This window comes from Hippopotamus amphibius, chromosome 16 (assembly GCF_030028045.1).
Source record: "Hippopotamus amphibius kiboko isolate mHipAmp2 chromosome 16, mHipAmp2.hap2, whole genome shotgun sequence".
Taxonomy (NCBI): Eukaryota; Metazoa; Chordata; class Mammalia; order Artiodactyla; family Hippopotamidae; genus Hippopotamus; species Hippopotamus amphibius.
In genome coordinates, this window is record NC_080201.1 from 60,164,213 (window position 1) to 60,225,916 (window position 61,704).

At 43.7% G+C, this 61,704-nt stretch overlaps 3 protein-coding genes across 6 annotated transcripts; all 3 read right to left on the reverse strand.

Annotated features, from left to right (window-relative positions):
• Nucleotides 1–364: 364 nt before the first annotated feature.
• Nucleotides 365–27,120, reverse strand: LOC130838411 (sialic acid-binding Ig-like lectin 5). Of its 2 annotated transcripts, XM_057711467.1 has the most exons (9): nt 27,084–27,120; nt 26,634–27,005; nt 26,136–26,414; nt 25,831–25,878; nt 24,842–25,096; nt 24,472–24,756; nt 24,161–24,260; nt 23,252–23,333; nt 607–863 (listed from the first exon to the last, which is right to left on the reverse strand). In XM_057711467.1, exons 1-9 carry the CDS (start codon nt 27,118–27,120, stop codon nt 672–674), a joined length of 1,650 nt encoding a protein of 549 aa, XP_057567450.1. In that variant the 3' UTR covers nt 607–671. The 2 variants fall into 2 exon arrangements, with proteins under 2 accessions (XP_057567451.1, XP_057567450.1); XM_057711468.1 differs by lacking the exon at nt 23,252–23,333 and having other exon boundaries at nt 365–863.
• Nucleotides 27,121–31,201: 4,081 nt separating this feature from the next.
• Nucleotides 31,202–32,594, reverse strand: LOC130838410 (ras association domain-containing protein 3-like). The gene has a single exon (XM_057711466.1). It carries the CDS (start codon nt 32,421–32,423, stop codon nt 31,983–31,985), a length of 441 nt encoding a protein of 146 aa, XP_057567449.1. The 5' UTR covers nt 32,424–32,594; the 3' UTR covers nt 31,202–31,982.
• A 5,842-nt stretch (nt 32,595–38,436) lies between these two features.
• On the reverse strand, nt 38,437–47,837 carry LOC130838406 (sialic acid-binding Ig-like lectin 5). Of its 3 annotated transcripts, XM_057711459.1 has the most exons (9): nt 47,798–47,837; nt 47,339–47,719; nt 46,838–47,116; nt 46,544–46,591; nt 45,615–45,869; nt 45,245–45,529; nt 44,934–45,033; nt 44,024–44,105; nt 38,437–38,978 (listed from the first exon to the last, which is right to left on the reverse strand). In XM_057711459.1, the coding sequence occupies exons 1-9, from the start codon at nt 47,835–47,837 to the stop codon at nt 38,787–38,789; spliced, it is 1,662 nt and encodes a 553-aa protein (XP_057567442.1). In that variant the 3' UTR covers nt 38,437–38,786. The 3 variants fall into 3 exon arrangements, with proteins under 3 accessions (XP_057567442.1, XP_057567445.1, XP_057567443.1); XM_057711462.1 differs by lacking the exon at nt 45,245–45,529; XM_057711460.1 differs by lacking the exon at nt 44,024–44,105.
• Nucleotides 47,838–61,704: the final 13,867 nt, after the last annotated feature.

Sequence of the window (61,704 nt, forward strand, 5' to 3'; positions counted from 1 at the left end):
CCTCTTCTTTCCTGGCCAGGACTCAGCCAATGAAAAGCCACAGACTCTTTGTTTACTCCATCCCCACACTTCATCTGCCCCTCTATAAAGGCGTTCTTCTTCCCTTACTGTATTGGAACCGGCCCATGCCTCCTGCCTGTGCCTCGCCATGGTCGCAGACCCCGAGGTGCAATTCTGAGCTAATGCCGAAAAAACCCACCTTTTCTGGAGAAATAGCTGGGCATCTATTTGTTTCAGGTCAACACGAGTCACCCCCAGTCTCAGAAGAACTTGCCAAGATGACCTTTCTGTTCAAGGAAGAGAAACCAGCAGACGCTAAGCACACGACACATGACAGGACTCTGTTGGTTGATTTTTATGTGCTCTTTCTTTAATGATCACCCAGCTTTGAGGTAGGACACATGATCTCCAATTTACAGAATGGAAAACTGAGACACAGAGAGATGACGTAAATTGCTTGCTAACGATGCCTTAGGAAGTGCTGGAACCTGCATTTGAGCCCAAGTCTCTCTAATTCCAGCACCTGCCTGCTTTCTGCTCTACTTGGGGACACATACAGTAGTTAATGTTAATGTTGCCACAAAGGCTTCATTAACTAGTCCCTGGCTTCTCCTTTTCCCCACACAGGCTGTGATTCCTTCAGCCAGGACCGAGCTCTAGGCGAGTCCCAATTAGCTTGTTTTGATCTCTGAGTACTCGCTGGTGCTGGTGGCCTCCTGGTCTGCAGGCTCCCAAGACTTCGACCCATGAAAGCTGAGGGAGGCGTAATGGAGCTCCTGCTGCTCCTCTGAGGGCAGGGCATCCTCCGCAGGGGATGACGTCTGGTCTGGGGGACCGTCTGGGGAGGGCTTTTGCCTGGGACCCTGAGTAAAGGGGAGAAAAGGGAGTCAGAGAAGGTGTAAAGCAGGCATGACCCCCAAGGGAAAGTTGGGCTAATGGGACAGGTATTCATTCATCCTCTTATTCCACAAATGTTTCCTATGAACTCAAACATTCACACATTCATTTACAATTTTGTAATATTGAGACTGATTAGGCCATATCGAGGGATTATGAATCATATTTAACCTTTGAAAAAACCCAGTATGAATGATACTCTCATATCCCCATTTTCAGGTAGGTAAACTGAGGCAGGGAGCAGTAAGTAGCTTGCCAAAGGTCACTCATATACTAAATGGCAGAGCCAGGACTCTAACCCAGGTCTGCTGTGTTATTGGCAGTGTCTCCTGTGCCAATTCCTGGGAGAGGGACCAGGTGGACTGTGTGAGAAAACCTAGACTCTGACCTCAGGCAGCTTACAGTCTGCTCAGAGGACTGGATTAGGGACAAGTAAACAAAGGAAATTTCTAACTTCAATGTGTGTTATGAGATAGCTTATGGAGAAACCAGAAAAGAGAAGGCAATTCTGGATTCTGGGCTTGGGTCCCATAAAACGAAAATGAAAATAAAGCAAGGACTTCCCTGGTGGCACAGTGGTTAAGAATCCGCCTGCCAATGCAGGGGACTTGGGTTCGAGCCCTGGTCCGGGATGATCCCACATGCCTCAGAGCAACAAAGTCCGTGAGTCAAAACTACTGAGCCTGTGCTCTAGAGCCCGCAAGCCACAACCATTGAGCCTGAGTGCCACAACTACGGAAGCCCGCACGCCTAGAGTCCGTTCTCTGCAACAAGAGAAGCCACCGCAATGAGCAGCCTGCACACCACAATGAAGAGTAGACCACGCTCGCCACAACTAGAGAAAGCCTGTGCGCAGCAATGAAGACTCAATGCAGCCAATAGATAAATTTATAAAGAAAGAAAAAGGAAAGAAAGAAAGAAAGAAAGAAAGAAAGAAAGCAAGCAAGCAAGCAAGCAAGCAAGCAGGACCCAAGTCTCCCAGCAGAGATGGTACCTAGACACTGGTAAGCCATTCCCTTTTGTCTCTCAAGTCTGCCCACACCCCTACACCATCATGCTACAGAAGAGTGTGTTGAAAGCAACACTAGCCTTCAAATAGTAGCTCAGAAAGAAAAAAAAAAATTCCAGGTTAGGAAAAAATGGTTTCACGACCTCAGAAAAGAATAGAGTACCTAGACAGAACTGCCCTTATGAGGCATGAGCAAGATGAAATGAAAAGGCCAAGCAGCTAGGTGTAATGACCTTACTGCAGGCAAAGAGGGAGAAATAGGAATGTGTGTCCATTAATAGCCTTATCATATATTAAAAAGGGCTTAAATTGATCACCATAAGACAAGATGCAGCTCAGATTAACAAACAGGAGAAAGCAATATGCATATTCTTTCATTCAATACCACTTTGCTGCATGCTGGCTATGAGTTAGGTGCCATTCTTGCAAATGAGGACATAAGAGGAACTGAGACAGCCCAAAATACCTGCCTTCATGCAGTTCCTTATTAGAGGGGGGGAATATTAGGTAACAATTGTAAGCAATTTCCCCCATGACCTTGGCAAATTTCTAAGCACTGCTTGTAACAACCCAATGAAACAGGTACTACCATATTGACTATCTCATTTCCAGAAAATAAAGAAACAGAGAGGTTAACTAACTTGTCCAAGGTCACACAGCTTGGAAGGAGTTGGATCTGGGATTTGAACACAGGAAGTTGAATTCCAGGGACTATGCAGCTCATTGCTTTACTATTCTGCCTACAGTACCAATGCTACAGAAAGACTGAGAGTAAAATGATGGGGAAAACAAAGCTCTCTCTGTCACAGTTACTGTCAAGAATTCACACATGCCACTCCATCTATTCACCAAGATCCAACAATAGAAGAACTACAGATGGAACTACAGGATGATGAAATTTTATAAATCAGTCAAGTGATTAATTAATCAATCGATCACACCGAGGCCCTGGGGAGAAGTAAAAGGCTAATTTGAACAAATGGGGCCAGGGAGGTGATATAATACAGCCCAGGGCTGGGGAAGCTGGCTTGTTGATGAGAGGATAGGTTCCCTCAAATGTGCTTCGATTCTGCTCCTTTCTTTCCTCTCCTCTTGCCTTGGGACAATCACTGCCTGCAGTATTCACACAGCGTGGACAGGAGGACAGGGATATGCAGGCAGCCAGAGATGAGTGCTGGATAGGCACTGAAGTTTCCCCTGGGGAAAGAGAAGGCGAGTAGAGATGGAGCCTCGCTGGCTTTTGGGATTCTGGACAGCATTTTCTGCTTTCCAAACTCCGGAGTCTGGTGGATCAAAATCCACGGAGAGTCCCTGTCCAAAGCTCCTTCTCCCTGAGGGTCGGAAGGCAAAGGGGTGACTTAAGCTGCTTTCTTGGGGGGACAGGAAGTGGGAATGATTGGCAGTGGTTTTGGTGCCTGGGGACACTCCACCCTGGGGCTGGTCCCCATCACTCTTTTCAGCTGACACAAACCAGCACCTGCCCTTCACCTTCAGCCAATCAATACTCCAGAGTGGCTCACATCCCCGGGGAATGTGCCCTCTCAGTTCACAGGACTAGACACCTGTGGAGTATAAATGTGCCAGAACAAAAACAAACCAGTGGAACCTGGGAACCTCACGTACCTCCAAAGCACAAGTATTAGAAGACTTTGATCAAGAGTGTAAACTAAGAATGCTGAATGCACTAAGAGAAGTAACTGATGATATTACCATCATGAAAGCAAGAGTAAGAAATTAGCTACATCAATCAATAACTATGTAATATCTTTGTATGGTGACATGTTGTAACTAGACATCATGGTGATCATTTTGAAACACACAGAAATATCAAATCACTGTGTTATGTAATGGGAACTAACATGGTATTGCAGGTCAATTATACTTTAAAAATGAACAAAGAAGCAAACTCATAAAAAAAGAGATCAGATTTGTGGTTACCAGAGGCGGGAGGCAGGGGTAGGGGGAATTGGATGAAGGTGGTCAAAAGATACCCCCTTCCAGTTATAATATAAATAAGTACTAGAGATGTAATGTACAACATGATAATTATAATTAACACTACTATGTGTTATATATGAAAGTTATAGGAAGTTTTTTGTTTTTTTTTAAATAAATTTATTTATTTATGTATTTATTTATTTATTGGCTGTGTTGGGTTTTTGTTGCTGCACACAGGCTTTCTCTCGTTGCGAAGAGCAGAAGCTACTCTTTGTTGCAGTGCATGGGCTCCACATTGCTGTGGCTTCTTTTGTTGAGAAAGAAAGGGCTCTAGGTACACGGGCTTCAGTAGTTCGGGCTCACGGGCTCTAGAGCAGAGGCTCAATAGTTGTGGCACACGGGCTTATTTGCTCCGCAGCATGTGGAATCTTCCTGGAGCAGGGATCGAACCTATGTCCCCTGCATTGGCAGGCAGATTCTAACCTCTGTGCCATCTAGGAAGTCCCTATGAAAGTTATTAACAGAGTAAATCCTAAGGGTTCTCATCACAAGGAAAAAAAGTTTTTTCTATTTCTTTACTTTTGTATCTATATGAGATGATGGATGTTCACTTATTGTGCTAATCATTTCATGATATGTGTAAGTCCAATCATTATTCGGTACACCTTAAACTTATACAGTGCTGCATGTCAACTATATCTCCAAAATGGGAGGAAAAAAAGAAATTATATACACCAGAAATTATGTACATAGAATGTAAAACAAGAAGTTATGTAATCATGTAAATTATGTAAGAAGGAAATGTGTATGCAGTTCTGTAAAAAGTGGAAATATTATGTGTGAAAAAGAGAATAGGAAGAACCCAGTGGTGGGGTGAAGAATAGAATGGATACAATTGAAGGCACATCAGTGAGCTGGAAGGGCCTCTGACATCTCCCCTAGAAGGAAGTAGGGAAGGATGAAGTACAAAACACATGAAAAGAAAAGCTGGGACATCCCTGGTGGTCAAGTGAGTAAGACTTCGTGCTCCCAATGCAGGGGACCCAGGTTTGATCCCGGGTTGGGGAACTATATCCTGCATGCTGCAGCTAAGAGTCTGCATGCCACAAGTAAGAAGCCCACATGCTGCAGTGAAGAGACTGCATTTCGCAACACAGATCCCGAGTACCACAACTAAGACCTGCCACATCCAAAATAAATAAATATTCTTTTAAGAAAATAAAGGAGAATTTACAATAGATGGAAGATAGAAATAGAAAATCTCAACATTCAGATTATACTAATCCCCAAATGATATGTTTTTGTTTTCTTGTTTTGTTTTGTTTTGTTTTGTTTTTTGGCCACGCCACATAGCCTATGGAATCTTAGTTCCCCAAACAGGGATTGAACCCTTGGCCCCTACATTGGAAGCAGCATGGAGTCTTAACCACTAGACTACTGGGGAATCTCCAATAGTCCCCCAAATGAGATAAAAAGGAAATTAAAAGAGGAAGAAATATCTGGACAAAAATAGGGGAGATAAAATTACCAGAATTAAAGAAAAAATGAACCAATTCAGTTCAAAGGACCCCATAAATACAAGAAAAAGGACAAGGAAAAGCCCACATCCAAATAATGCATCTTAAGAATATCAAAACCAAGGAGAAACACATTAACCTTTCCAGGGAGAATGAGTGGATTACCTACCAATGTGCGAGACCTAAGATTTCTAACAGCGATACTGGGTATAATAAATAGTGAATAAAGTGTTCAAAGCATCGAAGGGAAATCACCTTGATCCAGAAATTGATATCCTGCCAAATGAAACTCAACTGTAGGGACATAAAACTATTTTTACACACAAGTCTTAATACAGGAAAACCCAAATCGAAAACACTTTGAGAGGAAGAATTCAAACAAAAATAACAAAACTAAGAAAGCACACACAAAAAATATAGGATACAAAGGTGATCAGGGACTTCTCTGGTGGAGCAGTTGTTAACAATCCGCCTGCCAATGCAGGGGACACGCGTTTGATCCCTGGGATGGGAGGATCCCACATGCCGTGGAGCAACTAAGTCCATGCGCCACAACCTCTGAGCCCACGTGCCACAACTACAGAAGCCTGCATGCCTAGGGTCCGTGCTCCGCAACAAGAGAAGCCACCGCAATGAGAAACCCACACACCACAACAAAGAGTAGCCCCTGTTTGCCGCAACTAGAGAAAGCCTGTGAACAGCAACAAAGACCTAATGCAGATGAAACAAAATAAAATAAAATAAAATAAAATAGCTGATCAAATACCTCAGTAACATGTGTACCTGTATATATTTTTTTAAAAAACTAGAGAATAGAAAAATGTTGTGTGTTCCTAATTACCCAGAATGAAAACTGGAGATCTAGAAAAAGAACCAACATTGCAGTAGAAGGTGGATGGGGAGAGACCAGAAGATATAAAAGCACTCAAGTTCTTTTTGTTAGGTGCAAGACAGAGATATTAAATCTTTCAGTAAGAAAAGAGACAATGAAATGTTGAAAAAATAAAACCAAGCAAAAGGAGAAGGTAAAATAATACTAAGAAACCCGCTTATATCAATAACCACAATAAATAGAAAGAGAGTGAACTCAACAGAGGATGTCAAATTGGATTTGTAAAAACCTAGTTATATACTATTTCAAAGAATCACTGCTAAAGCATAAATAAAATATTTGCGGGGGGAAGCGGTGTACAGGGAGAGGAAAGGATGGAAAATTATCAGGCATCTAACTGACCAATGACAAATTGGTGTATCTATTTTAAGATCTAACCAGATAGACTTTAAAACAAAAAGTACCAGCAGGGACAGAGACAATTACTACGTGTGATTAAATGTAATAAAATGTTCAATTCACTGAGAAGATATAAGATACAGTTTTAATTTGAAAAACACATCAACCATAAGAAATATATTTGCTAGAACTCCAAGGAAAAATTGAGAAGTAAACTATCATAAGATTTCAAATATTGATAGGTCAGGAAAACCTATTAGTACAGATTTTAATTTGAACAATACAATTAACACACTGGCCTATTGCTCTTACCTGGAATTTATCAAATAGAAAAAATATTTTTTTCTTAAGTATATAACAAATATTTACAAACATTCATCACATACCAGGCCACTGATCAAGTCTCAAGAAATGTAAAAACATAGGCATCATGAAAATCATGTAGTCTGCACAAAACTCAATTTAGTTAGAATTTAAGGATGGAAAGATGTTTTAAAATCCACGTACATTTGGAATTTTTTTTAAATCCTGATAATTTAAGATTCCAAAAAGAAATCACAATAGGGTTTTAGCAATATTTAGAACTGAAGATATTAAAATAACATTTCAAAATATGTGGAATGAAATTAAAGTGGTGTTTTGAGAAAAATTTATGGGAAAATACTTTTATAATGAAAAAAGAGTGCTATATATTAATAAGCTAAGTATCCAGCTTAAAAACATAGTGAAAGAACATTGGAATAAATGAAAGCAGGTCAAAGGGGGGTGCTAAGGAAATGAGAATAAAAATAAAGAAAATGGAAAGCAAAGATACAGTGAGAAATCAACAGTGCCCAAGGTTGGGTTTTATAAACTAATAAAAGAATTGGCAAGTGATTACCAAGAATTGTCTAGGGAAAAAAAACAAAAAACAAAAGAGAGGCTTCCCTGGTGGCCCAGTGGTTAATACTCTGCACACCCAACACAGGGGTTGCGGGTTTGATCCCTGATTGGGAAACTAAGATCCCCCAGGCCACGCTGGCATGACCAAAAAAAAAAAAGTTACAAAAAAACTGATGTCAGGAATACAAAAGGGTAAGTAATTCTAATTAAAATAAACAGTATGCAATTAACAGAATACTACCCATAACCTTTTGTCAAAAAATTATAAAACTTAGGTTAAATGAACAAATTTTTAGGAAAAAAAGCTCACTAACAGACACATAAAATGACTGAAGTAAAAACCTGCAGGCCCAGGTGGTTATGTGAGTGGCATTTATTAATCATTCAAGAAACAGATCATTTCAATTTTATACACTCTCTTTCAGATAATAGAAAAAATGTGAATATTCTTTAATTCCTCATTATTATCTTGATACACAAAGAAGCAAATAACAAGGGGAGAAAGCAATACAAGCAGCCCATTTTACTCTTGCATACAGATGCAAAAGTGCTCAGCAAAAAACTAGCAAACTGAATCTACTAGGGCGTTTATAAAAAAAAAAACCCAACACACACAGACTGTGAACAATTTTCGACTTTTCTCAGGAATGCTAGAGTAGTTTCATGTTAGAAAATATTTAACTGGGACTTCCCTGGGGGCACAGTGGCTAAGAATCTGCCTGCTAATGCAGGGGACACGGGTTTGAACTCTGATCTGGAAAGATTCCACATGCTTCAGAGCCACTAAGCCCGTGTGCCACAACTACTGAGCCTGTGCTTCAGAGCCCTCAAGCCACAACTACTGAGCCAGTGTGTCACAACTACTGAAGCCTGTGAGCCTAGAGCCTCTTCTCTAGAGAGAAGCCATGGCAATGAGAAGCCCATGCACTGCAATGAAGACCCAATTCAGCCATAAAATAAATAAATAAATTAATTAATTAATCGATTATTTTTAGAAAAGAAAATCTTTACCTGTTTCATTCACCATTGGTAAGAGGTTACAAATGAAAATCCTATCACTAGATGTATTTGAAAAGCTCAACTGAGATGTATGATGAAAACTTAGGGAAGATCAAGATGGCAGAGTAGGAGGACATGTGCTCACTCCCTCTTGCAAGAGCACTAGAATTACAACTAACTGCTGAACAATCGTTGACAGAAAGACACTGGAACTCACCAAGAAAGACACCCCACATACAGAGACAAAGGAGAAGCCACAATGATATGGTAGGAGGGGCGCAACCACGTTAAAATAAAATCCCATAAATGCTGGGCGGGTGACTCACAATCTGGAGAACAGTTATACTGCAGAAGTCCACCCACTAAAGTGAGCATTCTGAGCCCCACGTCAGGCTTCCCAACCTGGGAGTCCAGCAACGGGAGGAGGAATCCCCAGAGAATCAGACTTTGAAAGCCAGTGCAATTTGATTGCAGGACCTCCACAGGCCTGGGGGAAACAGAGACTCCACTCTTGGAGGGCACACAAAAAATTGTGCTCACCAGGAACCAGGGGGAAGAAGCAGTGACCCTATAGGAGACTGAAACAGACCTACCTGCTGGTGTTGGAAGGTTGCCTGTAGAGGTGGGGGGAAGCTGTGGCTCACCAAGGAGACAGGGACACTGGCAGCAGGGGTTCTGGGATGTGCTCATTGGCGTTAGCCCTCCCAGCGACCACCATTAGCCCCACCAAAGAGCCTGTAAGCTTCAGTGCTAGGTAGCCTCACGCCAAACAACCAAAAAGGTGGTAACACAGCCCCACCCATTGGCAGACAAGCAGATTAAAGTTTTACTGAGCTCCGCCCACCCAGCCCTACCCACTATCAGTCCCTCCCATCAGGAAGCACCTACAAACCTCCTAGGTAGCTTCCTCCACAAGAGGGCAGACAGCAGTATCAAGAAGTATCAGCAGTATTTCGTCTTGTGGATCTGAAAATCACAGCCACAGAAAGATAGAGAAAATGAGAAGGCAAAAGACTTTGTACCAGATGAAGGGACAAGATAAAACACCAGAGAAACAACTAAATGAAGAGGAGATAGGCACCCTTCCAGAAAAAGAATTCAGAATAATGATGGTGAAGATGATCCAGGACTTTGAAAAAAGATTGGATGCAAAGATCAAAAAGTTGCAAGAAAAGTTTACCAAAGACCTAGAAGAATTAAAGAACAAACAGAGATATGCAACACAATAACTGAAATGAAAAATACACTGGAAGGAACCAATAGCAGAGTAACTGAGGCAGAAGGGCGAATAAGTGACCTGGAAGACAGAATGGTGATAATCACTGATGTGAAAAAGAATAAAGAAAAAAGAATGAAAAGAACTGAACACAGCCTAAGAGACCTCTGGGACAATGTCAAACGCACCAACATTTGCATTATAGGGGTCCCAGAAGGAGAAGAGAGAGAGACAGGACCTGAGAAAATATTGGAAGAGATTATAGTTGGAAACTTCCCTAACATGGGAAAGGAAATAGCTACCCAAGTCCAGGAAGCGCAGAGAGTCCCAGGCAGGATAAACCCAAGGAGAAACACGCCAAGACATATAGTAGTCTGTAGAGAACCACAGAGGACACAGAGGACAATGACTTGGAGTAACAATCCAGAGAGCACATGACTGGCTACATGGCCGCAAGCAGTTCTGAAAGCAGAACTAGTCTCAAGGAAAACCAATTGAGATAAAGCAGTCACATAGCCTGACAGCTCCAGCTCCAAGTTAAAGATTAACTATCTCCCCTAGTAGTCATAAAAAACCAGGTGTTCTACTTTATCCCTAATTGAAGCATATGCCTTGTAATGTCCATTACTGTGACTAATAATCCAGAATGCTAGAATGCTTATGATCTTTCTCAATAAACACGCTATGGGAAACAGAGCTCGGGACTCTTGCCTGGCTTGGTCTTGAGTCCCCTGATCCCATGCTTTCCTAAACTCTTGTGTAAATTTTCTTAATTCTGTCGTGCCACTCACATTCAGGTTCATTCGTGTGAATGAGATCTCCACAACTGGTGCCCCAACAGGGACCTGAAGTGAAAGGAGTTGCCTGAGTGACTCGTTAGAGACAAAAGACCAGTGGAACCCAAAAAACAGAGGGACTTTCCAGAAGACAGAGAAGTAAGTTCCTTTTTGGGGATTCTCGTCAGGGTTATATCATGGGTCAGCAATCTTCTGCTCATATTCATGATAAATATGTAGAATTGTTACAAACACTTTTACAAAGCTCTGGAGTAAAAGTGAAAAGGAGGAGCTTTGGAGAGCTGTTTTCTCTAGTCAGACAGCACTGCTATTGGTTTCCAGTGGGTGGCACTTTACAAATGAGACAATGGAAACAAGTAGTACAAGAACTTAAGAGAGCTTATAGGAGCAGAGAGCATATTCCTCTCTCCATTTGGTCTCTCTGTAACCGTATTTCCTTAGCTTTACAACCATTACAATCTCCATCTGTCACAGATTCAGAGGGAGAAGAAGAAAACGGAACCAGAGAAGCTATTCTTCTCTCCCCTGGCCCTATTACAGAGGATGAGGAACGATATGTTTATGAAAATGAAAAGGAAGAAAGGGAAAAGAGTCCTTTATTGGCAATGCCTGCCTTAGATTATGGAACACAAACTAGTAAGAAAGGGACCAATAGAGAAAAAACAGATTTAGAGGGTGCTACAGCCCCTTTTGGGGACAGTAGTCTATTTCTGGATTTGAATAATCCTAAAAGTTCTATTGTCTCGCCACTTGAGGGTTCAGGAATACAGAAAGGAATTTGCCATGCCCAACTAGAAGGGGATTTGGAGGCTTACTTATACCCTTGTGCTTTTCCAGTGACTGTTACTCCAGTAGCTCCTAATCAGCAATTCCCTCAAGGGGCTTATCAATATGATCATGCCCCATCCCTTTCAAGACATTAAAAGAATTAAAACAGGCATGTATGGCTTATGGAACCAATTCCCCCCACACCATAGGGCTAATGCAAGGTTTATCTCAACCAGAAAGACTCATACCATGGGACTGGGACCAACTAGCCCGTACTGATCTAACATGAGCAGAATTTTTACAATTTAAAACTTGGTGAGTAGATGAAGTGTCTCAGCAAGGAGCTAGGAATAATGCTCAAAATCCACCAATTTCAATTACAACCGAACAGTTGATGGGGACAGGAAATTGGCAAAGTGTACCAGCCCAATTACAATATTCTGATCAGGCTATAATACAAGTACAGATATGCTGCGTGAAAGCCTGGGAAAAGATTGCACCCCTAGGTGCAATGAACCTTATGTTGAATTTATAGCTCGTTTAAAAGATGTACTCCATAAGACTGTTTCTCAACCCGGGCTACATGATTTGTTACTACAAATGTTGGCATATGATAACACTAATTCAGAAGGTCAAAAGGCTTTAGGCCATATAAAAGGACAGGCTCTTGAAGAATATTTACAAGCATGTCAAGATGTGGAATCAGATAGTTATAAAATGCAAATGTTGGCTGAGGCCATCCATGGAGCGAACATACAGAAAAAACCCCCTTAAGGAACAACCTGTTTCAATTGTGGGAAATCAGGACACATAAAAAAGGAACATCATGCTAAACCTCAGAATAAAGTTTCTGTAGGTCAAAGTATACCCGGAGCTCCCAGTATATGCCCTAGATGCAATAAAGGAAAGCACTGGGCGAACCAATGTCATTCTAAATTTCATCTTAATAGTCAAGCCCTAAACCAGCCGGGAAACGGGAACCGGGGCCCAGCCCGGGGCCCCTATCGAAACAAAACGGGTCTTCAGTTCCCGGCCGGGGTTCCAACATCCAACGAATCTCTGACCTCTATCCAGCCACTTCAGGTAGTGCAGCCCTAGATCTTCCTGCCGTTCAAATCTGTTACTCGTGCCAGCCAATGGCATTATGAAAGTTCACACTGGAATATATGGTCCTATTCCAAAAGGATATGTGGGTTTATTAATGGGCAGAAGCAATCTTATGATGCAAGGAGTATTTGTGCATACTGGTTTTATAGACTCTGATTTTACAGGGGAGATATTAGTCATGATGAGTGCTAGTCGGCAATATCAAATTATAGCAGGAGACTGGGTTGCACAGTTGTTATTGCTACCTTATTATGCTGTCAACTGCTCTTTGGTCAGGAGAGAAGGGGGTTTTGGTAGCACAGGAAAACAAATTTTCTGGCAAACATGCATAAACGATCAAAGGCCTGAGATGGAACTGTCTATTAATAATAAAAAAATTAAGGGTCTTGTTGATACAGGGGCCAATGTTACTAGTATTGCCCGACATTACTGGCCTTGTTCATGGCCTATTAAGGATATCCCTTTAGTCTTTGCTGGCATCGGCACTATGACACACACATCAAAGTACGCAGATCTATACTGTTTTAGGTCCTGATAATCAAATAGCTACTTTACAACCTTACATAGCCGATAGAGCTGTTAATCTATGGGGACGGGACCTGCTGCAACAATGAAAAACATGTGTAAACATATCTTCTATGAGTACAGCTATTAACAAAATAGAAATACAAGATTTTAAAAATCCAAACTTATTCTAGCGGTCACTGCTGAAAGTCCAGTTGCACTTCCCTTAACATGGTTAACAAGCAAACCTGTTTGGGTGGAGCAGTGGTCACTCGCTGCAGAAAAACTGGATGCGCTTAAACAATTAGTTCAAGAACAACTTCAAGCAGGTCGTATCGAACCTTCTACTAGCCCTTGGAATTCTCCAGTCTTTGTAATAAAGAAAAAATCAGGGAAATGGAGAATGCTAATGGATTTAAGAAAAATTAATGCTGTAATTCAACCAATGGGATCGTTACAACCATGGCTTCCTTCTCCCGCTATGATTCCAAAAGACTGGTCTCTATTATTATTGATTTGAAGGGCTGCTTTTTCACTATCGCATTACAACCACAGGACAGTATTAAACTTGCCTTCACTATTCCTTCAATTAACAACCACAAACCTGCAGGATGATATCAGTGGAAAGTATTACCCCAAGAAATGTTAAACAGTCCTACTCTTTGTCAACGTTTTATTAATCAGCCACTGCAGTTGTTAAGACAGCTGTTTCCTAATGCTTATATAATTCATTATATGGATGATTTGTTATTTGCAACTCCCAATAAAGAAGAATTAACCCTCCTCATTGCTGCAGCTCAACAAGAGCTATTAAAATACGGTTTGGAGATAGCCAAAGACAAAATTCAGACTGAATCTCCATGCCACTGCTTGGGAGCTATTATAAATTGTAACATCATAACTCCACAAAAGGTTCAAATTCGTGCCAACTCTCTCAATACCTTAAATGATTTTCAGAAATTATTAGGAGATATTAATTGGCTACGCCCTGTATTGGGAATACCAACCTATGCTCTTTCTAATCTTTTTGATATTCTGAGAGGTGACCCTGCGCTACATAATCCCGGAAAACTCACTCCCGCTGCGCAAAGGGAATGGAAGGGATACAACAGCGTATTCATCAAGCCCAGCTTGAACGCGTTGATTTAAATAAACCTACTCAACTTTTGATTTTTCCTTCTTTACATTCTCCAACTGGTATATTAATTCAGGAAGAGGCCAGCACTGAATGGATCTTTCTTCCTCACAAAGTTAATAAACAGCTACAGCTTTATCTAGATAAAATGGGACAATTGATTCACAAAGGAAGAATTTGCCTCCAGCAGTTAGCCGGCCAAGACCTGCATGTTATTATAGTACCTTTCACAAACGCTCAAATTAACAAAGCTTTACAAACTAATATTGAATGGCAAATTGGGCTCTCGGATTATGTAAATGTTCTTGATAATCATTTTCCCCATAGCAAATTATTTCAATTCTTAAAAACCACTAATTGGATTTTACCTCACATTGTTGCTAAAAATCCTATTATAGAAGACTTTACTTTCTTTACTGACTGGAACAGTAATGGCAAAGCAGGATATACAGGACCTCTCACTAAAGTATGGGACACTTTTCAAACATCCGCACAAAAGGCTGAATTAATGGCGATGATATCATTATTAACAGACTTTTCTGCCTCCTTTAATATAGTTTCTAATTCACAATAAGTTGTTTATACGGTGCAAACCATTGAAACCGCTGAACTTAATTCCTCTTCCTCTATTTTTCAACTATTAACTCAATTACAGAAAACTCTTCATCAACGAACTTTTCCATTGTTTATTACTCATATGCGAGCTCATTCAAAATTGCCCGGACCACTATCTCAGGGTAATCATAATATTGATCAGTTGCTTATTGCTAATGTTCAACTAAAAGAAGCAACAGAATTTCATTGATTAACTCATATTAATGCCAAAGGCCTTAAAGAACACTTTGGAATTTCCTGTCGCCAGAGTCAGATGATTATAAGACATTGTCCATCCTGTCAGGTGGTCAGTGTTCCCTCTTGGCCTAGTGGTACTAACCCCAGAGGGCAAGCTCCAAACCAATTATGGCAGATGGATGTTACTCACAGCCCTTCCTTTGGTTGTTTGGGATATGTGCATGTTACTATTGATACCTGTTCTCATTTTATTATGGCCTCTGCTTTATCTGGTGAAAAAACATCTCATGTTTGTTCTCATTTACTAGCCTGTTTCATGGTCATGGACCTTTCACAACAAATAAAAACAGATAATGGTCCTGCTTATACCTCTAATTCGTTCAAAAAATTCTGTGATAAATGGCATATATAACATTTCACTGGCATTCCATATAATCCAACAGGCCAGGCAATTGTTGAAAGAGCTCACTTAACATTAAAACAAATGCTAGATAAACAAAAAGGGGGACATGGGTTTCCTATAACACCTGAAGTTTGTTTGAATAAAGCTTTGCTTACACTTAATCATTTAAATTTTTGGACTGAAGAGAATAAATCAGCAATAGAAAGACATTGGGAAAACGAGATACCTGAATCTCCTCTCATGCAGCCAATTTGGTGGCATGATACAACTACAGACTTATGGAAAAGGGGTTGGGTCAAAACGTGGGGTAGAGGTTTTGCTTGTGTCTCCACAGAAAGTGGAGAAATACTGTGGCTCCCTGCAAAACGACTGAAACCCAGAAATGAACCAGAAACAGGTGAGAATCGACATAGATCCACCACTAGAGGAAAGAATGGCAAAGCTGAATACACGACCTTCAATAATCATCACCAACACAACTCAAAAAATTCCTCCCATGACATGGGGAGTGATAAAGAAGACCTCGCATGAAGCTGACAAGGTACTGGAGGGATTGCGTGTGCCAAAAACGTTGGCTAACATGTTTCTAGCTCTGCTTGCTGTCGTTAATACTACGGTGGGAATAGTATATGGTGAAACAAATTTCTCTTACTGGGCTTATGCTCCACATCCTCCACTAAACAAACTAATTACTTGGTATGACGGAGAGCCTCTTGTTTATATTAATGACTCAAATTGGCTTCCTGGGCCATATGATCCTAGGGGACCTATGATGCCGAATGAGGAGGGCTATATCATTTTTAAGTATACTGTAGGAGCAGATAACATCCCTATTTGTTTTGGACATGAGAATCACTGTCTTAAAGTGGCATATCAAGGCTGGCTATCTACCATTAAGACTAATAACACTAATCCTACTCAGTTATTCTTATTGTCAAGTTTTAGCTTTAAAGACACCAGGATCATTAGTAACACCATGCCTCCAGACATGCCCATATGCCAGCAAAAAAGGGTATCATCTATTTCCAATTGGATCAGTTGGGATAAATGTAGGGGAATAAAGGTCAAGTGCTTCTTAATATTTCCCAAGGAAACATCATTGATTGGAGCCCTAGGGGTTCAGCTCGATGCCACGGTTCCCCATATGATTTAAGATGGAAAACGCATAAGCATGGTACTATTATCTCAACTGAGGCATCTGGAGATATTATATACTGGCATGGATCAGGACTGTCTCCTCCGAGCCCATACTTTTCTCATGGTCCAATTCATAACCAAACAGGGAAATTAATGGCCTCTCTTCATGAAATATATGCTTGGAAAGGAAACTATACTAGAAACTTGGTCAATAATGATACTGTGCTCCCCTTTACAATTCATGAAACACATTACATACAAGCTTGTGTAAAATTCCCTTACCTACTAATGAAAGGACGTACTAACTTCGATGCTTATGAATTATTGTTGAATTGTGTTAATTGTACCTTTTATACTTGCTTAAATTCCAGCATATTATTTAATCATAATGCCGAATCAATTTATATACTCAAAGCCTTCCCAGGAATTTGACTGCCAGTTCAAATGAAATGATTCTGGCAAGAGTATCCTAATCTTTACTTCTTGCAGGAAATAATTTTAAAAAATGCTATATAGAACCAAACTTTTCATTGGAACCTTAGTTGCTGTTACAATAGGTCTAATAGCAATAATTGCCAAAGCAGCAACTGCAGGTGTAGCTTTACATCAGACTAGCCAAGCTATGGAGTTTGTGCAGCAATGGCCTACTGATTCCAAGATGCTATGGTCCATTCAGAATCAAATTGACAATAAATAGCTTCTGAGGTAGCTGATTTACAACAAGCTGTAATTATGATAGGAGATGAGATTTTCAGTCTTCAGAAACAACTACATCTTCACTGTGATTGGAATATTACTTAATTCTGTGTTACTCCTTATCCTTATAATTCTTCAAAATTCAATTGGAACAAAGTACGCCAACATTTGCTAAATCAAGGAAACATGACTTATGAATTAATGTTATGACATAATGTGGAAGTCCTTGCCACAGCAATCAGAGAAGAAAAAGAAATAAAAGGAATCCAAATTGGAAAAGAAGAAGTCAAACTGTCACTGTTCACAGATGACATGATACTATACATAGAAAATCCTAAGGATGCTGCCAGAAAACCATTTGAGCTAATCAATGAATTTGGTAAATTTGCAGCATACAAAATTAACACACAGAAATCTCTTGCATTTCTATACACTAACAACGAAAGATCAGAAAGAGAAATTAAGGAAACAATCCCATTCACCATTGCAATAAAAAGAATAAAATACCTAGGAATAAACCTAACCAAGGACGTAAAAGACCTCTACTCAGAAAACTATAAGACACTAATGGAAGAAATCAAAGATGACACAAACAGATGGAGAGACATACCATGTGCTTGGATTGGAAGAATCAACATTGGGAAAATGACTATGTTACCCAAAGCAATTTACCCATTCAATGCAATCCCTATCAAATCACCAATGGCATTTTTCACAGAATTAGAAAAAGAAATTTTATGATTTGTATGGAAACACAAAAGACCGCGAATAGCCAAAGCAATCTTGAGAAGGAAAGACTGAGTTGGTGGAATCAGGCTTCCTGACTTCAGGCTATACTACAAGGCTACAGTGATCAAAACAGTGTGGTACTGGCACAAAAACAGAAATATACATCAATGGAACAGGATAGAAAGCCCAGAGGTAAACTATGGTCAACTAATCTATGACAACAGAGGCAAGGATATACAATGGAGAAAAGGCAGTCTCTTCAAGAAGTGGTGCTGGGAATATTGGACAGCTACATGTAAAAGAATGAAATTAGAACACTCCTTAACACCATACACAAAAATAAACTCCAAATGGATTAAAGCCCTAAATGTAAGGCCAGACACTATAAAACTCCTAGAGGAAAACATAGGAAGAACACTCTTCGACGTAAATAACAGCAAGATCTTTTTTGATCCACCCCTTAGAGTAAAGGAAATAAAAACAAAAATAAATAAGTGGGACCTAACGAAACTTCAAAGCTTCTGCACAGCAAAGGAAACTATAAGCAAGATGAAAAGACAACCCTCAGAATGGGAGAAAATATTTGCAAATGAATCAACCGACAAAGGATTAATCTCCAAAATACATAAACAGTTCATCCAGCCCAATATCAAAAAAATAAGCAACCCAATCAAAAAATGGACAGAAGACCTAAATAGGCATTTCTCCAAAGAAGACACACACATGGCTAAGAGGCACATGAAAAGCTACTCAACATCACTATTAGAGAAATGAAAATCAAAACGACAATGAGGTATCACCTCACACCAGTTAGAATGGGCATCATCAGAAAACCTACAAACAGCAAATGCTGGAGAGGATGTGGAGAAAAGGGAACATTTTTGCATTGTTGGTGGGAATGTAAATTGATACAGCCACTAAGGAGAACAGTATGGAGGTTCATTGCAAAACTAAATGGAGTTACCATATGACTGAGCAATCCCACTGCTGGGCATATACCCAGAGAACACCATAATTCAAAAAGACACATTCACATCAATGTTCACTGCAGCACTATTTACAATAGCCAGGACATGGAAGCAACCTAAATGTCCATCAACAGATGAATGGATAAAAAAGATGTGGTACATATATACAATGGAATATCACTCAGCTATAAGAAGAAATGAAACTGGGACATCTGTAGAGACATGGATGGACCTGGAGACTGTCATACACAGTGAAGTGAGTCAGAAAGAGAAAAACAAATACCGTATATTAACACATATATGCGGAATACAGAAAAATGGTACAAATCAACTGGTTTGCAAGGCAGAAATAGAGACACAGATGTAGAGAACAAACATATGAACACCAAGTTGGGAAGGCCGGGAGAGTTGGGGGGGAATGAATTGGGAGATTTGGATACCATAAATTGTACACTCTAAAGATATGCAGTTTAATGTCTGTTAACTGTATCTCAATAAAAGTTCTTAAAAAAACCAAACAAACAGAAAAAGAAACTTAGTTATTTAGTGATAGAAAACAACTTCCTTACCCTGATGGAGGTATGAAGGTTAGGCTATCTATACTAAAAACTAACAAACAAACAACAACAAAAACTTACAACAAAAACCAACTGAAATGGGTTGGTTAAAATTAAATGGAATATTGGGTGCGTTTCCTTCAAAACCAGTATTAATAAAGGATACCAATAATCACCACATCTATTCAGGTTTGGAATCTTAGCCAGGATATTAAGAAAAGAAGAAAGAAGGAAATGCTTATTAATTAGGATCAAAGGGAAGAAATAAGCTGTTCTTATTTTGCAGATAATATGATCATTGAATTTGAAATCCTCAAAGATTCTGAGTGACACCCAAGACCAACCTGTAATATTTTCTAGATTGAAAAGGATCTATTAAAAATATTTCCATGTTGGGACTTCCCTGGCAGTCCAGTGGTTATAACTCTGCCCTTCCATTGCAGGGGGAACAGGTTTGATCCCTAGTCAGGGAACTGAGATCCCTCATGTCATGCCTCGTGATGCGGCCAAAAAATAAAAAAGCAAAGAAACAAAAAACAACTTCCATGATTATATACAAATTATTAGAACTAACAGGAGAGCTTAGCAAGTTGGGAGAATATAAAATCAATCAAATAACTCACTACATTTCACTCACTGCTGCACCCACTGAGAGAATAAAGATAATTCCCGGCACCCAGACAGATGACACCCCAGTAGAGGTAGGTGTCATTGGGAAGAGATACACATTTGTAGTGAAAACCCTAGAGGAACCCAGCAGAGGACTTCCACCCCATCAACATCAAAAGGAAAAGGAGAAGCTCTGTGTGGACAAATGGTGGGGAATTGAAAGGTAACTAGCTAATGTTCAAATAACCTGCAGTCACGTCCTGCCCACGATCTGAAGTGTCACATGGACTTCTGCTGCCACAGGAAGTCATCTGAGGGTGCTCACTTCCCCATCATTTGTTCAGGGGAGGGAGTCATTTGTTCAAATCTGAAACCTCTCAGAAGGAAAATATGAAGGTGAGTCAAAAATTATCCGCACTCTGGCTGTAGAAAGAGTGGGGATAATTTTTGACTCACCCTCGCACATCTGCTGAGGTGCAGGACGCTAGGTGTTTCTTCTTCAGGGCCTGAAGCCCAAAAGGACCAGTTGAATCTTGAAGGAAATGACATTGCATGTGTATCAAATTCAGCTGCTTTGATTCAGCAGCCATGACAGTGAAAACAAGGATATTACATATTTTTCAGATGGTTATCTTGAACTTGGGAAAAGAATGCTTCAGCAAGCTTATGAATAAGATCTAAGAATTTTCCAGCTACCAAAGCAGCAAGATTCTAAATGACACCCAAGACCAGCTTGTGATTTTTTAAATTACGAAAGACAACCTCATATGTTTTTTAAAATTGTTTTTCATTCTGCATACCAGCAATGAGCAATCACAAAATGCACTTTTAAAAAGATAGCATTTACAGCAGTAACAATAACTAGTGTGTAGGAAGAAAAAGAGCAAAAGATGACCAAGACCTTACTGGGAAGGAATTCTCCATCTTTCTGGAAAACATTTTTTAAAGACTTAAATGAACACAGGTATGTTTTTGTAGATTGGAAGACTTGAATTCACAAAAAAGTACACTCTTCCTGAACTGATCTATAGATTCAAAGTAATTCCAACCAAAACTCTAACAGGAGTATTTTGGGGACCTTAACAAATGGATTCTCACATTTAAATAGAACAACAAAGGGCCAAGAATAACCAAGGCAACTTTGGAAGAAGATTCAGGAGAAGGTCTTGCTGTATGAGATACCAGGACTTATATTTGAGTTCATAGATTCTATTGACGGTGACACGGTTCTGACTCAGGGACAATAAAATTGGCCATTGGAATCGAAGAAGTCACAGAAAGAGGCCCACCCAGGTTTGGGATTTTGATGTATAGTAAAAATGGCATGGCAGTTCAACAGGGGACAGAGAGAAGGACTATTCTATACATGAAGGAGGTACATACACAGGTAAACACTGCACACCACACACACAAATCAACTCCCAGTAGATGAAGTCTTTAAAGGTCAAAAGGAAAACATAAAACTTTTAGTTGAAACTATACTTGAATCTCCTGGTAATCCTAAGAGTTTCTTAAATGAGACCCAAAAGGCACTCAGTAGAAAAGAGAAGATTGGTGAATATGCTTATATTACAATTAAGAACTTACCATCATCAGAGGTCACCTTTAAAAAAGTGAAGATAAGCTACACACTGGGAGAAGATATTTACCATGTATATAACCAAAAAGAAAATTAAAAGTATAGAAATGTTTAAAGCTCTTCAACAAATTTAATAAGAGGTCAAACATCCAGTAGGGAAGTGAGCCATAGATGTAACCAGGCATTTTATAGAGAAGATGTTCATGTGCTACTGAAGACTTAGAGAGATGTTCATTGTCATTGGTAACCAAGGAAATGCACATCAACGCCACAGTGAGATCAGGAGATGATCAAAAAAAAATTGAGAAAACCAAGTGTTGCAGAGAGAGATGGATAACAGAATAGTAGATAACAGAATCTGATAGGCACAGATAGGAGAATAACTGAATGCAGTTGATTTGGAAAAGCATTTGTCATGAACTTGTAAATGTGAACGTTACTTACCCTATGACCTAGGAATTACATCTTAAGAAATGCTAAAGAAAAACTCTTGCGTGTGAATACAGTGAGACAGGAGTAAGAATGCTCCTAATAACAACACCTGGAAACAACTCAAATGTCCATCAATATCAGCTTAGATAATAGAGGTAATCATAAAATGAATTATTATACAATGGGGAACTGCTACTTTGTGTCAAAATGTGAATGACTCTTTGTGACATGATGTTGCATCTACAAAGTGAATGTAGAGAAGAGTACATGGAAAAGTGACAGCCCTTTGTAGGTTCAGAAGCAATTAAACGACACAGTGTATATTTTTGGTAAACATATATGTGATCCCACCAGCAACAAGAGTCAGAGCAGAGGCTACTGAGGAAAGATCAGGGAGCAACACGGGTAGATGAAAGTGATCATCGATGTTTGAAGTCTTAGGTTGGACGGTAGGTTTACACTTGCTTATATTATAAATACCAGTGAGGAAGTAAAAGTGAACACTGCTTGTTTCATTGGTAACAGCTTGGTCATGAACAAAGCATTTTGGATAATTCCATTTAGGGCAACACAGGCCCAATTTTGGAAAAAGGAAGAGGGTTCGCGCTGGACTGGGACAGAGTGAGAGAAAATTACAGCCCCTGCCCCCTCGGGGACTTTACAAATATGATAAGAGGGTGGAGATGGGTGAATGCAGTGATATTGTGTGATGTGACCCTCAGCACAGGGATGGACACAGAGCTCAGGGGACATAGAGAAGGGAGGGATGGACACTGACAGGGAAGAGAGGACAAAGTTTTCCCAGAGTAAGAGATGTTGATATTGAAGCTAGAAGGAGGAGGCAAGCTGGTCTGGTCGATATGGGGAAAGAAGGGCATTTCAGGTAGAAGGAACTGTGCATTCAAAGCCTCCAAGTCACAAGGGAGTAGATCTCTATGGAGGCAGAAAGAAGGCCAGTGTAGCTGGATCCTAGGCTAGGACCAGGGGCTGGAGCAGCCATCAGGGAGATCTCAGGAAGGACTTCATATATGACACAAAGGATTATGACTTGATTCTCTAAGCAATGGTTGCCAACAACAGCTTTGAGACTCCAGAATGGCTGGAAGCTACTGGTTTGAAGGAGATGGTTCTAGCAGCCTGTATCCGGCAAAGAGGTGAGGTGGGCTTAGTGATCAGCAGAGGACCATTGGGTCTGGGAGATGAAGAGGAAGAACACAAGGGAAGGCAACTCCCAGGTGTCTGCCTGGGGGACCAGGGAGGAGCAGGAAATGCTGAGGAGCTCAGTCTGGACCCACCGACTGCACATGCCCAGGGCTTCCACTGCAGAATCAGATGACTGCATCACTCACCCAGGAAACGGTACCCATGACAGGGTCTTCGTCGTCCACATGCTCTTGTCTGCTGGCTGCCTGCTTTCTGCGGGCTTTCACTCTAGAAAAAATTAGTGTACGGCAGCCAGGACGGCTTGGGCAAAGGTGGGCAAGCTGCCCCCCACTTCCCGGTAAGACAACTTGGACACGGAGGCCTTCTTGACATGCAAGTGAGTGCTTCATCCTCTTGGATGACCAGGACCTTGGCCAAGACTGAATGTCCATCACTGAAGACCCCACTTACACATGAAACACGTACATGAATGCTATTATTATTGGCACATGATAGCCAAAAAGTGGAAATAACCAAAGTATCCATCAATAGATGAGCAGATGACTAGAAATGTGGTCCATTCATACAAGGGAACATCATTTGGAAATAAAAAGGAATGACGTACTGACCCATGCCACAACATGCATGAAGCTTGAAAACATCACGCTAAGTGAAAGAAGTCAGTCACAAGGGACCACATATTTTATGATTCCACTTATATGACATGTTCAGAATACACAACTCTAGAGAGACAGAAAGCAGAAGAGTGGTGGCCCAGGGCAGGGGGTGGAGCAGATGGGATGACAAGGGGTGTGGTTTCCTTTTGGTTTCTTTCTCATTTTGGGCTAACAGAAAAGTTCTGCCAAAATCATGGTGATGGACACACATCTCGGAACAGACTAAAAGCCAATGAATTGTACCGCTTAAATGCATGGGAATTATAACTCACTAAAGCTGTCACCCATCCCCACCAAAACACAAAACAAAACAAAACAAAACCAAAAAGATCCTCTCTGGATCTAGTCTACTCAGCTCTGCATTTCTGGGATTAAGTGACCTCTCTCTGGACTCCCTACCACACACCTCCCTCTACCTCCCCAACAACACAGGCTTACATGCAAAAGAAGATAAGGCACAAACACAGTGACAGCAGGGCCATGCCACCAGCGCCTCCAAGAGCCCCAGGAACCACTCCATTCAGGGATGCCGGTTTCCCTGCAGAGAAGAGGCCTGTGAGATGACCTCACTCCCAAGATTCAGTCTTGGGCCTTCCCACCTCCTTGCAGAACTTGCTGGAGAGCCTCTTCAGGTCCCTGTCCTAGCATTCACCTTCTGTCCAGGCTCCAGCCCCTCTCCCACCCAGCATCACCTTCTAGGATCTTAACTCCTTTCCCCCTAAGCCTCTGCCCCCAACCAGCCCTCTGACCTGGCAGCAGCAGGACAGTGGCGCTCTGGGCCCCGTGAATATTCCGGGCTTCACAGGTGAGTCTGAGGCCAGAGCGGAGCCCCCCAGTGAGGCTCAGGGAGCTGTTGGCCCAGGGCTCAGAGGAGCTGGAGGTGACCTTGAAGGAGGCATTGCTGAAATGCTCCTCCAGCAGCCCCTCCCCCAGCTGCCAACGTAGTGAGGGGGCCGGCTGTGCTTGGGAGGAGCAGCTGCACTGCAGACCCTCGTCCTGCTGGGAGCAGGAAGGTCCCAGCAGCTGTGGGGGGTCTGCAGGGAGGGAGCAGAAGGGTCAGCAGTAACTCTTCCGTGCCCTGGAATCAGGTGTCCTTCCCCAAGGGGTACCCACACTCACAGACCACAGAGAGGCTCAGGGAGGTATATTGGGAGCCCAAAGGGTTCTGAGCTTGGCAGGTGAATTCTCTTTCTGCAGCTCCTAAGCCTGGCAGCTCCAGGATCCCCGTGTTGGAGATGGGGGTGGGGTTCAGGGCTTGGGACCCTCGGAACCAGCTCAGCTGTGCAGGGGGGTTGCTGTCAGCAACACAGAGCAGCTGCAGAGCCTGACCCTCCGAGATGAGAAGGGACGAGGTGTTTTGCAGAATCTTGACGGCTTTGGGGAAAATGCGGCAAGTTAGCTGCGGGAGGCTGAGGTCTCATTCCTCCCGCCTTCACAGGATCTAGTTGGCTTCTCCTCCCCTGGCCCACAGGCTTGGTTCAGTGTGGGTTCCAAGGCTAGACCTTCATACCCTAAGGAGGTAGACCCATGGTGTCTGGGCCTCAGATCTTCAGGGGAGTTTCATGTCTCAATGGGACATGCCTGGGCTGTTTGGTGGAAAGAGAACAGAGAGCCTCCAGGCTTGGGAAACTGATTCAGTGAAGGAGCAGGAACCAGGACTAAGGAGGCTTTTGTGGAGGAAAACCACAGGGCAGAACCATGGTAATGTGAACAGACCTTTGAACGGAGTGTGTGAGAGTGTATATGTGTGTGGGGTGTGTGTGTGTGTGTGTCAATGTGCTTGTGCGTGTATGTGTCTATATGTGTGTGTGCATATGTGTAGCTGCGTGTGTGTATGTGCATTTCTGTACGTGTCTGTGTGTATGTGTATAGGTGTGAGGGGGATGTGTGTGTGTGTGTGCATACATGTACGTGTGTGTAAGCATATGTATATATGTGTGTTGCATGTCTGTGTGGACCAGGGCATGGGCGGTGGGGGAGGGAAGGTGGTGATTTATATCCTTGCTCTTCCCATATCTCATCACATTCAAGCCCTAATCCCCACCTCTCTGCTTGCAGGGGGTCCCAGGAACAGGACCCAGCCCTGGAGAGGAGAGGTCCTTCCCTACCTGTGATGTTTCTGAAGGAGATGCTGATGGTGAGGTTCCACGGAGCATCTGGGATAGAAAGATATGGCCTTGCTTCAAGGTGAGGCGTGGGATGGAAATGGACCCAGCACCCAAGGAAGGAAACCAGGAAGGGGGATGGCTGTGCATGGCCAGTCCCCACCTAGGCTCCCAAGGCTCAGATCCATGAAAGAGTGAACTGGCTCTTCTTCTCTCCTGGAGTTTACACAAACACACACACACATACACACAAACACACACACACACACAGCACTGCCCTCAGGGACCCAGCTCCCCTCCTCACTCACAGGAGACATTGAGTCGGATGGTTCTCTCCGTGGTCACCTGAGCTCCTTGGAGTTCCACACGACAGGTGAGGTTGGTGCCATGGTCCCGGGGCCTCGGGGTGAGGGTGAGCACCGAGGAGTGCAGGGTTTCTGGGTCCATGATGTCAAGGGCATCCCCCGCCCAGGAGAACACAAGAGGTTGTCCCCCATCAGAGACTAGTGATGGGCAGCAGGTCAGCTTTGTGGGGCGGCCGGACTCCAGAGGCTCCAAAAAGTGGATGCTGGGATTCTCTGCTGGCGCTGAGGAGGAGAGAGGGAGATGCCTGGGTGCCCAGGGTGGGGGCTCAGAGTGTGACCCTGAGAGGGACCAGGCCTCAAAGCCAGAGCTGACCGCAAGTCCGATGTCTCTTCTGGACCGCTAACCCTAAGACCTGGAGCAGGGAGTGGGCCTATGTGCTTTTCCTCTTCTAACACTGGCTCTCCATGTCCCAGGGTCCCCTCCAGGGCCCCCTGCCATACCTGTCACCTGCAAATTCAGCTTCTTATCTCTGTAACTGTGTTTCACATGAGTTCCCCTCTCCACTCGGAAGAAGTAGACCCCTTTGTCACTCATCCTGGCGTCTCTGATGCTCAGGGAGCAGTTGTTCTTCCAGGGGTCCCCGAGGAGGCGGAATCGACCCCGGGTCTCTGGCTTCACTCGTCTGTTTGGGTTGTTTGTGGCCACAGGTTCAGTGTTTACGTTGTCCCCTTCCCGGAACCAATAGATGTAGAGTTGGCCAGAGGCATACCAGGGGTAGGAGAAGGAGCAGGGCACGTGGACGCCCCCGCACGCCTGCACCGTCACTGATTCCTGCACGCGGAGCTCGAACCCTCGCTCCTCCTGCAGGGACCCTGGGGGGACACAGAGGCTCAGCGGCAGCTCCAGCCCCTCCCCCACCCGTGCCGCCCCTCCCCCCTCGGCCCACTCACCCCCCCACAGCAGGGCCAGCAGCAGCAGGGGCACCATGTCCGCATCCGCCAGCGCAGAGCCCGGGTCAGGGTCCCTCCGTCGGGGAGGGAAGCGCCCCGACTGTGGGGAGGGACGGAGGAAGCCCAACAGGAAGCCCGTGGGTGGCAGAGAGACAGCCTTGGCCAAGCACAGAAGGGGAACTTGGACGCCCCAGGCCGCGGGGCTGGGGTGGGGGCTGACGAGTCCTGCCGTCCCAGCCGCTCCCCCCGCCCGAGGCTGCAGGGGAAGAGCCTGAGGCCCCAGAGTTGAGAGGGTTCCCCGGACGTGGCTCTGAAATGACCACCTGCCCAGGGATGTTCACGTCCACAGTGGGGTCGCCCGGGGCCTCGCAACCAGAAAAGAGAAACGGGGTCCCGCCCTGCTGATCTGCGGGACCCACCCTGCGGCAGAAAGACTCTGAACATTCTGCAAAAGAAGAATGAAAATGTTCTCAAAACCGTTCAAGTTGGGGTAGGAAAGACATTTCCAGAACCAAATACGGTGGAGGGTGGAACGCAGGTAGGAGAGCTGAGCAGGGAAAGCTGCTTTGCTCTGCAGGGTTTTCAGAACATGGCAAACAGGGGTGGTGGTCTTCATGCATCTGGGGGTCTCCTGGGACCAGCCGTGGAGCAGAGGCCCACCCAAAACAGGGCGAGGACAGGGAGGCCCTTCCCCATTCAGTGGGCACCCCAAGAGGCTAGACCTCACACGGAAACACAGTTAAGGACACCTCCTTCTGCACTGACTTTAAAAAACAAACAAACAAACAAAAAACAGGAAGGGCTCAAGCCATGTGTGGAAATAATCTGTAATCTTACTGCTCTTTGGGGAAGAAATTTCCTAAAGGTTTCCCAAATTGGACAATGATCTTAACCATTTTAGATACTCCCCATAACAAGCTGTGGAATTGAAAGGAAATTTCTTAAAAGAAACTTTCTGTTTATATAGAAATCATATTTTTATATTTAGTAGTTTCTTAAACTATAAAAATAAGAAATTTCCATCAATCGTACCAGTGGAAATACTGTATCTTTTTTTAATTCTGTCTATTTTAGACAGAATATACATATAATTGATAATATTTATTAGTATAATATTAGTATTTATTAATATACACAATTATTCTCCTCAAAAGAGGTGATCAACGAGGAACAGTCCAAAAGTATGGGGAACTGTTGTTATGCAGATGTGATAGACATGTGTGCCTTACTACTAACTAAAGACATCTGTAATTTTTCTGGATTGTCTTATCTGGTGGTTTTGAGGGTTTTCGCTTTTGTGATTGATGAAATGTGTTTTCTTACGTCAAGAGAAACTCAGATGTGTGCCTGTGACATTGTGACCTTTAATAAATATATATATTTGGTCTTCATCCCCAGTTCCTGACTCACAACTCCTAGAACACTTGACATTTTCTCATCCATAGGAGATATGGGAGAACCTTTTGTTCTAAGATTTGGTCCTTTTTCTCAGTTCCTGTAAACACTTCAGGGCCAAACAGATGACTTGGGTGTCCCATTTTGTATATGGGTGCCACAGTTTTATTGTATTCAGTGACATTTTTTTTCCTAAGGAGGGATCTCAACATTTGTATCAATGTCAGGCTCCACAGAAGCTAGGTCTGGCCTTGGTGCGGGGTCCAGGTGAACAAGAGGTGATGAGCTCTGTGCCCTCACTCTGCAAGGATTGCAGGGAACATTGCTGGACAAATCAGGGACAAAAGAAGGCCATGTTCCACATGGCTGTGTAGCACAAATGCACAGCAGCTGGTGGTCTAGTGAACCTCAAGTTGGGATTATCAAAGAACAAGAAATGACAAGGGTTGGTGAGGATGTGGAGTAAAGGGAACCCTTGTGCACTGTTGGTGGGAACGTGAATTTGGGTGCAGCCACTGTGGAGAACAGTATGGAGGTTCCTCAAAACTAAAAATAGGACCATCAAGCACTTTCCCTTTTGGGTATTTATCTAAAAGAAAATGAAAACAACAATTTGAAAAGATACACGCACCCCCATGTTCATGGAAGCATTATTTACCATAGCTAAGACATGGGAACTACTGACATGTGCATCGATGGGTGAATAAACAAAGAAAATGTGGTATGTGTACACCGTGGAGTATTCTTCAGCCACAAAAGAGAAGGAAATCCTGCTTTTGCAACACATGGCTGGGCCATGAGGGGATGGCACTAAATGAAATAAGTCAGAGAGAGAAAGTACCATACTATCTCACCTATATGTGGAATCTTTTTTTTTTTTTCTAACGAACAACTGCAACTTTTAATAATGGAAACCATTTGCCATTCCAGAAACAATTTTTTGGAAGAAAACTCTTCCCCATAAAAATAAACTCATCAAAATTATAAATATTATAATTTTTTTACTTCTGCGATTTAAAATGCTCCCCTGCAATACTCCTCCCTTCATTAAACCTTGTTCCTGTACCATCAAATATGGAAGAGAAAACAGTATTGCAGCAAAGCTTAGTTAGTTTAATTTAACATAAGAATTTGTACAATGATTTTTAAAAATCTTTGGCCTCAGTGGCCTTTTACATATTAAAAATGCTGCTGCAGGCACCAGTGTTTGGGAGAGAGTATTGGTCTTTAAAAACCATGGACCAACAGAATTTCAACACAGTAAGTTTTCCAAATTGCAACTTGTATTGCACATGACAATGAGTGAGGTCCCGATAATTTGGACGAGGATGCCTAATCTACTTCAAGTAAAAAAAAAGAAAATTCACAGATACCCATCAGGTACTACTCTAAGATTCTAACAGTGTCTTAATCTGAGCCACAAAGGCTTCACAAAATATGAGCTTACTGGGGTGGGCAATTAAAAGACCAGGTCATTGATAACAGTATACTCACACCCAAGCCATTATCTGAATAGAAAAACTAGTATAAAAATCATGAAGGCATTCCCTGAACAATGAAGGTATAAAGTGTTGGTTGACAATGTCACTAAAACCCCATCGATGCACCAAAAAGAACTTACATACAAAATTAAACAAGACATGCCATACGTATTTTATAGCTAGTTCTACTTTTTTCTTTCCAACTTTCCTTAAAAAAGCTTAGGAAGATATGATTGTCTCAGTAACGTGTATAGCACAGCAGAAGCGACCCTTACATCTGCCTCCAACAAGATGGGTATTCTCTGAAAAGTCAGAAGAGCCACCAACAGGGGAACCAGAAATGCAATTTTTTTTTTTTAAAAAAAAGGCACAGTTCACTTAAGAGGCAAACAACTGAAGCACCTTGGAATTTCAAAAAGAATCCATTAGGTGTCACCAAAGTGCTAACAATTCCTTGGGAATTTATAAATGAACACTATCTAGACTAAAAATAGACTGTAAGACCCCTCTAGAAACACAGCACACTTTTCCTGTTGTTTCCAGATTAACTGCTGCGTAAAATAAGGTTATTTAACCTGCTTTAAGGAAGGCTCCTATTGCACATGCATTTCTTTGGTTTGCAGGAATATGGACTTTTGTTTCCATGAAGAACCCCCTCCTGTGTTGTCTGCTGGGGGTGCATGCTGCCCCCCTCCTTACCGTCAGGTCACCCTTTGGAACTGAGGATCTGACGGTTCTGGGTCCTTAATCCAGACCCTTGTTCTCCATTATGTAAGATCACACTTGAGTTTATAAGACAAAGGGAGAAGGGAAAGCAGTGAGGAGAGGGAAGGAGGAAGAAGGGAGGGAAAGACAAAAGGGAAACCGAGGAAAAGGAGGGAGTGATTGTCACAAGCGTGCTGGGAGCTCCTCACCTGACAAATCCCTCGGCTGCTAACCATCGGGGGAAACAGCTGCCTCCTCCCCAAACTCCTCTTCCACTTTGAAAACAATCTCAGGGGGAAACTGTCCCTTCACAGGACTCACAGCAGATGCTCACTGCCCCACCGGCCAGGAGAGGCTGCGCCAATCAGACCCTCCACTCCCGGGAAGGAAGGCAGAATGGGGGCTGGTCCCCTGCGAGGGCAGCTCTGTCCCTGTCTGAAAGATCCACCTGCCTTCTCTGGTCAGCTGCAGTTACTCCCCCCTTTAGGTCTAGCTCCTTCTTTCTTTGGTTCTCTTCCCATATTTTACTCCCAGGAAATCAAGCAATATGACAATGGATTTAATGTCTCTAAACAGAAAACTTTTAATTCATTTACATGCAAATTCACCTCCTCCTCTCCCATCCACGTACCCAAACCACCTCCCCTTGGGGCTCTCCACCTCCACCCCTGCTTTCTTCCAAGCTTGCTCTTTACTTTGTCAGACTCCTCCAAAATCCTTCACCAATTCCTTACAGTTCCTGGCTTCCTATGTCCTTCAATTCACATGGATCCTTTCCTCTGACATCAAACAAACAAAAACAAAAACAAAAAAACCCCACAATAACAGACAGGCCGTTTCAACATAAGCACTCGGATAGATTCCTCGTTAAGCTTTTAAAAAATCATTTGCACAAGCTTAAGCTTAACATCATCATCACATACTTAAAAAACTAAAAGAAAATAAGAAAAATAACAACAACAACAAACCAGCATCCATGCTTCAAAGCACTCTAGAATGCTCCAGAGGAGACTACAGGTTCACAGCTTGCCAAGAGGTAAGGCCGCAGAGCCTAACAGAACAAGCTTGCAGAATCCCTGACAGAGGCGCCCAAGGTTCAGGATGCTGCGTGACGGGTCTGGGGAACTAGATCTAGAGATTTTTCAAGGGGAAAGGCCCTAGCATCATGGGGCAAGAAAACCGCCCTCCGACAAGAGAGACACTGGCTGCTGGTTTGCACGCAGGTCCCGCGCCGTCCCCGAGGGGCAGGGAGCCCCAGGCTTTACCCGGGTTTGCACCCCGCGCTGGGGGCTTCTTCCAGCTTGTGTCTGTAGGCTGCCTAGCGCTCCTTCAGGTTCTGCAGCTGCTCATCTTCTTCCTTTCCCAAGATCCGCAAGAAATTCTGTAGCTCCAGCAGGCTGCAGGCTCCCCACTCTCCAATTTCATGTTCACGAGGAACAAAACGAAGTGTGTCTGTCCTGGGCGCTGCCACCAAACGCAGGTAGAGTGGATGTTCCCGGCCTGCGAGCTTGCAGGCACAGACCTGATCTTCCCTGTGACAGCGCTTATAACGTGCAAACTTGGTGGGGCCCTCGGCCACGAGAAACTTCCTGAGCAGGGCCTCGATCCTTTCCCCGACGGTGTTGGTGCTGCTGACATGGAGGGTGTTCATACAGCCATTGCTGCTGGGAGCGAGCTTTCCAGAAGTCTGTGAAGGTTTGCAGAGTTCCATCTGAACGTCAATGAAGCCGGTGTAAATCCCGTTTGAATTCAAGGTCATCTTCAACGTGTCTGTGACAGCTGCGTTGTATTTATGAACTTTCTCTTTGATTTCCTCTTACCGCTGAGGTAATTGTGGGTTTCCTTCTCTTTCTCCACCGCTTGCCCGCCGGCGCGGGGCTTGCCCTGGGGCGCTCTCCTGAAGAAGGAGGTCCTGGCGCTGAAGAAGAAGTCCTCGGCGTCCTCCTCCAGGCTGCTGTAGCCGCTGCTCGTGCTGCTGGTCCCGTCCCGCGGGGCCGCCGGCCCGACTCCCGGCGGGGCTGGGGCCCCCTATATGCGGAATCTTAAAAAAAAAAAAAAAAAAAAAAAAAGGTAAAACACACTCACAGATACAGAGAAGTGATTGGTGGTTCCCAGAGGTAGAGAGTTGGGTCATGGGCAAAATGGGAAAAAGTGGTCAAAATGTACAAACTTCCAGGAATAAAATCAATAAATCCTGGGGATGTGATGTATAGCATCGTGACTATACCTAATAATACTGTGAACTATAATAATATATTTAATGATACTGTATTGTATATTTGAAAGTTGCTAAAGAGTAGATCTTAAAAGTTCTCATCACAAGGAAAAAGTTTTAGCTATATATACTGATAGCTGATAACGAGACATATTTGGTGAGCTTTTTGGAATATATACATATGTCACATCGTTATGTTCAACACCTGAAAGTAGCATAATGTTATCTTTATACCTCAATGGACATAAATACATGAAAATATCTATCATATATATACTATCATATATATCTATCATATATATGTATATATATATATAATTATAAAAAAATCTCAAGGTGGGGCCTTAAAGTGGTCCAAGGATACCAGGCAGTGTTCCCTTGTTGAAACACTCCACTGGCCTTTCAACACCTACTTAATAAATTACGTATGCTAAATTCCCTCTGCCAAAATATACACTATCTCATATTTTCACGATTGGCCCTTGACGGATTAAATCTCAGAGATGAAAAAAACAAATGATTTCAAATGTCTTCAGGATAAAACTCATAGCCAATTGGAAATAAAAGAGAAGTTCCTTAAAAAGACAAAGGGTTTCTCCAAAAAACATCGTACTTCATGAAGTAAGATAGGTTCTACCCCAGTGAGGCAATAAATATACAAAACAGGTATAAGAACTGAAAGAAAAACAAAACAAAGAAGTTTCCCTTCATAAATGTTTAAGTATATGGAAACATCCAAAAGTATATACAGATACATTTGGGGGCATAATGAGAGAGCATGATTACTAAAGACATATTCAAATTTTTAAAATCAATTGAATTTCCAATTCAGCAATCAAAAGGTGGGATTTTAAATAAGATGCCATTGGGCCTTCCCTGGTGGCGCAGTGGTTAAGAATCCACCTGCAAATGCAGGGAACACGGATTCTATCCTTGGTGGGGAAGGTCCTACGTGCCGCAACATAGACCTGTGCACTGCAACTACGGAACCTGTGCTCTGGAGCCCACCAGCCACAACTACTGAACGCTGTGAGCCTAGAGCCTATGCTTTGCAACAAGAGAAGCCACCGCAATGAGCAGCCTGAGCACCGCAAGGAAGAGTAGCCCCTGCTCTCGCCAGCTAGATAAAGGCCACGCAGCAACAAAGACCCGATGCAGCAAATAAATAAATAAATAAATAAATAAATAAATAAATAAATAAATAAATTCTGAAGGGGGTGAAGGTAGAGTCAAGCCCCGGGGGCAAGGAACCCAGTGGCCTGTGAAAAATGTATTGTGTCTCTGAAGCTAAGTCTCCCCTTCCCTAGGGTGGTGAGGTTTTCAGGGGAGACTGAGGAGGAGCCTGACTGACGCCCGACAAGCACCTCTGTGCTGAGGGACAGAAGGTCACCAGTTCCATTCCCCAGCCCGCTTTCCTCTGCATTTGAGACAGCTCAGGGATCTGCCCCCAGGGGGCACTCCAACTCCCTGTGCCAGACCCTGGAAGCGCCTAGCTGAGGGGTTGACGCTGTCCGTGGTGCTGGAGCACAGCTGGGCAATGAGCTCAGGAAACCCCCAACTCTGCCAAGGACCCCAGTCCACAGGCACAATCTCCTGACCCTTAGGCCAGCAGGGCACCTAAGTCGGAGGGATTTCAGAAAGGCTTTCTTTTTAAATTAATGGTGACGTGGTATCTAATTTTGTCTGCTTTTACATTTCACCTCTCTATACTTATAATTTAGATGCCTATGTTGTAAAGAGTGTATACTTGGAATAACAATCCAGGCTGACTATCTGTTTTTAACTGCAGCATCTATCCAATTATAGTCAACATAGGTACCCCACGTTACATTTTCTTTTCTATTTGTGCCACGAATTTCACATGATTGTCTCTCTCCATGCTTGTCTTCTTTTGATTTACTAAGCCTTTAATAGTATACTTTTAAGGACTTGTAGTTTGTAAGTCATACATTCTGATTCTATTCTTGTCATTATCATAAATTACTGCATGCATAATAGTTATTAAAGTAAGTGAAAACCTCTCTCCCCTCTTGGATAATCTGTAGATATTAGGAAATGTAAAGTCCACTTACCCTGCCTGCAGCTTTGGATTCAGCTGTTACTAGTGTCAGGAAGTTTTAAATGATTTTCTACTGGTATTCTACAGGGGATGAACCCCCCATGCATTTGTTCTAAATTGTATTGCTGCCTCATTTTTGAATTATCTTTCCAGAGTATACTATATTCTAAAGTTATATTTCAGGATAGTATTGCCTTTCCTATGCTGTCCATGGTGCTACTGGATACATCAGTCAATTAAAGGGCTTTTCTTTGGAAGGGAATTGGCCTTTTTCTCTGGTTGCTGTTCATATTTTCTCTTTGTCTCTGCTTTTTTTGATTCACCCTTACCCTGATACAAATTCAATGTGGAAATGATCTCTTCTAAAATGTCCCACTTTGGGCAGGGTCAGAGTCTTGACTTTCATTTCCAAGACCATGGAAGGCCACATAACCAAAGCTTGTATGGTCAGTATGGGCAAACGCCACTGGGAATTTTGGAATTGTGGCTTACATATTCTGCCCAATTTCTCTGAATTTAGGCTTTTCTCAGAATCTTGACCTAATAAGTTCCCATTGTCTTTTCAGATATTCTATACTTTAAAAATGAGGGATTGTATTTTTTTTCTATTCATTCCCCCCAAAGAATTTTGTTATTTTCAGCACATGGTTTGATCAGATTGACCTACACTGTTATTAATAAAACAAGAGTCACACCTGCACTTGTTAGGGTGTTGTGAATGGAGTTTGGGTAGAGGATGCTGAGAATCATTGTCCTCCTAACACCACACTGCATTTGTCCCCTTCTTTCCTCAGAGCCACTTTCTAAAGTTTAGGAAATCATTTATCTGGGTTTGGGTGTTTGTTTTCTGTGTGTGGGGGCACTCACCTAGGCCTGTACTACTTCTGGCCGGTGCCCGCCGCCAGACATTTCCCCAACCAGAGCCGATGTTGTAGCTGGACTGGCCGTTGTGGTTCTCATCCTGATTGCAAGACACACTTCAGCAAAAATCCTCAGAGAACTTGGGAAAAACAAGGCTTACCACTCACAAGTCCTGAAGGATACACAGAACACCCGAGGGCCAAGTCAAGAAGAGGGGAGGGAGCGTGGACCTTCAGTTCTGCCTTTATTGCGGTACAGGGTGTGGTCCCTAGGGTTTCATGGATTCACTTTTATTGGAAAATTTGAAAGATAAGAACCAGAATTAGGGCACAAGAAGGGAAAAGCAGGGTCACTCGGGGTCAGATATCTGGGTCACCAAGGGCTTTCTAAAAGGGAACTTCATGGATGGGGCCACCTGACTGTATATAGTCATTGCTGGCGTTGTGTTTATTCAAGATGGATGTCTCTGCTGGTTGCTAGGTAACACTTCTTAAAGTATCAAGATTCCTGTTGCCTGTGCACCCCCACAGGTGTGGGCTAGAATTCCTGATGCTTTCAGGAAGCCTATCATGTCATCAGTGTTATTCAGAGATGGTTGTATTTTCTATTATCACACTTTTTTGTTCAGGCAGCTATCAGTTTCCATTAGTTTGGCTTCATTACTATCCACATAGTTTATTGTTGGTTAGCTAATTAACTTGGGTTTTGTTAAAGAGTTGTATCAACCTTTTATTTTTCCTTGCTTATAATTTCCCTGTAATTATACTTTACGATAGACAAGGCAGTTCCAATTTAAGTGATTTTACTTCTAGGAGGGTGGGAGGGAGGCTCAAGGCGGGAAGATATATGTATACATATAGCTGATTCACTTTGTTTTACAGCAGAAACTAACACAACATTGTAAAGCAATTATAATCCAATAAAGATGTAAAATAAATAAACAAAGAAATAAATTAAAAGATGGATGTCTCTGAAATGGATGCTAGGGCAATCAAAAGCTTATTGACAATTATTTACAATCAAAACAGCTTATTGGTAGGCACTCACACCACAGTGCTCCTGGTGACATTGTGGCTATTTTTGCTTTACTGCTTTACTGCAAAAAATTAAGTAATTCAATTTTAGAGGAGGGGGAGTAGGAAATCTTTCTTCAGTTCACCCTCTCCACCCAAATCTGTCCAGGAGCTCAGGTTTGAAGAAGAAGATGATGTCAGCAAGGCAGTGTGGGCTCCAGGAAAGAGATCTCAAATTGCAAAGACATTTATATGAACCAGCATGGAAGGTTTAAGGAAGAATGGGCCAAGAGGAGCGGGTGGATGAGTAGAACAGCAGCAAGGTCATGAAAGACTTTAAGTGCTGGGGCAGATGCTTGCAGTGTACTATGACCAAGGAGCCATGAATGGGTTTGTGCGGGAGAGTCAGGGTCAGCTCTCTGGCTGTTGGCAAGATCCCTTTAGAGGCCATAAAATGAGATAAGGAAGGGACTGGAGGTCAGGCAGTGAAGGAGTGTCCTGGAAGAATTGACAGGTAAAAGTGAGGCAAGGAGACAAAGCCAGAGAGATTATAAGATACTGTATTATGAACGGAATGTCAGGCTGAGGGGCTGGTCTTTCCCTGGGGAGGCTTCGAAGAGTTCTGGGAAGGAGAATGACATCAACAAGTTGCCCCCGATCCTCTGCGACTGGTGTAAAAAATGAATAAACTGAAGCCTCAATTAAATACAGTCGGGAGACCAGCAGGGGGAGCTCTCACTCCCTGAGAAGATGGCAGAGCCCAACAGGAAGAAGAAAGACTCCTCTTCTTTCCTGGCAAGGACTCAGTCAATGAAGAGCCTACAGACTCTTTTTTCACCCTAGCCCCAGATTTCATCGCCCCTCTATAAAGGCGTTCTTCTTCCCTTACTGTATCGGAGCTTGCCCAAGTCTCGCCATGGTTGCAGACCCCGAGTTGCAGTTCTGAGCTAATGGGAACTAAACCCACCTTTGCTGGAGAAATATCTGGCGGTCTATGTGTTTCAGGTCAACACGAGTTACCCCCACTCTCAGGAGAACTTGCCAGGAGCACGTTTCTGTTCAAGGAAGAGAAACCAGCTGATGCTAAGCCCACGCCACGTGACGGGACTCTGTTGGTTGATTTTTTTTTAAGCTCTTTATTGCAATATAATTGCTTTACACTCTTGTAGCAGCTTTTGAGGTACACCAAAGTGAATCAGCTGTATTTGTACATATATCCCCATATCCCCTCCCTCCCGCAATTCCTTCCCTCTCTCCCTGTCCTGGCCCTCTAGGGCATCACCCATCATCGAGTTGACTTCCCTTTGTTATACAGCAACTTCCCACTAGCTATCTATTTTACAGTTGGTAGTGTATATATGTCTATGCTAGTCTCTCACTTCGTCCCAGCTTCCCCTTCGCCGCCGGCACCCCCCAACCCTGTGTCCTCCAGTCTAAATGTCCATCAACAGATTAATGGATAAAGAAGATGTGGCACATATATACAGTGGAATATTACTCAGCCATAAAAAGGAATGAAATGGAGCTATATGTGATGAGGTGGATAGACCTAGAGTCTGTCATAAAGAGTGAAGTAAGCCAGAAAGAGAAAAACAAATATTGTATGCTAACTCATATATACAGAACCAAAAAAAAAAAAAAAAGGTACTCTTGGTTGATTTTTATGTGCTCTTACTTTAATGATCACTGAACTTTGAGGTAGGACACATGATCTCCGACTACAGAAAGGAGAACTTAGACACAAAGAGATGAAGTGAATTGCTTGCTAACGATGCCTTAGGAAGTGCTGGAACCTGCATGTGAGCCCAAGTCTCTCTAATTCCATCACCTGCCTGCTTTCTGCCCTATTGGGGGACACTCATACAATAATGCTAATATTGCCACAAAGGCTTCATTAACTAGCCCCTGGCTTCTCCTTTTCCCCACACAGGCTGTGATTCCTCCAGCCAGGATCAAGCTCTGGGCGAGTCCCAATTAGCTTGTTTTGATCTCTGAGTACTCGCTGGTGCTGGTGGCCTCCTGGTCTGAAGTCTCCCAAGACTTCATCCCGTGAAAGCTGAGGGAGGCGTAATGGAGCTCCTGCTGCTCCCCTGAGGGCAGGGCATCCTCTGCAGGGGATGACCTCTGGTCTGGGGGGCCCTCTGCCCAGGGCTTTTGCCTGCAACCCTGAGTAAAGGGAAGAAAAGAGAGTCAGAGTAGGAGTAAGGCCGGCATAAGCCCCAAGGGAAAGTTGGGCTAATGGGACAGGTATTCGTTCATCCTCTTATTCCACACATGCTTCCTATGAATTCAAATATTCACACATTCATTTACACTTTTGTAATATTGAGACTGATTAGGCCATATCGAGGGATTATGAATCATATTTAACCTTCACAAAAAACCAGTATGAATGATACTCTCATATCCCCATTTTACAGGTAGGTAAACTGAGGTGGGGAGAGGTAAAATAGCTTGCCCAACGGCACTCATATACTAAATGGCAGAGCCAGGACTCTAACCCAGGTCTGCTGTGTTATTGGCAGTGTCTCCTGTGCCAATTCCTGGGCGAGGGACCAGGTGGACTGTGTGAGAAAACCTAGACCCTGACCTCAGGCAGCTTACATTCTGCTCAGAGGACTAGATTAGACATAAGTAAACAAAGGAAATTTGTAACTTCAATGTGTGTTATGAGATAGCTTATGCAGAAACCAGAAAAGAGATGGCAATTTTGGATTCTGGGCTTGGGTCCCATAAAACAAAAATGAAAGTAAAGCAAGGACTTCCCTGGTGGTGCAGGGATTAAGAATCCGTCTTTCAATGCCGGGGACACAGGTTCAAGCCCTGGTCTGGGAAGATGCCACAAGGCGCGCAGCAACTAAGCCAGTGCGCCACAGCTATGAGCCTGTGCTTTAGAGCCCTCGAGCCACAATGACTGAGCCACTGTGTCACAACTACTGAAACCCGCACACCTAGAGCCTGTGCTCTAGAGTGAAGCCACGGCAATGAGAAGCCTGGGCACTGCAATGAAGAGTGTCCCTGCTCTCCGCTATCAGAGAAAGCCCGTGCATTGCAATGAAGACCCAATACAGCCCAAAAAATAAATTAACTAATTAATTAATTATTTTTTTAAAAAGAAAATCTTTAACTGTTTCATTCACCATTGGTAACAGTTTAGGGAGGAAAATCATATCTCTAGGTGTATTTGAAAAGCTCAACTGAGATGTATGATAAAAACTTAAAGTTATTTAGTGACAGAAAAGAACTTCCTTACCCTGATGAAGGTATGAAGGTTAGGTTATACATACCACAAACAACAACAACAACAACAAAAACCTACAACAAAAACCAACTGAAATGGGTTGGTTAAACTTAAATGGAATATTCGGTGCCTTTCCTTCAAAACCAGGACTAAAAAAGGATACCCATGATCACCACTTCTATTTGGGTTTGGAATCTTAACTAGGATATTAAGACAAGAAAAGAGAAGGAAATGCTTGTTAATTAGGGTCAAAGGGAAGAAATAAGCTGTTATTATTTTGCAGATAATATGATCACTGAATTTGAAATCCTCAAAGATTCTGGTAACACCCAAGACCAATCTGTAATATTTATTAGATTGAAAAAGGTCTATTAAAAACATTTCCATGTTGGGACTTCCCTGGCAGTCCAGTTGTTAAGACTCTGCCCTTCCACTGCAGAGGGCACAGGTTTGATCCCTGGTTGGGAACGGAGATCCCTCATATTATGCCGCATGATGTGGCCACAAAAATAAAAAAGCAAAGAAACAAACAAAAAACAACTTCCATGTCTATATACAAATTATTAGAACTAACAGGAAAGCCTAGCAAGGTGGAAGAATATACAATCAAACAACTAAGTCACTACATTTCACTCACTGGTGCACCGACTGAGAGAATAAAGATAATTCCTGGCACCCAGACAGATGACACCCCAGTAGAGGTAAGGTGTCACTGGGAAGAGATACACATTTATAGTGAAAACCCTAGAGAAACCCAGCAGAGGGCTTCCACCCCATCAACATCAAAAGGAAAAGGAGAAGCTCTGTGTGGACAGATGGTGGGGAATTGAAAGGAAACTGGCCACTGTTCAAACAACCTGCAGTCACATCCTGCCCACGATCTGAAGTGTCACATGGACTTCTGCTGCCACAGGAAGTCGTCTGAGGGTGCTCACTGCCCCATCATTTATTCAGGGGAGGGAGTCATTTGTTCAAATCTGAAACCTCTCAGAAGAAAAATATGAAGGTGAATCAAAAATCATCTGCACTCTGTCTGTAGAAAGAGTGCGGATAATTTTTGACTCACCCTCGCACATCTGCAAGGGTTGAAGGACGCTAGGTGTTTGTTCTTCAGGGCCTGAAGCCAAAAAGGACCAGTTGATTCTTGAAGGAAATGACATTGCATGTGCATCAAATTCAGCTGCTTTGATTCAGCAGCCATGACAGTGAAAACAAGGATATTATACCTTTCTCAGATGGTATGTTTCCCTCTGAAGAAGAATGGTTCAGCAAACTTATGAATAAGATCTAAGAATTTTCCAGCCACCAAAGCAGCAAGATTCTAAATGATACCCAAAAACAATTTGTCATTTTTTAAATTACCAAAGACAATCTCATATGTTTTTAAAAATTGTTTTTCATTCTGCTTACCAGCAATGAACAATCAGAAAATGCGCTTTTAAAAAGATAGCATTTACAGCAGTAACAATAACTAGTGCTTAGGAAGAAAAAGAGCAAAAGATGACCAAGACCTTACTGGGAAGGAATTCTCCATCTTTCTGGAAAACATTTTTTAAAAACTTAAATGAATGGAGATATGTTTTTGTGGATTAGAAGACTTGTATTCACAAACAAGTACACTCTTCTTGAATTGATCTATACATTCAATGTAATTCCAATCAAAACTCCAACAGAAGTATTTTGGGGAACTTAACAAACTGATTCTCACATTTAAATAGAACAACAAAGGGCCAAGAATAGCCAAGGCAACTTCTGAAGAAGATTCAGGAGAAGTTCTTGCTGTATGAGATACCAGGACTTATTTTTGAGTTCATAGATTCTGTTGATGGTGACACGGTTGTGACTCAGGGACAATAAAACTGACCATTGGAATTGAAGAGGTCACAGAAAGAGGCCCACCCAGGTATGGGATTTTGATGTATGGTAAAAATGGCATGGCAGTTCAACAGGGGACAGAGAGAAGGACTATTCTACACATGAAGGAGGTCCATATACAGGTAAACACTGCACACCACACACACAAATCAACTCCCAGTAGATGAAGTCTTTAAAGGTCAAAAGGAAAACATAAAACTTTTAGTTGAAACTATACTTGAATCTCCTGCTAATCCTAAGAGTTTCTTAAATGAGACCCAAAAGGCACTCAGTAGAAAAGAGAAGATTGGTGAATATGCTTATATTACAATTAAGAACTTACCATCATCAGAGGTCACCTTTAAAAAAGTGAAGATAAGCTACATACTGGGAGAAGATATTTACCATGTATATAACCAAAAAGAAAATTAAAAGTATAGAAATGTTTAAAGCTCTTCAACAAATTTAATAAGAGGTCAAACATCCAGTAGGGAAGTGAGCCATAGATGTGACCAGGCATTATATAGAGAAGGTGTTCATGTGCTACTGAAGACTTAGAGAGATGTTCATTGTCATTGCTAACCAAGGAAATGCACATCAACGCCACAGTGAGATCAGGAGATGATCAAAAAAAAATTGAGAAAACCAAGTGTTGCAGAGAGAGATGGATAACAGCATAGTAGATAACAGAATCTGATAGGCACAGATAGGAGAATAACTGAATGAAGTTGCTTTGGAAAAGCATTTGTCATGAACTTGTAAATGTGAACGTTATATACCCTATGACCTAGGAATTACATCTTAAGAAATGCTAAAGAAAAACTCTTGTGGGTGAATACAATGAGACAGGAGTAAGAATGCTCCTAATAACAACACCTGGAAACAACTCAAATGTCCATCAATATCAGCTTAGATAATAGAGGTAATCATAAAATGAATTATTATACAATGGGGAACTGCTACTTTGTGTCAAAATGTGAATGACTCTTTGTGACATGATGTTGCATCTACAAAGTGAATGTAGAGAAGAGTACATGGAAAAGTGACAGCCCTTTGTAGGTTCAGAAGCAATTAAACGACACAGTGTATATTTTTGGTAAACATATATGTGATCCCACCAGCAACAAGAGTCAGAGCAGAGGCTACTGAGGAAAGATCAGGGAGCAACACGGGTAGATGAAAGTGATCATCGATGTTTGAAGTCTTAGGTTGGATGGTAGGTTTACACTTGCTTATATTATAAATACCAGTGAGGAAGTAAAAGTGAACACTGCTTGTTTCATTGGTAACAGCTTGGTCATGAACAAAGCATTTTGGATAATTCCATTTAGGGCAACACAGGCCCAATTTTGGAAAAAGGAAGAGGGGTCGCGCTGGACTGGGACAGAGTGAGAGAAAATTACAGCCCCTGCCCCCTCGGGGACTTTACAAATATGATAAGAGGGTGGAGATGGGTGAATGCAGTGATATTGTGTGATGTGACCCTCAGCACAGGGATGGACACAGAGCTCAGGGGACACAGAGAACGGAGGGATGGACACTGACAGGGAAGAGAGGACAAAGTTTTCCCAGAGTAAGAGATGTTGATATTGAAGCTAGAAGGAGGAGGCAAGCTGGTCTGGTCGATATGGGGAAAGAAGGGCATTTCAGGTAGAAGGAACTGTGCATTCAAAGCCTCCAAGTCACAAGGGAGTAGATCTCTCTGGAGGCAGAAAGAAGGCCAGTGTAGCTGGATCCTAGGCTAGGACCAGGGGCTGGAGCAGCCATCAGGGAGATCTCAGGAAGGACTTCATATATGACACAAAGGATTATGACTTGATTCTCTAAGCAATGGTTGCCAACAACAGCTTTGAGACTCCAGAATGGCTGGAAGCTACTGGTTTGAAGGAGATGGTTCTAGCAGCCTGTATCCGGCAAAGAGGTGAGGTGGGCTTAGTGATCAGCAGAGGACCATTGGGTCTGGGAGATGAAGAGGAAGAACACAAGGGAAGGCAACTCCCAGATGTCTGCCTGGGGGACCAGGGAGGAGCAGGAAATGCTGAGGAGCTCAGTCTGGACCCACCGACTGCACATGCCCAGGGCTTCCACTGCAGAATCAGATGACTGCATCACTCACCCAGGAAACGGTACCCATGACAGGGTCTTCATCGTCCACATGCTCTTGTCTGCTGGCTGCCTGCTTTCTGTGGGCTTTCACTCTAGAAAAAAATTAGTGTACGGCAACCAGGACGGCTTGGGCAAAGATGGGCAAGCTGCCCCCCACTTCCTGGTAAGACAACTTGGACACGGAGGCCTTCTTGACATGCAAGTGAGTGCTTCATCCTCTTGGATGACCAGGACTTTGGCCAAGACTGAATGTCCATCACTGAAGACCTCACTTACACATGAAACACGTACATGAATGCTATTATTATTGGCACATCATAGCCAAAAAGTGGAAATAACCAAAGTATCCATCAATAGATGAGCAGATGACTAGAAATGTGGTCCATTCATACAAGGGAACATCATTTGGAAATAAAAAGGAATGACGTACTGACCCATGCCACAACATGCATGAAGCTTGAAAACATCACGCTAAGTGAAAGAAGTCAGTCACAAGGGACCACATATTTTATGATTCCACTTCTATGACATGTTCAGAATACACAACTCTAGAGAGACAGAAAGCAGAAGAGTGGTGGCCCAGGGCAGGGGATGGAGCAGATGGGATGACAAGGGGTGTGGTTTCCTTTTGGTTTCTTTTTCATTTTGGGCTAACAGAAAAGTTCTGCCAAAATCATGGTGATGGACACACAACTCGGAACAGACTAAAAGCCAATGAATTGTACCCCTTAAATGCATGGGAATTATAACTCACTAAAGCTGTCACCCATCCCCACCAAAAGACAAAACAAAACAAAACAAAACCAAAAAGACCCTCTCTGGATCTAGTCTACTCAGCTCTGCATTTCTGGGATTAAGTGACCTCTCTCTGGACTCCCTACCACACACCTCCCTCTACCTCCCCAACAACACAGGCTTACATGCAAAAGAAGATAAGGCACAAACACAGTGACAGCAGGGCCATGCCACCAGCGCCTCCAAGAGCCGCAGGAACCACTCCCGTCAGGGATGCCGGTTTCCCTGCAGAGAAGAGGCCTGTGAGATGACCTCACTCCCAAGATTCGGTCTTGGGCCTTCCCACCTCCTTGCAGAACTTGCTGGAGAGCCACTTCAGGCCCCTGTCCTAGCATTCACCTTCTGTCCAGGCTCCAGCCCCTCTCCCACCCAGCATCACCTTCTAGGATCTTAATTCCTTTCCCCCTAAGCCTCTGCCCCCAACCAGCCCCCTGACCTGGCTGCAGCAGGACAGTGGCGCTCTGGGCCCCGTGAATATTCCGGGCTTCGCAGGTGAGTCTGAGGCCAGAGCGGAGCCCCCCAGTGAGGCTCAGGGAGCTGTTGGCCCAGGGCTCAGAGGAGCTGGAGGTGACCTTGAAGGAGGTATTGCTGAAATTCTCCTCCAGCAGCCCCTCCGCCAGCCACCAGTGCAGGGAGGAGGCCGGCTGGGCTCTGGAGGAGCAGCTGCAGTGCAGACCCTCCTCCTCCTGGGAGCAGGAGGGGCCCAGCAGCTGCGGGGGGTCTGTAGGGAGGGAGCAGAAGGGTCAGCAGTGCCTCTCCAGACCCCTGGACCCAGGTGTCCTGCCCTCAGGGGACCCCACACTCACAGAACACAGAGAGGCTCAGAGAGGTATTTTGTGAGCCCAGAGTGTTCTGAGCTCGGCAGGTGAATTCTCTTTCTGCAGCTCCTAAGCCTGGCAGCTCCAGGATCCTGGTGTTGGAGATAGGGGTGGGCTTTAGGGCTGGGGACCCCCGGAACCAGCTCAGCTGTGCAGGGGGGTTGCTGTCAGCAACACAGAGCAGCTGCAGAGCCTGACCCTCCGAGATGAGAAGGGATGAGGTGTTTTGCAGAATCTTGAGGGCTTTGGGGAAAATGCAGGAGAGACCTGTGGAGGCTGAGGTCTCATCCCTCCCACCTTCCCAGGGTTTAGGTGGCCTCTCCCTCTCCTCCCCTGGCCCACTGGCTTGGATCGGTGTGGGTACCAAGGCTAGACCTTCACACCCTAAGGACATTAACCCACCGTGTCTGGGCCTCAAACCTTCAGGGGAGTCTCAGTGTCTCAATGGGACATGCCTGGGCTGTTTGGTGGAAAGAGAACAGAGAGCCTCCAGGCTTGGGAAACGGATTCAGTGAAGGAGCAAGAACTGGGACTAAGGAGGCTTTGGTGGAGGAAAACCTCAGAGCAGAACCATGGTGAGGTGAAATGGGCTTTGATTGGAGTGAGTGCGTGTGTGTACGTGTGCTGTGTATGTGTATGTGCCTGTGTGTGTGTGCACTTGTGTATGTGTATGTGTATGGGTGTACATGTGTGTGCATGTATACATGCATGTGTGTGTCTGTATGTGTATATATGTCTGCAGGTGTGTATTGCATGTGTGTGTGGACCAGTACATGGGCGGTGGGGGAGGTGTGGTGGTGATTTTTATCTTTTCTCTTCCCATATCTCATCACATTCGAGCCCTAATCCCCACCTCTCTGCTTGCAGGGGGTCCCAGGAACAGGACGCAGCCCTGGAGAGGAGAGGCCCTTCCCTACCTGTGACGTTTCTGAAGGAGATGCTGATGGTGAGGTTCCACGGAGCATCTGGGATAGAAAGATATGGCCTTGCTTCAAGGTGAGGCATGGGATGGAAATGGACCCAGCACCCAAGGAAGGAAACCAGGAAGGGGGATGGCTGTGCATGGCCAGTCCCCACCTAGGCTCCCAAGGCTCAGATCCATGACAGGGTGAACTGGCTCTTCTTCTCTCCCCACCTCCTACACACACAAACACACAGACACACACACACACAGCACTGCCCTCAGGGACCCAGCCCCACTCCTCACTCACAGGAGACACTGAGTCGGATGGTTCTCTCCATGGTCACCTGAGCTCCTCGGAGTTCCACACGACAGGTGAGGTTGGTGCCATGGTCCTGGGGCCTCGGGGTGAGGGTGAGCACCGAGGAGTGGAGGGCCTCTGTGTTCACTGCATCAAGGGCATCCCCCACCCAGGAGAACAGGAGAAACTGCTCCACTTCACAAACTAGTGACAGGCTGCAGGTCAGGTTTGTGGGGCGGCCGGACTCCAGAGGCTCCAGAAAGTGGATGTTGGGTTTCCCTGCTGGCACTGAGGAGGAGAGAGGGAGATGCCTGGGCCCAGGGGTGGGCATCCAGCGTGTGATCCTGAGAGGGACCAGTGCCTCAGGGCCACAGCTCACCCCGGGGTCCTGTGTCTCTTCTGAACCCCTAAACCCCAAGACACTGAGCAGGGAGGGTTTCTATGTCCTGTTCCTGTCCTAACACTGGGATCTCCACGTCTCAGGGTCTTCTCCTAGGCCCCCTGCCATACCTGTCACCTGCAAATTCAGCCTCTTATCTCTGTAAGTGTATCTCACACCAGGTTCTCTCTCCACTCGGAAGAGGTACACTCCTGTGTCACTCATCCTGGCGTCTCTGATGCTCAGGGAGCAGTTGTTCTTCCAGGGGTCCCCGAGGAGGCGGAATCGACCCTGGGTCTCTGGCTTCACTCGTCTGTTTGGGTTGTTTGTGGCCACAGGTTCAGTGTTTACGTTGTCCCCTTCCCGGAACCAATAGATGTAGGGTTCGGGAGGGAAATACCATGAACTCCAGGGGTAGGAGAAGGAACAGGGCACGTGGACGCCCCCACACGCCTGCACCGTCACTGATTCCTGCACGCGCAGCTCGTACCCTCGATCCCTCTGCAGGGACCCTGGGGGGACACAGCGGCTCAGCGGCAGCTCCAACCCCTCCCCCACACGTGCCGCCCCTCCCCCCTCGGCCCACTCACCCCCCCACAGCAGGGCCAGCAGCAGCAGCAGGGGCACCATGTCCGCATCCGCCAGCGCAGAGCCCGGGTCAGGGTCCCTCCGTCGGGGAGGGAAGCGCCCCGAATGTGGGGAGGGACGGAGGAAGCCCAACAGGAAGCCCGTGGGTGACAGAGAGACAGCCTTGGCCAAGCACAGAAGGGGAACTTGCACGCCCCAGGCCGCGGGGCTGGGGTGGGGGCTGACGAGTCCTGCCGTCCCAGCCGCTCCCCCCGCCCGAGGCTGCAGGGGAAGAGCCTGAGGCCCCAGAGTTGAGAGGGTTCCCCGGACGTGGCTCTGAAATGACCACCTGCCCAGGGATGTTCACGGCCACAGCGGGGTCGCCCGGGAGCCCCGCAACCAGAAAAGAGAAACGGGGTCCCTCCCTGCTGATCTGCGGGACCCACCCTGCGGCAGAAAGACTCCGAACATTCTGCAAGAGAAGAGTGAAAATGTTCTCAAAACCGTTCAAGTTGGGGCAGGAAAGACGTTTCCAGAGCCAAATACGGTGGAGGGTGGGTGGAACCCAGGAAAGAAAGCTGAACAGGAAAAGCTCCTTTGCTCTGCAGGGTTTTCAGAACATGGCAAACGGGGGTGGTGGTCTTCATGCATCTAGGGGTCTCCTGGGACCAGCCGTGGAGCAGAGGCCCACCCAAAACAGGGCGAGGACAGGGAGGCCCTTCCCCATTCAGTGGGCACCCCAAGAGGCTAGACCTCACACAGAAACACAGTTAAGGACACCTCCCTCTGCACTGCCTTTTTCTTAAAAAAAAAAAAAAAAAGCCAGTAAGGACTCAAACCATATGTGGAAATAACCTGTAATCTTACTGCTCTTTAGGGAAGAAATTTCCTAAAGGTTTCCCAAATTGGACAATGATCTTAACCATTTTAGATACTCCCAGTAACAAGCTGTAGGATTCAAAGGAAGCTTCTGTTATATTTACATAGAAATCATATTTTTATATTTAGTAGTTTCTTAAACTATAAAAATAAAAAGAAATTTCCATCAATCGTGCCAGTGGAAATACTGTATGTTTGTTCTCTTCTCTGTGTTTTAGATAGAATTTACTTACAATAGATAATATTTATTAGTAGAATATTAGTATTTATTGTTATACATGATTATTCTCCTAAAAAGAGGCAATCAATGAGGAACAGTCCAAAAGTATGGGGAGCAGGTGTTATGCAGCCATGATAGACAGGGGTGCCTTACTACTAAGTAAAGTCATCCGTAATTTTTCTGGATTGTCTTATCTTGTGGTTTTGAGGGTTTTCACTGTTGTGCTGGATGAAATGTGTTTTCTTACTTCAAAAGAAACTCAGATGTGTGCTTGTGACATTGTGACCTTTAATAAATATATATATTTGGTCTTCATCCCCAGTTCCTGACTCACAACTCCTAGAACACTTGGCATTTTCTGATCCATAGGTGATATGGGAGCACCTTTTGTTCTAAGATTTGGTCTTTTTTCTCAGTTCCTGTAAACACTTCAGGGCCAAACAGATGACTTGGGTGTCCCATTTTGTATATGGGTGCCACAGTTTTATTGTATTCAGTTAAATTTTTTTTTTTCTTAAAGCAGGATCTCAACATTTGTATCAATGTCAGGCTCCACAGAACCTAGGTCTAGACGACCCTACTGCGGGGTCCAGGTGAACAAGAGGTGACGAGCTCTGTCCCCTCACTCCTCACGTATTGCAGGGAGCATTCCTGGACAAATCAGGGACTAAAGAGGGCCATGTTCCACATGGTTGTGTAGCACAAATGCACAACAGCTGGTGGTCTAGTGAACCTCAAGCTGGGATTATCAAAGAGCAAGAAACAACAAGGGTTGGTGAGGATGTGGAGTAAAGGGAACCCTTGTGCACTGTTGGTGGGAACGTGAATTTGGGTGCAGCCACTGTGGAGAACAGTATGGAGGTTCCTCAAAACTAAAAATAGCACCATCAAGCACTTTCACATGGGGTATTTATCTTAAAACAATGAAAACAACAATTTGAAAAGATACATGCACCCCCATGTTCATGGAAGCATTATTTACCATGGACATGGAAACAACTCATATGTCCATCGATGGGTGAACGAATAAAGAAAATGTGGTATGTGTACACCTTGGAGTATTCTTCAGCCATAGAAGAGAAGCAAATCCTGATTTTGCAACTCTTCCTTGGACCATGACGGGATGGCACTAAATGCAATAAGTCAGAGAGAGAAAATACCATACTATCTCATATATATGTGCAATTTAAAAAAAAATCAGAAGTAAAACAAACTCATAAATACAGAGAACTGAGTGGTGGTTCCCAGAGATAGAGATTGGGGTCATGGGCAAAATGGGCAAAAGTGGTCAAAAGGTACAAACTTCCAGCAATAAAATTAATAAATCTTGCGGATGTGATGTATATCATCGTGATTAAACATAATAATACTGTTAACTATAATAATATATGTAATAATACTGTATTGTATATTTGAAAGTTGCTAAAAGAGTACACCTCAAAAGTTCTCATCACAAGGAAAAAATTTTAGCTATATATAGTGATAGATGTTAAGGAGATATTTGATGAGCTTTTTGGAATATATACATATATCCAATCGTTATGTTAAACACCTGAAAGTAGCATAATGTTATCTTTATACTTCAATGGAAATATATACATGAAAATATCTATCATATATATATAACTATCATATATATGATATCAATCATATATATGTGAGTGTGTATATACACACACACACATATGTATATAACTATAAGAAATCTCATGGTGGGGCCTTAGATTAGAGTGGTCCAAGGATACCAGGCAGTGTTCCCTTGTTCAAAGACTCCATTGGCCTTTGAACACCTGCTTAATACATTACTTATGCTAAATTCCCTTGGCCAAAATATATACTCTCTCTACTATTTTCACGATTGGCCCTTGATTGATTAAATCTCAGGACCTGAAAGAAAAAAATTATTTCAAATGTCTTCAGGATAAAACTCATAGCCAATTGGAAATAAAAGAGAAGTTCCTTAAAAACATAAATGGTTTCTTCAAAAAACATCATACTTCATGAAGTAAGATACGTTTTATCCTGGTAAGGCAATAAATATACAAAACAGGTATAAGAATTGAAAGAAAGAAAAAAAAAAGAATTTTCCCTTCATAAATGTTTATGTACATAGAAAAATCGAAAAATATACAGACAAATTTGGGACCTTAAAGAAAGAGCACGATTACTAGAGACAAATTCAAATTTTAAAAATCAATTGAATTTCCAGTTCAGTAATAAGAAAGTGGGATTTTAAATGAGATGCCATTTGGTCTTCCCTAGTGGTGCAGTGGTTAAGAATTCAGTTGCCAATGCAGGGAACACGGATTCTATCCTTGGTGGGGAAGGTCCCAGGAGTCACACATAGGCCCTTGCACCACAACTACTGAGCCTGTGCTCTGGAGCCCACCAGCCACAACTACTGAAGCCCGTGAGCCTACAGACTGTGCTTTGCAACAAGAGGAGCCACCGCAATGAGCAGCCTGAGCACCGCAAGGAAGAGTAGCCCTTGCACTCCCCAGCTACAGAAAGCCTGCGCAGCAACAAAGACCCAATTCAGCCAATAAATACATAAACAGTTGTATTAAAAACATAAACATAAAAATGAATGAATAAGATGCCATTGATAAAAGCATCAAAGATTAGGTTAAACCTGGAATACATCTAACTTTTAGAAAAGCAAATAACGAATTTATAATGTGCACAACCACAATGGAGGAAATTTTAAATCGGTCTTGAAGGACGTTAAAGATGTAAATAAACACAAAAATATGTCACCTTATGGGTTTGAAACAACACAGTATAAATGTCCATTCTACCCAAATTAATCAGCAGTATCAAAACAACATGTCCCCAGATCCCCCAGGGGATATTTGTAGAACTCCATAACTCCATTGTAAAATTTATAATGAAGTAGACATTTCCAAGGATGGCCAAGGTTACCATGAAGAAGAACAATGTGTGAGGTGTGGCCCTTCAAGATATGAAGATATATTACAACATCATAGAAAAAACCTTTTGTATTCAAAGAGGGATAGGCCAGTAGACCAATGGAACAGAGTAGGGAACCTAGAAATAAATCCCAACCACAGGAAACATCATGTGTGATAGAGAAGGTGATACAAAGAAGGGACAGAGAGATAGGCTTTTCAACAACTTTGTGGGCAACGAGGGATCGGAACACAGTCCAATGAAATTGTACCCCTGGCTCATACCACGCACAAGCACAAGTGCAGATGGTCTGAAGACCTATTGTTCTAGAGAGACAAAACTATAGAGCTGGTAGAAGATAATGTAGCAGGATGTCTCCATGAACTGGTGCTAGGCAAGGATTCCTGAACAAGACAGAAATGGCACCATCTATAAAGAGAGACACTGAAAGCTCGGACTATATTAAAATGAAGAACTTTTCCTAAAAGACATCCTGGGGAGTGCTGAATCATCTGCCGTCAGGTGAGAAAAGATATTTGCAACACAGATAACCATGAAAGTATCAGTGTTCAGAATATAAGAAGAATTTCTACAAATACATAAGAAAAAGAAAATAGTGAAAAATGAGTTTGCTTGAGCAGGAGCCTCAGAGAGGACAATATACAACCAGCCAGCAAACACATAACACGCTATTCCACCTCACTGCAAACAGGAATGTGCACATTAAGACAATAATCGGGTATGTGCTTCAAGTTGGCACCTATTAAAGTATCCGAAAACACAAAGTGTTAGTGAAAGTCTTCAGCAGAACGTGTTAAAATAGAAAATTTATCCGAGCACTTGAGAAGAAAACATCATCATCTAATAAATTCAGGATGTGCTTGCATCAGGACCCAGCAATTGCACTCCTTGGATGCATGTTCTAGAGCAGCCATGACCAATGGCAGCCAATCCCCACATGTGAAAATTGGCTGCTTGAAAGGTGGTTATAAGGACGGGTGCTATAAGGGGCTACAGAAGTGCTATAAGGGTTAAACACACACTGGAGTTTCAGACTTATTATGAGGCAATGAATGTGAACTATGTTTGTATTCTGAGGCCAATTCCAACGTGGTGTATAATTTCACCCACCACCAACAAGCAATTCTCAGACACCTGGAGCGTGCTCAAGACTTCACTTCAATTCAACTCAATTCTGAAACTGTCTATCTGGAAGTAGCATCAGATCCCATAGGTTAAGAGTTCAGTCCTTGAAGACTTCCCTTCCCAACTTCAGAGGCCACGTTCCACTCCTGGTTATTACCTGTACATCTGATCCACTGGCGACAGATCAGAGATTCCCACAACTCACCCCTCAGGTTGAATAAATCTGCTAGAGCAGCTTACAGACTTAGAGGAACATTTCGCTTCATAGATTACTGGCTTATTATCAAAGGATACAATTCAGGAACAGCCAGATGGAAGAGATGCATAGGGCAAGACATGGGTCAGGGCATGGAGATTCCATGTCCTCTCCAGACCTATCCCTCTCCCACATCCTCCACCTCTTCACCAACTTGGAAGTTTTTTTGAACTTGCACACTTTTCGGCTTTTAAGAAGGCCTCGTTACATAGCATGATTGATTGGATCATTGGCCATTGGTTATTGATCCAACTTTCACCGTTTCTCCTCTTCCCAGAGGTTAAGGCGGTAGAATTGATAGTTCCATCTCTCTAATCACATCGTTGGATTCTTCAGCAACCAGTCCATATCCATGCACACTTTTCAAAAATTGCCCGGTTAACATGACAAAAGACACCTTTACTCTCAGCACTTAGGAAATGCCACGGGTTTTATAAGCTCTGTGCCACAAACAGGAAGAAGGCTAAATATATATTTCACGATATTAATCACATCACACTACCACATTAAAAATTGTATAATGATTACAAATTGAGACAGTAGTTATATATGTTTATTTTATTTGTATAGTTGATTTACAATGTTGTGTTATATTCTGCTGTACTGCAAAGTGATTCAGTTATACATATATATGTATACATTCTTTTTCACATTCTTTTCCTTTATGTTTTATCACAGAATACTGAACATAGTTCCCTGTGCTATTCGGGAGGGACTTGTTTATCCATTCTATATATAATAGTTTGCATCTGCTAATCCCAAACTCCCAATCCATCCTTCCTCAAACACCCTAACCCTTGGCAATAGGTCTCTTCTCTATGTGACAACAGACTTTTAATATATTCACCAAATAACATATATTACTAAAATTAACGTCACCTTTAAATTTTTTTCTTCACATGATATTTAGAAAATTCTAAATAACACCTAGAGCTCCTATAAGAAGCTTACATTATGTTTTTGTTTTTGTTTTTGTTTTGCACAAGGGCTTCGTTGCTCCGTGGAATGTGGGATCTTCCTGGAGCTGGGATCGAACCCGTGACCTCTGCATTGGCAGGTGGATTCTTAACCACTGTGCCACCGAGGAAGCCCTTACATTATGTTTTTATCAGATAGTGACTCATCTAGAGAAAATGTTTCCCATGTGCACCAGGATATAGAGTCAAGAATCTTCTAGCCTTCGTACCACTGACACTAGAGGCAGCTCTCAAGTGGGAGATTTCCAGAGACAGCCTCACTCCCCTCACCCACATGCTCTGTCCTGGATGTTGGGAGTCAGAAACAGATGGGGGTAGATGAGAGGGGAGGAAAGTGCAGCCCGAAGCCACAAGGGAGAGACAGAAGGCCAGAAGAGAAAAATTCCCCCATAACCTGTGCCAGGAAATCTGGACCCTGGGGCCAGGTACCATGCCAGACTAGTTCACCTCAGGGACACAATGCCCATCCTAATAAAAGTACAATAATGCAAACAATTAAACTGGAGAAATGAAGGAACCATTTCCACATTCGAGAAAATTACAGATTTCATACGAGTGAAAGGAGTGTGTATATCATACATATATTTTGAAAAACAATTTAAGAAAAACATTGTATTGAGGGGGTAGTCACATGACATGAAACTACTAATGATACTTTTGGATGTGTAAACTTCTGGAAGATGAGATGAAGAGGAAACTAAAATGACACTGGATAATAAAGTAATGCAAACCAGGAGGTTCCCTCTTGTGGAGCAGAAAGGAAACGCTGTTGAAAGTTCTGGATCCCATGACATTGGGATGAGGATTTGGGAGATGCCTCTTGGCCCCAGCAACATGGACATGAGAGACAGACATCCAGGAAAAGACTTTCTATGGTGAGAATGAAGCCTGAGTGTTTGCAACATGATACCTGATATCTGATTCAAGCTGTTTCCTGTCCTCAAGGACCACTTTCTCCTGCTGTCCACAACACTTACACAAAATAGCCTTGTATTTAGTGCTGAGGAGATGCAGGAAGAGATCTATCAGAAAGAAAAGTTTTAAAAACATTCCCAAGTACAGTTGCATCTAAAAGAATAAAATACCCAGGAATAAATTTCACCAAGGATGAGAGACATCTGTACTCTGAAAACTATAAGACATTGATAAAAGAAACTGAAGAAGACACAAAGAAATCAATCATGAGATTTACCATGATCACAGAGTGTAAGAATCAATATTGTGAAAGTGTCCATTGTACCCTTAGCAATCTATAGATTTGATACAATCCCTGTCCAAATGCCCATGATATTTTGCACAGAAGTAGAACAAATAATCCTCAAATTTGTATGAAGCCACCAAAGACTCCAAATAGCCAACACAATCTTGAGAAAGAAAAACAAAGCAGGAGGGATCACATTCCCTGAGTTCCAACTATATTACAAAGCTACAGCAATTGAATATAGGCAATAATACTGCCATCATTTTATATGGTGACAGATGGTTACTAGACCCATCAGCGTGATCATTTGGTAATGTACTTGGTGGTGGATCACTCTGTTCTACACATGAAAGTGACATACATTTATATGTCATCTATACTTGAATTTTAAAAAGATATTGAGATATACAAAGGTTTCATAATTGGAGAGTAAGAGCGCTAACTATAAATGAAAACACTAACAGCTGGATTTCATAAAACAAATTTAGACTCCTGCGCACTAAAGAACAGAGAGAAAAGCAGGGGAAAAAACTTAAAGGGCTCACAATTTATAGGGATAAATTAGGGATTTTGGATTAATATATATAGGGACTACTATATACAAAATAGATAACCAACAAGGACCTACTGGATGGCACAGGGAACTCTACTCAATATCTTGTAATAACCTATAATGGAAAAGAATCGGAAAAGAATATATGTATATATGGGTATATAACTGAGTCACTTTGCTATACACCTGAAACTAACAAAACATTATAAATCAACTATACTTCAATTTGAAAAAAGATTCACATCCAGAATAAAGAACTCAAAGCAATAAGGAAAAGATTGCCCGATTTTTATTTTTAAGTTGGCAAGAAGCAAAACAGGAATTTCACAAAAGAAGATATTCAAATGTCTCAACATAACTACACATAAAGGAAATAAATTAGAAAGGTAATGACAGGGAATTCATAGGTGGCACAGTGGTTAAGAATCCATCTGCCAATGCAGGGGACACAGCTTCGATCCCTGCCCCAGGAAGATACCACAGGCCACGGAGCAACTAAGCCTGTGAGCCACAACAATTGAGCCTGCTGTCTAGAGCCCATGAACCACAACTACTGAGCCCATGTGCCACAAGTACTGAAGCTTATGTGCCTAGAGCCCATGCTCCCCAGCAAGAGAGGCCACCACAATGAGGAGCCCATGCACCACAACAAAGAGTAGCCCCCGCTCGCGGAAACTAGAGAAAACCTGTGTGCAGCAACAAAGACCCAACACTGCCAACAAAATAAATAAATAAATAAATAAGTAAATAAGTAAATAGGCAGATAAACAAATTTATTTTTTTAAAAAGTACAGATATTCTGCAAATGGATTGCAAGGCTCAAAACGGAGCATGTAAGTAATACAAGTGCTGCTAAGGGTGTAGGCAGAGCAGAATGCTCATATATGATGGTGGGATGTACGAGTCAGTTCATTTGACGATTCAACAGAACTCTGATGGTACCTTCTAGAACTAAATATATGCCTACTTTATGATGAAGCATTTCCATACCCACCAGGAAAATAGTGCTAGTCCTCCTATTTTCATCACCACATTCATATCGAAATTCTTTGGAAACAGACAAAATTTGGAAACACATGCAACATCACCATATTTTACAGTCAATACATAACTGGAGGAATCGGCACATGTAAAATACCATTTTAAAGACAAAAACTATAGCAAAACCAGAAGTGAATTATTGATACATGGATAATCTCGTACTAAGTGAAGTAAGTCAGAAAGAAAAAGACAAACAACATATGATACCACTTATGTGTGGAATCTGAACTATGACACAAATGAACTTAGGTACAAAACAGAAACAGGCTCACAAAGAGTACAGACTTGTGTCTGCTAGAGGGCAGGGGTGTTGGAAAAGGATGGATTGGGAGCTTGGGATGAGCAGATGTGAACTATTAGATGTAGGATACATACTAATACATTTATATACTAGTATATATCCAATATATTATATATAGGATCAATAAACAAGGTCTTACTGTAAAGCACAGGGAACTATATTCATCGTGGTGTATGGCATAAACCATTATGGAAAAAATGTGAAAAAGAACATATGTGTGTGCAACTGAATCCTTGTGCTGCACACCTGAAACCAAAAGAGCATTGTAAATTAACTATACTTATAAAAAAATTTTAATGGATGACCTATAACCCTAATACTGAGGGAAAGCATGAAGACTGGCACACGGATCTATTGGGACAGGAAAGGGGAGAGCCTGGTCTCAGATCTCCACATAACTGACCCTGTTTATCTCCCCCAATTACCCTGTCTTTGCTGCTCCGGGTCCTCCCTAGGAAGTTGTAGACATGGGTGCCTTTCCCCTCACCTTCCAGGCTGTCTCGCCTCCTGGCACATCTCCCCCTGAGCTGCCCACCCCTTTCTCCTCCAGGGGAGATGTGAGAACTGCTCCTCCACCTTCCTACCACAGCCCAACCCCCTTCGTTCTGACAGTGTGACCTGACCACCAGGTGTAGGTGGGAAGAATCTGTTTGTTGAACTTGGTGGTGTAAGCAGGATGTGTACACACATAAACATCCAATGGTACTCTTTAAATTTGCATATTTGCTCACTTTAAGATAGGCATGAAAAAACAGTGAATAAACAAGAAGACTTAGTTGTGGGACCTCCCTTGCAGTCCACTGCAGGGCGCGCAGGTTCAATCCCTCCTTGAGGAACTAATATCCCGCCTGACTCTTAGCCGAAGAAGAAGGAGGAGGAGGAGGAGAAGAAGGAGAAGAGGAAAAAGAAGAAGCAGGAGGAGGAGGAGGAGGAGGAGGAGGAGGAGGAGGAGGAGGAGGAGGAGGAGGAGAAGGAGAAGGAGAAGGAGAAGGAGAAGGAGAAGGAGAAGGAGAAGAAGAAGAAGAAGAAGAAGAAGAAGAAGAAGAAGAAGAAGAAGAAGAAGAAGAAGAAGAAGAAGAAGAAGAAGAAGAAGAAGAAGAAGAAGAGGAAGAAGAAGCCTTATTTCTAACAGATCAATCAAAACTAATTGTAGATTAAGAAATCATTTTGCTTTAGAAATGCTCAAAGGAAAACTAAACAGTAAGATCAATGTTTATATTATATTATTCTCGCTTAATACTGCATTCAAATAATGAAATGTTGTGATATTTTATGCTAATTATCATGAGGTAGGTGACTTGGAACCAAGGAAGAAGAGCTCTAGTCCTGATTCTGCTGTGTGAGCATGTCCACATTGATAGGGAAGTTTTGGAGACCAGTAACTCAGGTGTTAACAGGTAACTTCTGGGTCACGAGAGGAGAAGCCCCTTTGTAGGGCTGGGGATGCAGAGAAAGGAGCCAGGTGGGAGAGAAGGGCTGAAGCAGGGCCAAGAACAGAAGCAGGGGAGACGCACTTCAGAAACAGGGCACAGGCAGTGGGACTGCAAAATCAATAACCATGCTTTATTTACTGTATCTGGTGATGTCTGAACATCTTAAAAACCTTGCTGGCCTGAAAAAGACACCGCCTCCCAAGGTCAGCCAGTTCTTAGAGACAGAAAAGGGCTCTGCCAGGACCTCACCTTTCCAATGCAAATCAATCAATCCTTAGCCCCATAATCCCAACCACCCCTTTACCTACCCCTCTCTCACCAAGTCACTATTTCCCTTACCCTAAGTCACCCACGAACAGGGAACAGACTACAAAACATTACACCTGAAGCCCAAAACCCACCAGATTTGTTCAAATGAGCAGATCCTAAAGAACTTTCCCTGCCCAGCCTAGCCTTTCCCATGGAAACCCCAATTAAGGCCTCCTCCCAGCAGCTCCTGCTTCTTGAGCAAACCCTGGTGCTTCCCCTTTGGCCCTGCCCAGCATGATGTGCCACGTTCTCTTGAAAAATGTAAGTGATAAAAGTTTCCTTTCGATGGTATTGACTCTTCGTGTCATCACATAGTCACCTCCACAAATTAAAACCTCGGGGGTAGAAATGAGAAAGGGTTTGAGTCGAGTGTTTCCAGGAAGAAGCTGACAATGATGTCCCCACGTCTGTCCTCTAGGCTCCCCAACCTCACATGATTCCCGTCTTGAGAAGGAGGGAGACTCAGCCACACCTCTCAGCCCTGCTCCCTAGTGGCCTCCACACCTGCAGAGCCAACACGTTCTCAGGTCAGAGAGTCGGACACTGTGGCTCCAGGCAGGATGGGCCAGCTCAGCCCCACCTGGAACTCCAGGGCCATTTACCAGACTTCCCTGGAGGGGGACAGGTCTGCTCACCTGGTGTAGTAGATCCAGGTGAGGCCATAGACGAGGAGGAAGCCAGCCCCCATGAGGGCCCCTCTGATCAGGGTGAGGACCAGGGGCCAGGAGCCCTGCTGCTCCTCAGTCACACAGCTGCAGGAAGGGGGGCTTTCTGGGGAGGGAGGAGGGAGGTGAAGTTCTGTCCCCAGACCCCAGCCCCTCCCGCAACCCCAGCAGCTGACCAGGCTGCCCCCCCCCTCCCAGCACCTGTCCTGCAACTCACTCTGCAAAGAGAGGCGGATGGAAACGTGCTGGGAGCCCAGAGGGTTCTGAGCTTGGCAGGTGTATTCTCTTTGTGCAGCTCCTAAGTCTGGTAGTTCCAAGGTCTTGGTGATGGAAATGGGGGTGGGGTTCAGGGCTGGGGACCCTTGGAACCAGCTCAGCTGTGCAGGGGGGTTGCTGTCAGCAACACAGAGCAGCTGCAGAGCCTGACTCTCTGAGATGAGAAGGGACGAGGTGTTTTGCAGAATCTTGAGGGCTTTGGGGAAAATGCAAGAGAGACCTGTGGAGGCTGAGGTCTCATCCCTCCAGCCTTCCCAGTGTCTAGGTGGCCTCTCGCTCTCCTTCCCTGGCTCACTGGCCTGGATCGGTGTGGGTTCCAAGGCTAGAACTTCACACCCTAAGGAGGTTGACCCACCGTGTCTGGGCCTCAAATCTTCAGGGGAGTCTCAGTGTCTCAATGGGACATGCCTGGGCTGTTTGGTGGAAAGAGAACAGAGAGCCTCCAGGCTTGGGAAACTGATTCAGTGAAGGAGCAGGAACTGGGACTAAGGAGGCTTTTGTGGAGGAAAACCACAGAGCAGAACCATGGTGAGGTGAAATGGGCTTTGATTGGAGTGAGTGCGTGTGTGTACGTGTGCTGTGTATGTGTATGTGCCTGTGTGTGTGTGCATTTGTGTATGTGTATGTGTATGGGTGCACATGTGTGTGCATGTATACATGTATGTGTGTGTCTGTATGTGCATATATGTCTGCATGTGTGTATTACATGTGTGTGTGGACCAGCACATGGGAGGTGGGGGAGGTGTGATGGTGTTTTTTATCTTTTCTCTTCCCATATCTCAACACATTCGAGCCCTAATCTCCACCTCTCTGCTTGCAGGGGGTCCCAGGAACAGGACGCAGCCCTGGAGAGGAGAGGCCCTTCCCTACCTGTGACGTTTCTGAAGCAGATGTTGATGGTGAGGTTCCACGGAGCATCTGGGATAGAAAGATATGGCCTTGATTCAAGGTGAGCAGTGAGATGGAAATGGACCCAGCACCCAAGGTAGGAAACCAGGAAGGGGGGATGGCTGTCCATGGCCAGTCCCCACCTAGGCTCCCAAGGCTCAGATCCATGAAAGAGTGAGCTGGCTCTTCTTCTCTCCCCACCTCCTATACACACACACACACACACACACAGCACTGCCCTCAGGGACCCAGCCCCCCTCCTCACTCACAGGAGACATTGAGTCGGATGGTTCTCTCCATGGTCACCTGAGCTCCTTGGAGTTCCACACGACAGGTGAGGTTGGTGCCATGGTCCTGGGGCCTTGGGGTGAGGGTGAGCACCGAGGAGTAGAGGGCCTCTGTGTTCATCGCATCAAGGGCATCCCCCACCCAGGAGAACAGGAGAAACCGCCCCACTTCACAAACTAGTGACAGGCTGCATGTCAGCTTTGTGGGGCGGCCAGACTCCAGAGGCTCCAGAAAGTGGATGTTGGGTTTCCCTGCTGGCACTGAGGAGGAGAGAGGGAGATGCCTGGGCCCAGGGGTGGGCATCCAGCGTGTGATCCTGAGAGGGACCAGTGCCTCAGGGCCACAGCTCACCCCGGGGTCCTGTGTCTCTTCTGAACCCCTAAACCCCAAGACACTGAGCAGGGAGGGTTTCTATGTCCTGTTCCTGTCCTAACACTGGGATCTCCACGTCTCAGGGTCTTCTCCTGGGCCCCCTGCCATACCTGTCACCTGCAAATTCAGCCTCTTATCTCTGTAAGTGTATCTCACACCAGGTCCTCTCTCCACTCGGAAGAGGTACACTCCTGTGTCACTCATCCTGGCGTCTC

Excerpts from the sequence above, each read along its gene's own strand:
- LOC130838411 (XM_057711467.1), bottom strand. The coding sequence starts at position 27,120 with ATGGTGCCCCTGCTGCTGCTGGCCCTGCTGTGGGGGG. Across the intron at positions 25,879-26,135 it reads CATCCGACTCAATGTCTCCT|ATGCTCCGTGGAACCTCACC; the intron begins GTGAGTGAGGAG and ends TTTCTATCCCAG. Across the intron at positions 23,334-24,160 it reads TGCCTTATCTTCTTTTGCAT|AGTGAAAGCCCGCAGAAAGC; the intron begins GTAAGCCTGTGT and ends AATTTTTTCTAG.
- LOC130838410 (XM_057711466.1), bottom strand. The coding sequence starts at position 32,423 with ATGACCTTGAATTCAAACGGGATTTACACCGGCTTCATTGACGTTCAG.
- LOC130838406 (XM_057711459.1), bottom strand. The coding sequence starts at position 47,837 with ATGGTGCCCCTGCTGCTGCTGCTGGCCCTGCTGTGGGGGG. Across the intron at positions 47,117-47,338 it reads GCTGAATTTGCAGGTGACAG|TGCCAGCAGGGAAACCCAAC; the intron begins GTATGGCAGGGG and ends TCTCCTCCTCAG. Across the intron at positions 44,106-44,933 it reads TGCCTTATCTTCTTTTGCAT|AGTGAAAGCCCACAGAAAGC; the intron begins GTAAGCCTGTGT and ends ATTTTTTTCTAG.